Source organism: Trematomus bernacchii, unplaced genomic scaffold, assembly GCF_902827165.1.
Source record: "Trematomus bernacchii unplaced genomic scaffold, fTreBer1.1, whole genome shotgun sequence".
Lineage (NCBI taxonomy): Eukaryota > Metazoa > Chordata > Actinopteri > Perciformes > Nototheniidae > Trematomus > Trematomus bernacchii.
Window position 1 is genome coordinate 2,026,763 of NW_022987792.1, and position 60,948 is coordinate 2,087,710.

Sequence of the window (60,948 nt, forward strand, 5' to 3'; positions counted from 1 at the left end):
TTCCACCTTTCAGACCTGCAGGTGTTTTGTTGCCACAGGTGGAAGCTGGTTGTATTAATTGTGTTGTGTTTGTCTGCAGCTGAAAGAGAAAGCCAGTAATAATCATCAGAGTAAAGTGGAGAAGGAATCAGAAGAGAAGCAGAACGACGAAACTCAGACACCGCCCAACATGTTCTCTTTCTTCCCTCCCTTTGCACCTCCTGGCTGCGGGGTAAAACTAATATCTTATTTATTAATAACTAATATTCCTCTGTGTGTCTGACAGAGGGCAAAAGTACACACATCCTTTACTCAAGTAGAAGTACAGATACTTGTGTTTAAAAATACTCGAGTAAAGAAGTTTAGTCGGTACTTCTACTTCTACCAAAGTCAAAGTAAAGAGGGCTTTGAAATGTACTTCAGTAAAAAGTACCCATAACTAGCAGCTGTTTTAAAGAGTACCTGACCTCCCTTTATATTAATAGAACAATAATGTCATTGTTAGCTAATGAATGTTTCCATGCTGAACAACGGCAACATGACAAAGTTTTCATTGGTCCCTCTTCTTTAGAGAAGACCAGGAAATGATGGATACACGGATCGTGTTCAAATCAATAGGCACGCAATGACTCTAAATAATAATGATCACGCCACCAAACACACATTCAAACTAAAGGAACCAGCCTGTTTGGGAAATGTGAGAAGTAGAAAGTACAGGTATTTGGGTTCAACATGTAAGAAGTAGAAAGTACAGGTATTTGTGTTCAACATGTAAGAAGTAGAAAGTACAGGTATTTGGGTTCAACATGTGAGAAGTAGAAAGTACAGGTATTTGTGTTCAACATGTAAGAAGTAGAAAGTACAGGTATTTGTGTTCAAAATGTAAGAAGTAGAAAGTACAGGTATTTGTGTTCAAAATGTAAGAAGTAGAAAGTACAGGTATTTGTGTTCAACATGTAAGAAGTAGAAAGTACAGGTATTTGTGTTCAACATGTAAGAAGTAGAAAGTACAGGTATTTGTGTTCAAAATGTAAGAAGTAGAAAGTACAGGTATTTGTGTTCAACATGTAAGAAGTAGAAAGTACAGGTATTTGTGCAGTGGCGTAACAAGGTTGTGATTGGCCCCGGTGCAAATATTGTTTTGGGGCCCCCCCCCCCCGCTGCGCTCACACACGCACGGACATACACAACCACTCAGAAGCGCCACATGTAGGCCAACAACAACAGCCTGCCCTGGCCTCAGACCACCACAGCCTGACAACGGCACAGCGAACTAAGAGGATTACACCTGTTTCCTTGATGTTTGTCTCTGGGGAATGGGCCGGTAGGCCTACATAGACCGGTTGCTAAAATATAGCTTTTGATCTTGGCGTCGGGGGTCTCAATAGCACCATAGAGTCCCCTATCGGTTGGGGCCCTTGGTGGAACTGTTGGACCACCGCCGGGCACAGCCAAATCCAGACACAGCCACGGATACAGCTTCACTTGTGGAGCTAGATGGCAATGATGGTGGTGAGGCAGGTGAGCTATCGTTAGCCTCCGGCTCCGGCTGCAGCTGCACGTCAACATTGCTAACGTTAGCGCTCGATTTCGAGGACGATGTATGACAAAAAAAACGGTCTAATTTTGTCAGATTAGCTGTTACATCTCCTTGTTCTCTCTTGTCCTTTCTCTTTTGAGCGCTGCTCTTGTGCTTGTGTTTGCTGTACATTATATATGCAAGCTATTACATTTTTTATAATGCTACTGAACTTGCTGCTGCTAGCTACAGTACAGATTGATTAAACGGTTCGCTCGTCACACAAGGTATGACATGAAAGGGAGCAAGGTCATTGGACAGACAAATTACAAATTAATTTAGGTTGCTTGGTTACTTTGAAGACTGCGTGAACCGGTCAATGCCATTGGGGCTCCCAAAAAAAAATATTTAAAAAATATATATCTGGGCCCCGGTGCGTTGCACCGTCGATAGTTACGCCACTGTATTTGTGTTCAAAATGTAAAAAGTAAAAAGTCGTCAGAAAAATGTAGTAAAGTACTGATACCAGAAACATGTACTTAAGTACAGTAACAAAGTATTTGTACTCCACTACTTCCCACCTCTGGTGTCTGACTCTTCTCTCCGTCTCCAGGACTCTGTGTCCTTCATCCCTCCTCCTCCCCCTCTCTGGACGTTTGGCAGCTCTGCGGGCGCTGACGCCTCCTCCAGCATGTTGATGCTGTGGTACATGTGCGGCTTCCACACCGGCAGCTACATGGTCAGTGACGCAATTAAATCCTCTTCAAATGCACAAAAACAGCTGACTCCTGACGTCTCTGTAAAGTTCAAAATAACTTTAGGAAGATAACATTTTAGGGATAACCTTTTGAACTTAACAAGATCTTTTTAAGTATCATGGATTTTCTTTTGTAGTGTACAGGGTGTCCGCGGGGTCTTAAAAAGTATTAAAAGTTGATAAATCAATTTAGCGAAAATGAAGGCTATTAAAAAGTATTGAACGGCATTTTCCAAGGTATTACATTTTGTAGCTTGTTTTCAATAAGTATATAAATTTAAGAAATCCTAAATGTATTATTTGGCACCATGTAGTCGTGTAAATAGTAGTTGTTGGATGTGTTACCCTAAGGAATCTGAACTGATGTGTCTGTGTTTTCAGGCTCGGCAGGCGTTCAACAAAGACTGAGGTAAGAACACACAGGTAGACTCTTTACTCACCTGAGTGTACACAGTTCATTCATAGAAAGGTAAAAGGGGTTCATATCAAATATAACTTATAGGAGCATTCAGAAGTGTTATCAAACACAGCTCAAAGTCAAAGTCAGCTTGATTGTCAATAATTCTACATGTTGTACATCCAGAAATATCGAAATATCGTTTCCCGCAGTCCTACAGTGTGACATATATATATATATACATCAAACAAAAAACAAAAAGGGCCTAGATAAACATGGTATACATTAAACAAAACAAAGGGCCTAGATAACCGGGGTATACAGTTTAAAATGTTAATAATATAATTTAAGTGTTCAAAGTACAGTTGCAACCATTATCAACGTATAGGTTTGTTGATCAACGGAAAAATACACCAAATATTTTGAGAATAGAAAAATCATTAGTAAGTAATTTTGAATACAAAAATATTAGAGAATGCGTTTCAGCCAGTTTAGATTCCCTTATTTTTTCTGTCTTAGTCTTGTTTTAGATTTTTGCTCAATCTGACAACATGTACCCCTCCCTCATCAACCTTGAAGTGTAGCTCAGTGGCAGCCCAGGTCGATGTACATGTTGTCAGATTGAGGAAAACATTCACTAGGAGAGTCTTCTTGACGAATAGAATTAATTCTGGGGGTTGGAGCTTAGACTTTCCCACTTTCAATTTTAAGAACCACCCTAATGTAAATATTGTCACCCTACGTGAGGCTAAACTTCCAGGTTGATGAGGGAGGGGTAAATGTTGTTGGAATTAGAATAAAATTCACCAGGAGAGTTTTTTTGACTAATATAATGAATTCCGGTGGTTGGAGCTTAAAATAAATCAATTCGAAAATGTACATGGCACTAAGGACCACCCTAATTTACATATGACAAATGCAACTGCATTTTTAAAGTGGAGAGCTGTGCTGATTTAAAAGAGGTAGTGTGGAGAAGAAATGTGCAGGATTTAAAATCCTTATTTAATTTAAATTACAATTTTGTCTGATAACCAGTTAAATAAATGGACATTACTTACTCACAAGTATAACAAAAATAAAGCAAATTCTTTAACAAAGTAAATTGAACTTTGATTAAATGACAGAATCTGAAAACTTGGAATCCAGTCGTTCATATTTCACATTTATTTTATTTTCTCTGCTTCAGAAACGGAGAGCATTTTGGAACGAGTTGCAGCCGGGACAATGCTGTTTATTTTTTCCCTTGAAGGTGCACTTGTACATTTATTCTGTATATTTTAAAGATACTTTTATTTGTTCTTAGTTATATGTTTTCATGCTGGAGTGTTTTGAAGCTACAGCGTGCAGAAGCAGTTTGTGTTCGGAGAGTTTAAGAGACGTTTGGATGTTTCTGTTTGATTATGTTGAGAATGAATCTCTTGCGACCTGTTAAAGAATGAAATGCACATAATGTAATGCAAGACCTATTTTGTTAATAAAAACAATGGGGAACAACTGCATATCCCTCTTTGTGTTGCAGTCTATAAATATCAGAAAATATATTTCCTCTCCTCCCGCTGTGCACATTTCAGACTCATTATTTCTCTGTTATTTAACTTTATTCTGACCCTCTCCCGTGTGAGTCAGAAGTCAAACGCTGAGGAAGATGTTGACGTGTCTTTGACGTAAATGGTGACACTTGGAGACCCTGAAACGTCATCCCACTTCCTCTTCCTTCTGAGGCAGCTGGTTTAAAGGAACATTAAATACCTGGGTGTCGAAACAAAAAAAGAGAACTCAGAAAAATACTTTGCCAAGAACATAAATATTAAATAAGAAACATATTTAAATAAACATTACAAAATAAGATTTACACATTTGGGGGGGAAACTTCTGAAGCAATTGGAAACAGGACTCAGATGCCCCTTTCACACCAACGCAACTCCGGTTCAAGCTCCGTGCTAGAGCTTTTCTGGTTCAGAACCGGTTCTTCGGTTTAGCGCCGGCTCTTTTCACACCGCTCAGAGCCCGACTGGTGCTGCCGCTGCTGCGTCATGACGTCACAGTTTACGTCGCTGAGTTTCTCCCCAACGCCGGAGCTCACCTCACAACAACGGGCCGGGGACTGCGTTGCTTTTAATCATACGAAGCCAGATTAAATTAAATAACGACTTCTCCAACCTTATACTTTTCTCCAGAGTGCCGTGGTTCATTGTTTATTAATGTGTTTCAGCGGCATTTACCGACCGCTGCAGTGCTGGCCGGCTGCTCTTCAACGGGAGTGTATTCTCCCGTTAGCTCCGGGTTAGCTCACACGGCTCTAAAGTATTCACTGTCTGACTGTCACACAAGCAGCTGATACATATCCCCAGTTCCCCTTAAGTGAATGTGTGTCAGTCTGAATTGACGCTGTTTGGTGTCAGTCTGAATTGACGCTGTTTGGCATCACAACGCTGTTATGAAAGTTTCTCTGGTATAACATGGGTGATGTTAGCATAGCAACCGAAGCTAAACTGACTACTTGCTAAGCAGTTTTCTACAGGCACTTTTTACCGACGTATTTTTCATTATGATTCTACTTGTGATAGTCGGACATGACAACCTGTGCAGCCCATGTATTGATTCCATCCGATAGCTGCTATAATAACACACAAAACGTCTGCCTGCTCTCCACAATGATCAATAACAGAGAACGGATGGTCAAAGTAAGGTACAAATAAACAGAATCACACGAAGCCTGGTTAGTGTTGCCTGACTTTATAAAGTGTGTTTTTTTTAACAAGTGTGTGGTTGCGTTCTAGTCACTTTGCTCAGCACTACTGCTTGTTACAACTTTTATTTGCCGTACTCGCCTTAAGTGTTAGCTCAGGTTAATCTCGCCCCCCTCCGACGTAAGCGTGACGTATGCGGTTCTTGCTTCTAGACGGACAACTTTTTGGTGCTCGAAACGAACCGGATTCCGGAGCTATGACGCTGCTCCGCTGCGGTGTGAACAGGAAAACCCGGTGCTTTTCAAGCACCAGCACCGAACCGGCCCTGAAACACCGTTGGTGTGAAAGGGGTAAGAGAGACACGAGGAGAGCTGGAGCTTTGATGGCAAACACTGACGGTTTATTTGGAGTTACGGCCGGAGAATTGACGAGACAGGTGGTGTGTCACGAGTTGACACAGCGGTTGCCAAACCAATTCTGAAGAACTCTTTCTGCAGCTCGAGGTTTTAACTAGTTCGGAGTGTAATAATCAACATTCTTTATCAGTGAGACTAAACAAATATGGACCCTGAATCTAACTAGAGCTCTCGTCCATAGGAAAGAATGTGCGCCAGGGAACCTTCGTCCCTGAACAGTAAACTACCTCATGGCGGCTTGTGCTCTGTCATAAGGCGCTTTCACACCGGAGTACTTTTCCCAGTATAGTTCCGATATAGTTCTGAAAATGTGCGTTCACACCAAAAAAATCCGGAACTAGAACTTAGTTCATGAGAACCTTTCCACCCCCTTTTCAGTCCCTGCTAGAGAGCAGGTACTTTCATGGGAGAAAAAGGTTCCCATTTCTGATTGGCTGGGCGGATTGCAAACCACGCCCCGTAAAACTCCCAAAAAGTTTTGTGAAGCCGCCATTTTATTATCCTCGCATTAGCATTATTAGCACTAGCCCCGCGCACCAATGCAGAGAGACTAACTTATGGCAACACAAAAGAAAACATGGGAGCGGTGGAGATGAGGTGTCGGTGTTCTGGCGATTTACTCGGAAGGCTAACCCATTTGCCTAATCCTCCCTCAGGGACTTATTCCGGTGTGAACGCGATATGCTCTTTAGTTAATCAGAACTGATGAACTAAGTACGGCAAAGTACTTGGTGTGAAAGCGCCTATTGACTGGAAGGGCCGTTTCTAGCTTTTTGGGGGCCCTAGTTTTTACAGTTTAACTACAATGAATGTAGCCTTTAAGATGATCTGTGGAGATGCATCAATCTGTTTCACTTTAAGAGGAAAACAGCCTAATTTCACGAAAACCAAGCAATTGAAACTTACAAAAAATGATATTAAAAAGGTAAACAATAAGGCTCTACGTCAATAAATGCAAGAGATGCAGCATTTTCTCAACAATAAAAAACACAAGCCTCAGCTTTGCTATCATTGCAGTTTAGTTGTGTTTATATCCTACATTTGATTTTTAAGCATATAATGTTTCACCGAACACAGGAGGGGGCTCGGCTGTCTACAAATAAAGACGGCTCATTTGAATTCTCCCCAAATATATTGAGGCTGAACCTGACCTTTCTTGGGGGCCCCCTAGTGGCCACGGGGGCCCTATGCATCTGCATAGTCCGCCTATAGGAAGAAACGGCCCTGTTGACTGGCAACAACAATGCACCCAAGCTGCTCCTCCTTAAAGTGGACCTATCATGCTATATTATAATAATATAGTGTAGGACCATACCTATATAAGGCATATTTATACTTTTTTTTTTCAAAATACCAAACAGATCATGCATTTTAGCCATGCCTCATTTCGCTCAAATTGCACTTTTTTACCCCTGTTTTTGCAAGGGCAGATTCTTTGAGAACAGCACCATCTACAGGCCTGGCATATGTACTACAGCGTCTCCAGCGCTTTCGAACGGCAATGGCCGTGGCTGTCTCCTCCTGATTGGTGGAGTTGGCCCAATAGCCGTAGCGCCACCGTCCTGACGTCAGGACAGTGTTCAAATCTGGATCAGTTTTTATCAGATCCGTTGCAGCCCCTTTTTTAGAGATTTGGGTATGGAGGAAAATAGAGAGGGTTGTGTTTTCTGACACTTGGTGAGTTCCCTGGAACACCGGGGACACATATTCATGTATAAAAGACGTACAAAAGTGCATTTTGCATGATAGGTCCCCTTTAAGAGAGATAGCAGCAATAACCAAGGCCGTAGAACTATGCCACGAGAAAATAGACAGTGAAGAGAGAAAATTATGAACTGTGTCGAAGGTTGAATACCTAAGCAAATTATTCCCCAACAACATATATATATATATATATACACACACACGTACTTAAAAATGTGATGTTACCATAATGCATTCATAAAAATGTGAAGATATTCATCTAAAATGTAGTGTTTTTTTAACATGAATATATTTATTAAAAGATAATTGGTCACAAATTGAACTTCTGATCGAAGTGGATGCACCCAAGTTTAAAAAAAAATCACTTCCACAAAATGTCCTTCCTGTGTGCCGGGCGGAGGTTTCTCTCTGACCTGGAGGTGAGTCGCTGCTTGTCTCATTATCAGCGGGTAAATATCCTCTCTCTGACGTCAGCGCTGCTCACATATAAAATACAATCCTTCATCTCTGAGACACCTCCGTGTTCAGAGGACCGTCTGAGGCGTCCTGCGTTTCCCAGAGTCCTTCAGTGTCCGAGTCGATCAGCGGCATCATGGTGAGTCGAAGGATTCTGCTCCTCAGCGCCTCCTGCTGGCTGCTCGTTGCGTTCGGAAACAGCGAAGAGCGATCGCCTGAAGACGTCATCATTACACGAGAGGAGCGAGAACTGGTGAGTGAAGAAACCAAAAAATATACGGAAGCCCGTTTCGGCCGATGTGATTAAAAAGTGTAATTCTGGAAGTTATAACATTTCTCAAAATAATAAAAAAGCCCTCAAAATTTATTTTTATCAAGTATTTTTTTATTTAGTTTTCATCTTATAATTTTTACTGTTGAAAAACAAATATTCTGAGATGTTAATCCTAGGACTAGGTTAAAGAGGACTGGATAAAGACCACTATATTATTTAAAAAATATTATTGTATTTAAGTAGGTTTTCAAATGTAAAAAAAGAGCAAATATTAAAAGCAAAACCGTGTGAATGGGAAACATAAAAAACTACAACATAGACGTCATTACACGAGGAGCGAGATTTGGTGAGTGAAGAAACTAAAAAACGGTTTTATACAGAAGCCCGTTTCCCGCCGATGTGATTTAAAAAATACATTCTGGAAGTACTTGTGTGTTTTCTGCACAAATATAGACGGACATATGGCTAAATAATCTGAAACACCCCCAAAAGGTTTTTTATTATTCAAAGAAAGTCTTTAAATATGACTAGTATTTTTGGTGAAAAAAATAAGGTTTTTTTTGTAATCTGAATCATGTCAAGAGGGACTAAAGATGTTATCCAATATATTATTTAAATATTTGTTTTAGAGTAGGTTTTCAGATTGAAAAAGCAAATTGAAAAATTCTAAGAAAAAAACAATGTAATGTATACAGAAATCATAAATATACAATAATAATAAAGAGACATGATTTACAAAAATATTTACGTTATGTCCGCGTTGAATGTTTTGTATTGTCAATAAAGTATTAGGTCTCTTTTCTCTCCTCAGATTGAAGCTCTACAGGAAGTCTTGGAGCGATTAAAGAACAAACAGCTGCCGTCGTCAGAGAGGAAGCTCGGCTGGCTTCCTGCAGTAAGATCTATTATTTATTTATCTCTTAAAGGTAGGGTAGGTAAGAATGGAGGAACCAGCTCGAGTGCGCTAGAATTTGAAAGTACACAACCAAAAGAAATCTGCCCCTTCCTTCAGACTTCCTCACAGAGACCCTCCTCCAACACACACGAACGCGCACATGACCAATGAGGGCACGAGATAAGTTTGTGCACGAGATGGAAGGCTGACAGGCAGGTAGGCCATCCAGTTATTTTAGCCCGGCTCAGATGATTGGTCGTGCTTTTTACAGTACTACGGCTTCCACAGATGACATTTTTTTTAATGTATTTATTGTCAAAGCATTTAATGTATTCATTGCTATCGGGACGTTAAGAGCATTCCATGGAATATAACAAAAAGTGTTTCTGAAGTGAATTACCTACCCCACCTTTAAGAAACCTGTCATTTCCCTCAAACGGTTCTACAGGTCTGCATGGGTCCACTTAGTTATGGATCTGTATTTTATCTCTGTGTCAATGTTACGATGCATTAGAGCTGAGAACAATAGTATGAAAGTATGTCAGAAATCAGGTTTATTACCAGGTAGGTTGACACGTACGATGACTTGGTGTTGTGGGCATACAAATAAAAAACACACATAGAAAACTATTTTAAGATATGCTTAACGATGCTCATGCTCTACATCTCATGAGTTGTTGCAGCAGTTTTTGAGTTACCATTATGTATCACACGGATATGGTGCATGATTTGGTCTTAAATATTGGTTGTACTCGGGATCCAAGGAGAACAAATGCTCCATGAATTTAAACCTGCTTTATTTATTCTGTGTGTGTGTGTATGTGTATGTGTGTGTGCGTATGTGTGTCAGTGTGGTGCAGGGGAGCAGTGTGCGGTGCGTAAAGGCGCCAGGATCGGGAAGTTGTGTGGATGTCCCGGAGGAACCGTCTGTGACTACATCGTCCTCAAGTGTCTGTAGCAACTTCCTGTCGTTCTGAACTACAAAATAAAGGCGGCTTTTTCAAAACTCCACTTCTCTTTTTGATTCTGCTAAATCTTAATGAAACATGAAAGTAGCTAAAAAAAAGATCATAAATACACACATTTAAATAGGATAATTTTACATTTGTTGGCCCATGGGACACTCCCTTCAGGTAGCCTACAATGTGGTTTTATCTTTTGGAAAAAGCCCCATTTAAACCCAATATCTGGAGATTTTTAACAAAGTAGATCTTATTGTGAAAAGCCTAATTTTTACCCAAAAGGATGTGACATGTACAAGGAAGTTACACATGTGAATGCTTATTCAGGGTGTCCGCGGGGTCTTAAAAAGTATTAAAAGTTGGGAAACCAAACTGATACCAGCGTCAAAGTTCCGTTAAGCGAGCTGTTGAGCATCGTAGTTCAGAATCAGATCAGAATCAGAAAACCTTTATTAGTCCCACAGAGGGGACATGTACGTTGTTACAGCAGGGAAGAGCCACTGACGGCTTAATGTTACATATGTTACATGCAACAACAAAAAAGTATTAAAGTATTAAAGTATTAAAAGTATTTAAAGTAAAAAAAAAGTTATATGATAAAAAAATATAATAAAATAAAAAGTTATACAATTTACAAAATACACATCCTGTAACAGTTCTGATGATTTAGCAGCCAGGTATATATTGCAGTTTTTAACGGCATATATATATAGTGTTTTGCCCAAAATACCAAAAATACCTCATCTGCACTTTTCCCCATAAAAATGCATTTTAATCAATACTTTTAGATGTAAATGGTTTATTGTATCATTAGTCATTACTATGGGTCTCTGAAACAATCAGACTTTTAGCACTCAGTTCCCCGCAGAAACGACTTTAAACCATCAGTGTCACTATTGTGGGGATGTAGGAATGTACCTGTGTCTGGTGCGGAGCCTCCCTGCTCTTTAAATCAATTGATTTGCCTTTTTTTAATCGTATTTTCTGCTGTTAATGCACTGTGCTCATGTCGGGTGATGCGCTCCCTGGAGCCCTCCTGTGGGGAATCTTGGAACTGCACTTAAATCACTTGGTGCTTTTTAAGCCATTTAAAATAGTTTTTCTCACTTTTAAAATACTTTCTGCCCTAGAAATGATTTTTAATCAGTATTACCATTATTTAGGGGCTGCATGAACACACATTTGAGCATCCCTGCACACTTTCCTCCTATTTAAAACACTTTTCAGTGAGGTGCTGCAGCCTGATTCTCTCCTGTCTCTCTGCCCCTATTTAAAACACTTTCCCTCCTATTTAAAACACTTGCTAGAGGAGAAATCTCTATTTCAGCCCTGATTTTGGCACATCTTGTAAATTAGTTAAATGTAGCCTTGTGTTTTTATTTAAGTCGCTGTTCATTGTTTGTTATATAAAGCAGATTGAATTATATCCTATGGACGCTGATGTGAGGATATTGTGTCCTTTTGATAACTTTGTGAAGCTTGTTTTTAGCTGCATGTCTTTTTCTATCTCACTGAACAAAGTCCCTGTATGTGAACTGGTTCAGCTGGTGAGGCTGGTTATGAATCAGAGGGAGGAGCTGCAGACAGGTGAGGGAAGGGGAAAGTAGGAGTAGCCAGACGCCATTTTACAGCTCAACAGGAGGAGAACAACAGGGTGAGTGTTAACACCAGGATCTGCTTTTTAACACATTCATTATTTACTCTGTCAAACTGGATGTCAGAAAATAACTTATTGGTTAACAATCTGCGTCCTAGAGTCCATGAGACTTCTGCAAGTGTTGTACACTTTTATTATTTCCTGTTTTCTGATTCATCAGAGTTACATAACATGTGACAGCCCAGCGCAGTCACAGTGTGTGTGTGTGTGTGTGTGTGTGTGTGTGTGTGTGTGTGTGTGTGTGTGTGTGTGTGTGTGTGTGTGTGTGTGTGTGTGTGTGTGTGTGTGTGTGTGTGTGTGTGTGTGTGTGTGTGTGTGTGTGTGTGTGTGTGTGTGTGTGTGTGTGTGTGTGTGTGTGTGTGTGTGTGACTGGTTTATCTCTCAGACTGGAGAAGATGAGTGATTTAAAAGCAGAGGAAGAGGACAAGTCTTCAGTCTGCAGTGGTCTGTCTCTGAAGAGTGACTGGTCTATGGATCGTCCTCCAGGCTTCAGTAATGAACCTGGACCCTCAGACACAAAGTAAGAGTCTCCACTGTAACCTGACCTGAAGAGGATCCAGTTTGTTGGTATCTGATCATCTAAACTGTTTAATGAAACCCAGTAGAGAACATTAACAAAGTGTAAATGATCTCTTGCTTCTTGTCATCATCAGAGATAGTAAATAATCTACTAGTGAAATCATCCTCACACTCTACATGTTGGACTTTGTGTTAAATTAAGCAAATAAAATGCAAATATGTAAAACGTTTCACACTCGAATGAATTTGAACAACAGAAACCCACAATCACGACTCAACAACTCTAAAGATCTTTCATCAGGTGAACAGTCATAGATCAAAAGCTGCTCTTTAAATAAACTAATGATGTTTAAACATGTGTTGTTTCCACAGACAGAGAGCAGGGTCTACGGTCTCCATGTGGTCTCTGAAGAGTGACGGGTCTATAGGGGAACCTCCATTCTTCAGTAATGAACCTGGACCCTCAGACACAAAGTAAGAGTCTCTCCTGTAAACTGACCTGAAGAGGATCCAGTTTTGATGTAATCTAATATATCAAACTGTTCTTTAATGAAATCATGTGAGCAGTTTGTAAAGGGAAAACGCAGCAGAGTAAGCTAACATTATCTAAGGATATTTCAATATGAAATTATATTATCATTGTATCTGTGTATAAAATGGTTTTAAATAGCAACAATATTGATAAATACTGATTTAAAAACGATATATATTGTCCAAAACATTATTTAACTACTTGGGCATGTCTATGATATGTCTTTTTAAGATGTTTATTAATAATAGTGATAACCTGGTGAGCTGGTTGTGTTTAGCATTAGCAGATAAAACAGAGTTTTGTGAAATCACATGTAGAGTCAATACGAAGACCCAGATCCGTGCCTGGCAACACGAAGGAAGTGAAGATGTTAAATTCATATCACCTGCGTATTCGTGCAGCGTGACACATTTCAACTTGAGTGTAAAGTTTGTGACGCTCTGTTACAAAAACCTGTCAGTGTTGAGATTGTTCTCCTGTGGTCTCTGACAACACACTCTCACTCCCTAAGCGTCCAGGAGCGACGCTTGGTCAGGGTCCCGTGGCGTCCAGTTGTGACGCGCCGAGGCTCCTTCAGCTTCATAAACGGACGCAAAGAGCTTTCAACTGATTGCAATGTATTCCCATCTGCGGCGGTATTTGACGCTTAGGGAAGCACGGCGTTCGTTTGTGTCGGAGGCTGTTAAAGGCAATGTGAGCGTCCATTCCCATTGGATAACGGAGAATTGTACACCCGGAAGTAAGTATTCCCCTTACTGTCGATTGAGTTGACAGAGATATCTGCACTACTCATCAACTCAAAAACACCAGACACCTTGTTAATTAAACGCCATTGATAGGTTTTAGTGTGTGTACAATGCTTTTGTCACGTTTTCCCCTTCAATTCTGAGAAACAAGTCGTTTTCTATGAGTTTTGGATGGCCGGAGACATTACATTACCCACAATCCTCTGTAGCAACCATAGACTGTATAAAAAAATGAAATAATACATTATTCCGAGTGTGCTTGCTTTTCTCTTTGAAAGTCATCACATAACGGCATTGTAATACACGTTTCGGCTGCATTAAATATGACATATCTGCCGTAGTTAACTCTATTTATAGAGCCCTGATGACAAGACTTCTAGACAAACAGGAACTGCCGCCAAAACTGAAAACTTGACGTGGATCTTAAATATATAAGCAATTAAACAACATCTTACATTTCTTTTCACACAATACGTCTCCTTGCAGTATCAACACTAATTCGGCTGACTTTTATATTTGATCCAATTGGTAGATAGGCTGTATTTACGCCATAACGGTGCACAGCTGATAGAACGGGACACCTACTGGTTAAAGCACGTTATTGCATTTTATAATTTTATTATTAGATATTAATAGGATCCCTATAAAGTATATTCTTTACTCGTCGTTATTCTCTACTAATAGTTAATTAAAGACTGTATATAATGACTATTTTGCACATCCCTTTCAAGATTTCAAGATTTTCAAAGGTTTATTGACATATCATATTATACACAACTACGGTGTAGTTATGCAATGAATGAAAAACTTGGGTTGCAGGTTCCTCAACAGTGCATTACAAGACATCTATCAATATGTGTGTACCTCCACCATTACATTGTCATATTCTGCACATTTCTTATACTCTCTACATACATCTTATAAGAGTATAATACATATGTATAATATCAGTTAAAATAAGTGCTTAAACATAGTTAACATTGCAGGAAAGCAATATATTAGATGTTAAGTACTTTGTCAGGCTTAATATTTATCTGTAGATACAGATTTCACTGTGTGTGCTGTGTGCTCTGCATGTGTGACCATCAAAGAGGGGTTCATCCCTCCATATTCATCTTCTATACCCCCAAAGCTTTTTTCTTATTCAAAAGAAGACCTTAACCTAAAGTATTCTTTAATGTTTAAATAAAGCCTTATTAGTTTGTCTATTTTGCACATCCTCCTATTAATATCTAATAATACAATTATAAAATGCAATAACGTGCTTTAACCAGTAGGTGTCCCTTTCTATCAGCTGTGCACCGTTATGGCGTAAATACAGCCTATCTATTTGGATCAAATATAAAAGTCAGCCGAATTAGTGTTGATACTGCAAGGAGACGTATTGTGTGAAAAGAAATGTAAGATGTTCTTTAATTGCTTATATATTTAAGATCCACGTCAAGTTTTCAGTTTTGGCGGCAGTTCCTGTTTGTCTAGAAGTCTTGTCATCAGGGCTCTATACATAGAGTTAACTACGGCAGATATGTCATATTTAATGCAGCCGAAACGTGTATTACAATGCCGTTATGTGATGACTTTCAAAGAGAAAAGCAAGCACACTCGGAATAATGTATTTTTTTTTTTTTTAAATGTTTTCGTATTTCACATCGCATAAACACCAAATCCCAGCGTGCATAGCGGAATATCAGTATGAGAAAAACGGCATCATCTGTCCTTTGACCCTCACATCGTACAAGGAAAAACTTCCAGAGAAAAACCCACAGTTAATATACACACATTCCTTCACATTTACATTTAAATTTACATTAAAGTATTTCGTGAGGCATTCTAACATGTTTTTAAATATAACTACGGTTGTAGTTGAAGAGTTTGTAAATTAACATGAACCGAAGCTGTTGCCTGTTGCAATATACAGTCTATGGTTGCTACAGAGGATTGTGGGTAATGTCATGTCTTCGGCCATCCAAAACTCATAGAAAACGACTTGTTTCTCAGAATTGAAGGGGAAAATGTGACAAAAGCATTGTACACACACTAAAACCTATCAATGTCGTTTAATTAACAAGGATAATCTGGTGTTTTTGAGTTGATGAGTAGTGGAGATATCACTGTCAAATCAATCGACAGTAAGGGGAATACTTACTTCCGGGTGTACAATTCTCCGTTATCCAATGGGAATGGACGCTCACATTGCCTTTAACAGTCTCCGACACAAACGAATGCCGTGCTTCCCTAAGCGTCAAATACCGCCGCAGATGGGAATACATTGCAATCAGTTGAAAGCTCTTTGCGTCCGTTTATGAAACTGAAGGAGCCTCGGCGCGTCCCAACTGGACGCCACGGGACCCTGACCAAGCATCGCTCCTGGATGCTTAGGGAGTGAGAGTGTGTTGTCAGAGACCACAGGAGCACAATCTCAACACTGACAGGTTTTTGTAACAGAGCGTCACTAACTTTACACTCAAGTTGAAATGTGTCACGCTGCACGAATACGCAGGTGATATGAATTTAACATCTTCACTTCCTTCGTGTTGCCAGGCACGGATCTGGGTCTTCGTATTGACTCTACATGTGATTTCACAAAACTCTGTTTTATCTGCTAATGCTAAACACAACCAGCTCACCAGGTTATCACTATTATTGATAAACATCTTAAAAAGACATATCATAGATATGCCCAAGTAGTTAAATAATGTTTTGGACAATATATATCGTTTTTGAAGCTGAAGGAGCCTAGGAGCGTCCCAACTGCACACCTCGGGACCCTGACCAAGCGTCATTTAAAACACATTTAAAAGCGATTTTCGGTCGGGCCAAAGTGCTGTACATGTAATAAAAACACATTACTACAATCACAAAAAAAAAGACAATAAATTACAACAGATACATAAAAAACACAGGGAAAAGTCAGGAGTCGTGCTCCGCTCTGACTAAAAGGCCAGGGAGAAGAAGTGTGTTTTAAGAGTAGATTTAAAAACCCCTAGGGTCTGGGCCGCCCTCACATGGAGGGGCAGAGTGTTCCAGAGCCTAGGGCCAGCTGCTGCGAAGGCTCGGTGCCCTCGGGTTTTGAGCCTGGTCTTGGGCACTATCAGCAGCAGCTGGTCAGCAGACCTTAAAGCTCTGGCTGGGGTGTAGCGCTGGAGGAGTTCAGCTATATAGGCCGGAGCCAGCACATTTAGTGCTTGAAAAACAAATAAAGGATTTTAAAATCAATTCGGAACCGAACTGGAAGCCAGTGCAGTGAGGCCAGAATTGGGGTGATGTGGTCACGCTTTTTGTGGCCAGTGAGAAGATGTGCAGCTGCGTTCTGCACTAGCTGCAGGCGTCTAATTGACGCCTGGTCCATACCCACGTACAGAGCGTTGCAATAGTCCAGTCTTGAGGTAACAAAGGCGTTAATAACCCTTTCCAGGTCTTTAAAAGATAAATACGAATTGGTCTTGGCCAATAGTCTTATTTAAAAAAAAAGCAGGTTTTGACTACGCTGCTGACCTGCTTATCAAATTTAAAAGCGCTAGTGAAGGTCACTCCAAGGTTCATGACAGAGGGGAGGATGTTCTTTTTGAGGGAGCCCAGAATATCAACCTGGGAGGCTGGAGGTTGGGGTCCAAAAAAGATGACCTCAGTCTTGCTCTCATTGAGGTTGAGGAAATGTTGGCTCAGCCAGGATTTGATCTCTGCTAAGCAGTCCATCAACTGCTGTAATGAGTTGACATTTGAATTGAGAGGCAGATAGATCTGTACATCGTCGGCGTAGCAGTGGAAAGGGATGTTGTGTTTTGTGAGAATTGAACCTCTGGGCAGTATGTACAGTAGAAAAAGGATGGGGCCCAGAATCGAGCCTTGGGGAACCCCACAGGTAAGAGGGGCTTTGGCAGAGGAGAAGGCACCTAGCTGCACTGAGAAGCTACGGTCTGTCAGGTAGGACCTGAACCATGCAAGGGCAGAGCCTGTGATGCCAGCGGACTGTTCAAGCCGTGACAACAGGATGCTATGGTCCACAGTGTCAAAGGCAGCTGTCAGGTCTAACAGCACCAGGACAGCTGGGCTACCTGAGTCGGCGGCTAGGAGCAGATCATTAAAAACTCTTAAAAGGGCTGTTTCAGTGCTGTGCATGGGTTTGAAGCCAGACTGAAACTTTTCATGGATTCCATGCGTGGTTAAGAAAGACTGCAGCTGGGCGTAGACTACTCGCTCCAGGGCTTTAGATAAAAAAGGTAGCTGGGAGATGGGCCTAACATTTGCGAGAATGGAGGGGTTGAGATTTTTCTTTTTGAGTAGTAGCTTGACCGCGGCATGTTTGAAGGCAGCTGGGACACATCCTGAGGTAAGAGAGGTGTTTATTAGTATTAAAATACATGTGCTCCTCTGGGTCATGAATCCGGACAGGATGCTCTCTGGTTTTATGATCATGTGAATTGTAAGCTATACCTGATCTTATTTAGACCTTTTTTTAAATATCAAACTAGAATGTGCCCCCTTGTTGTACCTTTGGTGAGAATCAGCCCCTCTGAAGTAAAGTGCTATAAAGGATGTGTTCCTCTCCACAGAGGGAAGAGGAAGAGTGGTGTTCCTGTGGAGGAGCAGATGTCCAGCTGTGCTCTGTGTCAGGACGTCCTGAAGGATCCAGTCTCTACCAGCTGTGGACACTGGTTCTGCAGACAGTACATCACCTCATACTGGGAGCAGCGCCCTCCATCAGGAGACCCCTCCTGTCCCCAGTGTGGAGAAAGATCCAGAACCAGAGCTGGCCTGCAGACAGCCAGTCAGACCAGCTCTGTACGAGGTAAGAGGCCGAACTCATGCAGCGTCTTATTCCTCTTCCTGGTTCATTTGTTTTTTTTATTAGGTATTCTGTTGAAGAGCATAGACATTAAAATGTTTATAAAACATTTAAACTCAGTCTGGTTTTATTAGTTTTATTGTTATATTCTCAAAAGCATTTTCTGATTCTCTCCTGTTTCCTTCTCTTCCAGCAGAGAGTGGTCTGCAGGAGGTTTTAGATGAACATAGGCTCAGTCTGAGGAGGAGATGTGAACGTGTGACTGAAGGAACTGGTGAAAGTGAAACCCTCCTCAACAGGATCTTCACTGAGCTCTACATCACACAAGGCCTCAGTGAAGAGGTTAATACCCAACATGAGGTGAGGCAGCTGGAGACAGCTTCCAAGAAGAAGCCCCTCCATGACACTCCAATCAAGTGCCAGGACATCTTTAAAGCCTTACCTGACCAACAGACTCTCATCAGAGCGGTCCTGACCAACGGAGTCGCTGGAGTTGGAAAAACCTTCTCAGTGCAGAAGTTCACTCTGGACTGGGCCGAGGGTTTGGGAAACCAAGATGTCAGTCTGGTGATCCCGCTCTCCTTCAGGAAGCTGAACCTGATCAAAGGTGAGCAGTACAGTCTTCTCAGGCTGCTCCATGTTTTCCATCCGACCTTACAGAAGGTCACAGCAGAGCAGCTGGCTGTCTGCAAAGTGCTGCTCATCTTTGACGGCCTGGATGAAAGCAGACTTTCTCTGGACTTCAGAAACAATGAGGTTGTGTCTGATGTCTCTCAGCAGTCCTCAGTCAACGTGCTGCTGACAAACCTCATCAGGGGGAAGCTGCTTCCCTCGGCTCTCGTCTGGATAACCTCCAGACCTGCAGCGGCCAATCAGATCCCTCCTGAGTGTGTGGACAGGGTAACAGAAGTACGAGGCTTCACTGACGCCCAGAAGGAGGAGTACTTCAGGAGGAGATCGAGTGATGAAGACCTGTCCAGCAGAATCATCTCTCACATCAAGAGCTCCAGGAGCCTCCACATCATGTGTCAGATCCCAGTCTTCTGCTGGATCACTGCTGCAGTTCTGGACCACATGTTGACTACAGACCAGAGAGGAGAGCTGCCCAAGACCCTCACTGACATGTACTCACACTTCCTGCTGGTCCAGACCAAGAGGAAGAAGCAGAAGTATGAAGAGGGACATGAGACGAGTCCACAGCAGCTGACGGAGGCTGACAGGGAGCTTCTTCTGAAGCTGGGGAGGCTGGCGTTTGAACATCTGGAGAAAGGAGACATCATGTTCTACCAAGAAGACCTGCAGCGCTGTGGTCTTAATGCCGAGGCCTTGGTGCACTCAGGAGTTTGTACAGAGATCTTCAAAAGAGAGGGAGTGATCTTCCAGAAAACAGTCTACTGCTTTGTTCATCTGAGCATTCAGGAGTTTCTGGCTGCAGTCTACATGTTGCACTGTTACACCAACAGGATCACAGAGGTACTGAAGGACTTCCTGCAGAGAGACTGGCCCGATGAGAACAGTGATCAGTATTACCCATCCCTGCCTGTCTTCCTAAAGGGAGCCATGGAGAAATCCCTCAGAAGTGAAAATGGCCACCTGGACCTGTTTGTCCGCTTCCTCCACGGCCTCTCTCTGGAGTCCAACCAGAGACTGTTAGGAGGCCTGCTGGGTCACACAGACAACCGTCCAGAAATCATCCAGAGACTCTTCAAAGGCCTGCTGGGTCGCACAGACATCCAGAGAGCCATCAGCAACCTGAAGGAGATGAGAAGTGATGAAATCTCTCCTGACAGGAGCATCAACATCTTCCACTGTCTGACAGAGATGAAGGACCACTCAGTACATCAGGAGATCACAGAGTTCCTGAAGTCAGAGAACAGATCAAAGAAGGAACTCTCTGTGATCCACTGCTCTGCTCTGGCCTACATGCTGCAGATGTCAGAGGAGGTTCTGGATGAGTTGGACCTGAGTCAGTACAAAACATCAGATGAGGGACGACGGAGACTGATTCCAGCTGTGAGGAACTGCAGGAAGGCCAAGTAAGTCCAGATGTGATTAACTTTATAAACTAATGTGGATCAGAAGTTTAATTATTCAAATAAACACTATAACATTTCTGCTGTTTAAATACTGAGAGCAAAATAAACCAACACTGTTCTTCTATTTATTTATAATAATAGTTAAACTGAAGCGTTCCTCTCTTCATATTGAGTGATGGAGGCGACATGTCAAACACATGAAGGACTCTAGAGGTTTCTCAGCATGTGATCACACCACACAGCAGGACTTACAGTTATCAGTTATTATTACTTTCTAGTAGTTTCTTTATCATTAAACACACACACGTTTTTATCACAATGTGTTAGAGTTTAAAATAAGATCTATATCATATCCCACCAATACCAGAGTTATGTCTTAATGCTCATATAGTGAGAACATCTGATGGTATTCAGGTTAAAATATTGAAACTTTATTGGTTTGTTAACTGTGTTTGTGTGCACAATACATTTCCAGATGCTCAGAGAAACCAAAACATCCATCATTCACATCTCAATATTAATTCACATTTAAATATGTACTTCTCTAATATTGTCAAGTGATTTATTTAATTTCTGTTTCTATGGTAACAGTCAGTGACAGCAGGAGCACAGACCTGTGATCAGATCACACTGACAACACATTACACTCTATTATCATATATTATTAAAATGGACTAACAGCAAATCTCAATCAGAACATTTGTCAAATATGTTTTTCATCAAATGCTTGAGGTCATTATGTTTCCTCTTTTTTAACACATGTTGTAATTTATGTGTTATTATAGACTTGCTCGCTGTGGACTCTCAGAGACTCACTGGGAAGTTGTGGCCTCAGCTCTGAAGTCTGAGCCCTCCCATCTGAGAGATCTGGACCTGAGTCTCAACCCTCTGCAGGATTCAGAAGTGGAGCTGCTGATTTCTGGACTAAAGAGTCCAAACTGCAGACTGGAGGCTCTCAGGTCAGTTCACTGACTGAACTTCATCTGTTTGTGTTTATTTTTCCACTTTTGCTAATGACTGAATATTGATCAGAGTAACAAAGAGAAGGTGAATGTGTGAGGGAGAGTGTTTGAGCTTCCACAGACTCACTCTGTGCTCCAGGAGTCAGTGGAGATGCTGTCAGTACTGATGAGCTGTGAGGGAGATGAAGGAGTTGTTAAACATCTGATCAAAGTTAAAGTTCCAGATTATCAATGGATTGTTTCTACATCATCTCTGAGATTAAAGGTCTCCTATCATGCAAAAGTCACTTTCTGATGTCTTTTCTACATCATTATGTGTCCCCGGTGTGTCCCTATGTGTCCCCGGTGTGTCCCGGTGTGTCCCCGGTGTGTCCCCGGTGTGTCCCCGGTGTCAGGAGACTCACCAGGTGTCAGGAAACAAAACCCTCTCTCTTTTCCTCCGTACCCACATCCATGGATGTATAATAAGAACTGGATACAGCGTGGGAGGCGGGGCCTCATTCATTCCTATGAGAGTTGCTCATTCGCGCATGATGATAAAATGGCCCAACTTTTGAGAGAGCGAAACGTCACAGATTACCCGGCATGCCTGAGAAGTACCCGTATGTGCGCTCATAGCGCATGCGCAACTTTAACCATGCCCCCCCAAAATGCTCGTTCACATCAAGCACGTCAATTTGCGTACACGTAACAGCAGTTCATGACAGCATGGTAATGTTTGTTATGATAGATTTGATATTAACGAGGCGGCAGTTAGCAGCTAGCGGTTAGCTAGTAATTATGCTAATTTACACATCAATCGTTATGTACTTTTATATTACGCTGTAACAGGATCTAGTGATATCCAAGCAACAGAGCTTCATTTAGCATGAAAGAATTATTGCACTGTATATATATATATATATATATATATATATATATATATATATATATATATATATATATACAGTGCAATAAGCTTCTTAGTGCAATAAGAAGCTACAGGGACGTTAATCTACGTCGGTAATATTAACTTTATTTAATACAACATTTACGGTACAAGATTTAATCATACAGCCCATGTAGTATAATATTTTACAAATGATGAATTACAGCAAACATGTGCAATATATCTATTATTACAGCTCCGTGGGCTGGCAGTAAGGCGATATGGGTCCGTTCTTATTGTGCATCCATGGGTAAAGATAAACGCATGTAGTGCTGAACACGTAACATGAACGTGCCGGGCGGCGCGGTCCCGTGGGTTAGATGCGCGTTCATAATGCAGAGGGAAATAACTCTCAGAATAACGTTATTAGCACATTTTACAACTTGAGGAACGAATGTTTTTAATAAGGGCTATACAAGTGTTCATACTGGGTAGTTTATTTAGTTTAAAAAAAATTATCCAACGATTTACAGACCACTCTTTCCCCATGTAAGTCAATGGGAAAAAGTGTTTCCGGGCCTGGCAACTAAAAGGAAGTGTAGTACCGCCGTTTGGCCACCACGAATATTTTCATCAGAGTCCGGCGCACTTCCTGGGGGCTCCAGATTTGCTGCGTCATGACGGCATTACTAAATTGTGGGCGGGCTTTACACCAACGGGCCAATCAGAAACATTGCTGTCAGAAACAATGAGACGTGTTCTGGAAGTAATATGGTCTGTGTTTACATTAGCATGCTAACACTCAGAGCTAACCTGTACTGGAGAGCATGTGTGAAGAAGCAGGAAATAAGAAGGAACTCACCTTGTGGTAAACCTGAGAGAGAGAAAGAGTTTGAGCTCCATGCTGTTTCAGAGAGAATCCTTGATGTGGTTTGGAACATGATATGGAGTTTAATCACGGCAGCATTTAGCTGAGTTTCTGCTGGTAGAATTCTGATCAGGCATTAGCACCACCTCCTTTTTTCTGTTGTTCAAGCTAAGGACCCGAACCTGCTCTTCTCTAACAGCTGGAACAGAGGGATATGTGGGATTTCTAAAATGCATGATCTGTTTGGTATTTTGAGCAAAACACATCATAGACATGTTTTTATATATTTGTGTATATCTGAGACCCATAATATATGCCTAAAAATAGCATGATAGGAGACCTTTAAAACCCTGTTTAACTCTGAACAGATAATTAAACCTGGAGTTATTTCAAACAGGAACTTTGTTTTCTAAAGTTACATCATGTTTTCTTTATTCAGACTGTGGAGCTGCTATTTGTCAGAGATCAGCTGTTCTGCTCTGATCTCAGCTCTGAAGTCCAACATCCATCTGAGAGATCTGGACCTGAGTGGGAACGATCTGAAGGGTTCAGGAGTGGAGCTGCTGAGAGATCTTCTGGAGAGTCCAGACTGCAGACTGGAGACTCTCAGGTCAGTTCACTGACTCTCTGTTACTGCTGGAGATCTCATGTTTCATTAGTTATTCAACCTGATTCTTCTACATAATTAACTTACATCTATAAAGTTGTAAATGTTCTTTTATTCATACTTTCATTTGTAGGTACTAAAGTAAGAACTGCAGAGATAAATGTTGACTGATTCTTAAAGGAACTGTAATAGATGTTAGTTGTGAAAAGTAAATCTATGTTTTTAATATTTAGTAAACGATAACGTCTGAATAAAGTTCATCTGAAGTAATATTAGCTTTACAGGATAAAGTTGACTTTCTGAAGAAGACATGTTTTTGTTCCCATTCATTTCAATGTTGAATAACACATCTGATTATAAACTGATTTGTATCCTCATCATGTTTTCTTTATTCAGACTGTGGTGCTGCAGTTTGTCAGAGATCAGCTGTTCTGCTCTGATCTCAGCTCTGAAGTCCAACATCCATCTGAGAGATCTGGACCTGAGAGAGAACGATCTGCAGGATTCAGAGAAGCTGAGAGATCTTCTGGAGAGTCCAGACTGCAGACTGGAGACTCTCAGGTCAGTAAGGGGTCTCTGCTGGTTCAGCAGTATTGTATGAACCACAGGGAGGTGTTTCTCTCACTGGGGAAACAGATCAGTGATGTTACCCACTGACTGAAGGCTCTTTCATTCTTCCATCAACTATAGAAGGCCAGCTGAACATGCAAAGCCACACTTTAGTAATCAACTCTCTAACAGACATATGGGGTTTTACAGAAGAGTGGGAAAGGTAGTCTGTTCTTATGGGATGCTTTTAGTTTCTAGCCCAGGGGTGTCCAAACTGCGGCCCGGGGGCCAAATGCGGCCCTCGGAATCGGCCCTCAGCAAATTCTGAAAGTATAATGGAATATGGCCCACAAAGGAAACTTCTGCTTGTCTTATATTGTACTTCTTAAATATATATGTACACATATATTACACAGTAGTATTCATGTGTTAATAAGCCCACCTTTAAAATAAATTCAGTCAATTAAAGCTGAAAACATTTTCTAACAAATCTAACTTGATAAGAAAAAAGCCCAATAACTTATTTTTATAACAAGCGTGAAATAAACCCTTCATATTTCCTGTAATTATAATCAATCTGAAGCTCCTGTTTAAAGGAATGAGCTGCTGACAGAATACAGTAAACCCTCTGGAGAGCTGAGAGCTGTTTTGTTTCTTAAAGCATCCTCAAGTAACAAGCATCCTTTACCTTCATCTGATTGAGTTTCCTGACTTATAACTGAACTTATGAGGCAACATACCTCTAGAGAGCGGCCCAGACCTTTATATATTTTTCTGTATGTGGCCCTCGGTGAAAAAGGTTTGGACCCCCCTGTTCTAGACCAATGAGTGGTTACTTCCTGTCATGCAGCTGAGAGCTGTGGCAGGCAGTCGTAGTGTTTGCAGAGAAGATATGATGGGATGTAAAGCATGAGATCAGGACTCTGAAGCTGACTCAAAGAACAAACACTTATTTTAAACTGGATCTTAAACTGTTGGATTGTGTTCATCTCTACAGGATCGGACTAGGAGAGCCGATCAGAGCCACGATCCAGAAGACCTGTGAGTACTGAAACCATATCCTCCATTCATCAAGATAGTAAACTCTTTAATGGAGCGTGACCTCAGAGGAAAACAACACTCTTGTTTCTCTCTTCATCATTCTGGCTGTTTCTCTTTGTTTAATTATCATCATTATTCTCTCTCTCTCTCCTTCTCCTCTCAGGTGACAGGAAGTGAAGACACACAGAAAGGTGAGATGTCGTACCGTGTGAAGTTTATTTATTGAGGTTTCAACACGTTTTTCTGGTGTTCCAGACAAATCTGTAAGCTCAGGTTTTATTTGTTCTCAGTTTATTCATCACGGGGCGAGTTTGAGACGTGAAGAGGAGCGCGGAGGCATTTTGGAAAATAAAGAAGAAGGCTGCAGCTGATGAGAGACTTCCTGTTGGCTCTCCTCAATATGAAATGAACAAAAACAATCAATTGTACTTAAAGCTTTTCTTCAGAAGAGAGATGTGTTGCTCATACACCTGCTGCTACCTACCACCACCTCCCACCCATCCCGGCACCAAAGAGGAGACTCCATCGACCCCAGATACCCCGACTCACTCTTCTTCAGGTTAGCTTGGAGCCCCGCCTTCTCCACCCTGCCTCCGACCTTTCTCCCCTGCCCCAAATGGTCCTGGACTCTCTCTCTCACACACACACACACACACACACACACACACACACACACACACACACACACACACACACACACACACACACACACACACACACACACACACACACACACACACACACACACACACACACACACACACACACACACACACACACACACAACACCACACACACACACACACACACACACACACACACACACACACACACACACACACACACACACACACACACACACACACACACACACATATCCAGCACCAGTCACTTTTCTGCCCATCTCCGCTGCTACTGCACTGAAACTGTACTTTGAACACTTTAAATATATTAACATTTTAAACTGCATACCCCGGATATCTAGGCCCTTTGTTTTGTTTAATGTATACCACGCTTATCTAGGCCCCTTTTGTTTTTTGTATATATGTCACACTGTAGGACTGCGGGAAACGATATTTCGATTTGACTTTGACTTTGATAATAAGAATAATAATAATGCATTTAATTTGTAGAGCACCTTTCATTGCTAAAAGTAATCTCAAAGTGCTACAAGGGGCATCGTATACTTCTTTTTTTTTTTAAAGAAACACAAGTTTAATAAAAGGCTTTATCTTTCACCTATTAGTAGGAGAGGCTGCACTTTGGAAAAGAGGGAAGGGGAAGGCCTTGTAGGCGGAGATAGTGTTTCTTGAGTTCATCCACAGGATCACTCTAGTCCACAAGTGAAAGTCTGTCGGAGTTGAATGTGTCTTTGATGAGGAATGTTTTCTTGGGATTGAAAGAGGGTGATATCTCAAAGGTCACTGAGGCTCCATTTCAGAATAATATATATGATATGTTTTATAATGATTGATCATTAAAGTGTTCTCAAAGCTGGTAAAGGTGCAGCTAGTTTGAATGACTTTGTATACTGCAGGGTAGCTTGTGAATTTACTCCAGGTGGAACTAAAGTCTGATTTAACACTTGGTTATATTTCACATCATTCATCCACATCTGTAAAGTAACTAAAGGGAAATACATGTAGTGGAGTCAAAGTACACCTTTACCTCTGAATTGTAGTGGAGTAGAAGTAGTACACAGTTGCATAAAAAGAAAACTAAGCTTCATCTCCAAGCCCAATGGCCTTGGAAGAGCTGCTAAGGAAAAGGAAAGACATCTGGAGACTTTGGAGAGACAGCTAACGGACAAACTCAAGGAACTGAAAGACACTCCCTAACAGGCCGTATGCTGTTTAGCCTTACCTTGAATGATTCAGTGCAGTGTTCTGTGCAGGTTTTCTGTTTGCTTTTTCAACTCAAGGAGCTCAAAGACTGATTGAAAGTTGATTTGATTTGCATAATTTCTGATTGCTGATTCAATGTGAAGGAAAATTCACATTTGAGTTGATACAGTATATGTGTGCATGATATAATGCCCCCTTTGGCCTAACCTGGGAGAGCCTTATGTTCACTGCCAACCTAAGGACCTCCAACATGTTAATAAAGAATGTATTGAAAAGTTATATGGCTGATTGTTGTATATTGGCTCAGCCAGGTTATATGGGATGCCCAGTCTACTTACAGAGGGGTCACTCATTTTGAAATATTACACTTTGTTTTATTTTCTTTAATTTATCATCCTCATGTAGAATGCTATCACGAAACACACATTTGGTTGTTCATAGCATAAAGAACATCTGATTTAATGTGAGGTAGGGAAATAATCATTTGAGGATAAGTATGTGTATATAAATATGTAATTTACAACCGCTGTAAGATGCTTGAAAAGCTTGAAATGCACCTTGAAAATGCTTGAATTTGATTTGGGAAAAGGTGTAAGAACCCTGAATAGAATGAATTCTGGGGGTTGGAGCTTAGACTTTCCCACTTTCAATTTTAAGGACCACCCTAATGTAAATATTGTCACCCTACGTGAGGCTAAACTTCCAGGTTGATGAGGGAGGGGTAAATGTTGTTGGAATTAGAATAAAATTCACCAGGAGAGTTTTCTTGACTAATAGAATGAATTCCAGTGGTTGGAGCTTAAAATAAATCAATTCGAAAATGTACATGGCACTAAGGACCACCCTAATTTACATATGACAAATACTTTAAACTGCATTTTTAAAGTGGAGAGCTGTGCTGATTTAAAAGAGGTGGTGTGGAGAAGAAATGTGCAGGATTTAAAATCCTTATTTAATTTAAATTACAATTGTGTCTGATAACCAGTTAAATAAATGGACATTACTCACAAATATAACAAAAATAAAGCAAATTCTTTAACAAAGTAAATTGAACTTTGATTAAATGACAGAATCTGAAAACTTGGAATCTGTGAGGATTTGCAGTATCTCCCTCCTTCTTCTCTTCTTTGTTTTATGTTTGTTATGTTCGTTCTGTCTGTCTGTGTGTCTGTCTCCCTGGCTGGGTGTGGCTGACCCACTTCTGATTCCCGCCAACTCACCTCCGCAGCTGCTGCTCATCATCCTGATTACACTACTCACCTTCACCTGCTTATATGCCCGGTTCTCTCATCCAGTATTCACCAGTTCGTCGTTTCACCTCGCTGGTAATTCGACTTGGTACACGTAGTTTATGGTAAAACTAACTCTCTGTGTTCCTGCCAAATCTAACCCTTGTGTTCTCCGTCAGAATCCATCTGCCTACTCCTCTGCCTGCCACATCCAGCCACGTTCCTCTCGTCTGAGTATCTCCGTGCTTCCACGCACACCAGCTCCAACCTGTCAACTATCGCCAGCTCTGGATCCCCGGCTTTCCTCGCCAGTGTACTGTACCTTCGTGCTTCCACGCACACCAGCTCCTTCCTGTCAACTCTCGCCAGCTCTGGTTCCCCGGCTCTCCTCGCCAGAGTATCTCCGTGCATATCTGCACCACCTCAGTTGACAAACCCTGGCTTTGGGTTTATAGGATATTAAATCCCTCGTCTGACTCAATATTAGGTTTTTGGTTAATAAACCTTTTTCTACCTCAAAAGCTCTGTTTCATCGTCCTGTGTTCAGCATTGTGAGTTCACTCCTGTAGCTACCGGTGAGCGTAACAGAATCCAGTCGTTCATATTTCACATTTATTTTATTTTCTCTGCTTCAGAAACGGAGAGCATTTTGGAACGAGTATATTTTAAAGATACTTTTATTTGTTCTTAGTTATATGTTTTCATGCTGGAGTGTTTTGAAGGTACAGCGTGCAGAAGCAGTTTGTGTTCGGAGAGTTTAAGAGACGTTTGGATGTTTCTGTTTGATTATGTTGAGAATGAATCTCTTGCGACCTGTTAAAGAATGACATGCACATATTCAGAGGAAGACCTATTTTGTTATTAAAAACAAAGGGGAACAACTGCATATCCCTCTTTGTGTTGCAGTCTATAAATATCAGAAAATATATTTCCTCTCCTCCCGCTGTGCACATTTCAGACTCATTATTTCTGTTATTTAACTTTATTCTGACCCTCTCCCGTGTGAGTCAGAAGTCAAACGCTGAGGAAGATGTTGACGTGTCTTTGACGTAAACGGTGACACTTGGAGACCCTGAAACGTCATCCCACTTCCTCTTCCTTCTGAGGCAGCTGGTTTAAAGGAACATTAAATACCTGGGTGTCGAAACAAAAAAAGAGAACAATAATTTGCCAAGAACATAAATATTAAATAAGAAACATATTTAAATAAACATTACAAAATAAGATTTACACATGTGGGGGAAACTTCTGAAGCAATTGGAAACAGGACTCCTGCCCCTTTCACACCGGCGCTTTTCCAGCTCCTGCTGGGAGCTAGAGCCTGAAAAGCGCCGGTTTTTCCTGTTCACACCGCAGTGGCGGCGCGTCTTAGCTCCGGAATGCGGTTCACTTCCAGCTCCAAATAATTGTCGGTCCAGAGCAGTGGTTGCGTTAGACATTTTCGTTGTCCGTCATTTTGAGGACAGGATCATAACATTTCCGTCATAATCCATTATTACCCGTCATTTTATTTTTCATGTTTTAATGATGAGACATATTTAATATTTATGTTTGGGTACTAAGCAGCAAATGTTCATTCATTCCTTTTTTCATACAGAACTTTTAAGGGCATGGAGGAAAAAAAAGATGAACAGAAACACCGACCGTGCGGTCACTTTTCATGTCAAAACGAATATGAATGATTTATTTTTCCTTGCCACTTGCTTGTCCCTCTGCTGCTGGCTGAACGTTGTCAGTTTTAGTCTTACTGGCTTGTCCTTCATCCTCCACTGCATCAATCCCTCTTTTTTCACCTCGTTTATCCACACCATCACGATTACTGGGCTTATTAAAAAAGCTTCGGACACTCAGCTGCCGTGACATTTTGCGATTGCTAAAGCCGGTTAAACAACGAGGTAATCAACGAGGTCAAATACAAGACTAGACAATAGCTACTTAATATGCACACACTCGCCACCAACTGGACAGGGGTGTGAATTACTAAATAATAGTTACAGTAGAGTACAGTAGATCGCCCTCAGTCGACCTGGCCACTAAGGATGTAATATAATGTGGGCCGCTGGTGGACATTTTGGCGCTGTTCCGAGTTGTGTTCTAATCTGTCAAAATGACGGACTGCTTTCAGAGTTTTCCGTCAGTCTTGGAAAAATTACGTCATAGACGGAAAATATTCGGTTAACGCGACCTCTGGTCCAGAGGCAAGAGCTTCGGAGCTATGACGCGGCGTCTCTTACGTCGAGGCGTGCAGGAAACCTTACTTTGACCATCCGTTCGCTGTTATTGATCATTGTGGAGAGCAGGCAGACGTTTTGTTTGTTATTATAGCAGCTATCGGATGGAATCAATACATGGGCTGCACAGGTTGTCATGTCCGACTATCACAAGTAGAATCACAATGAAAAATACGCCGGTAAAAAGTGCCTGTAGAAAACGGCTTAGCAAGTAGTCAGTTTAGCTTCGGTTGCTATGCTAACATCACCCATGTTATACCAGAGAAACTTTCATAACAGCGTTGTGATGCCAAACAGCGTCAATTCAGACTGACACACATTCACTTAAGGGGAACTGGGGATATGTATCAGCTGCTTGTGTGACAGTCAGACAGTGAATACTTTAGAGCCGTGTGAGCTAACCCGGAGCTAACGGGAGAATAAACTCCCGTGGAAGAGCAGTCAGCACTGCAGCGGTCGGTAAATGCCGCTGAAACACATTAATAAACAATGAACCACGGCACTCTGGAGAAAAGTATAAGGTTGGAGAAGTCGTTATTTAATTTAATCTGGCTTCGTATGATTAAAAGCAACACGATCATCGACCCGACGCAGTCCCCGGCCCGTTGTTGTTGTGAGCTCCGTTGGGGAGAAAATCAGCGATGTAAACTATGACGCAGCAGCGGCAGTTCTGGGCGGTGTGAACAGAGCGGGAGCTGAAAAGGGAAACGGGAGCTGAACCAGAAAAGCTCTCGCTAGGAGCTAGAAAGGGAAAAGCGCTGGTGTGAAAGCCGCATCAGAGAGACACAAGGAGAGCTGGAGCTTTGATGGCAAACACTGACGGTTTATTTGGAGTTACGGCCGGAGAATTGACGAGACAGGTGGTGTGTCACGAGTTGACACAGCGGTTGCCAAACCAATTCTGAAGAACTCTTTCTGCAGCTCGAGGTTTTAACTAGTTCGGAGTGTAATAATCAACATTCTTCATCAGTGAGACTAAACAAATATGGACCCTGAATCTAACTAGAGCTCTCGTTCATAGGAAAGAATGTGCGCCAGGGAACCTTCGTCCCTGAACAGTAAACTACCTCATGGCGGCTTGTGCTCTGTCATAAGGCGCTTTCACACCGGAGTACTTTTCCCAGTATAGTTCCGATATAGTTCTGAAATGTTGCGTTCACACCAAAAAAATCCGGAACTAGAATTAGTTCATGAGAACCTTTCCACCCCCTTTTCAGTCCCTGCTAGAGAGCAGGTACTTTCATGGGAGAAAAAGGTTCCTATTTCTGATTGGCTGGGCGGATTGCAAACCACGCCCCGTAAAACTCCCAAAACGTTTTGTGAAGCTGTCATTTTATTATCCTCGCATTAGCATTATTAGCATTAGCATTAGCCCCACGCACAAACGCAGAGAGACTAACTTATGGCAACACAAAATAAAACATGGGAGCGGTGGAGATGAGGAGATGTCGGCGTTCTGGCGATTTACTCGGAAGGCTTCAGTAGAAGCTGCTGGGAGTCCCAGCAGCTTCTACTGAAGCCAGTCCCCAACTTCGGGGACTTCCGGCTGGGGACTCCGGGTGGCAGTATACGCCGTGAAGTTGTTTGCGGCCTGCCAGTAAACCCAAAGCAAAAGAAGAAGTGACGTCAGCGGCTTCATTTGCCTTACCATCCCTCAGGGAACTTATTCCGGTGTGAACGCGATCTGCTCTTTAGTTAATCAGAACTGATGAACTAAGTACGGCAAAGTACTTGGTGTGAAAGCGCCTATTGACTGGAAGGGCCGTTTCTAGCTTTTTGGGGGCCCTAGTTTTTACAGTTTAACTACAATGAATGTAGCCTTTAAGATTATCTGTGGAGATGCATCAATCTGTTTCACTTTAAGAGGAAAACAGGCTAATTTCACGAAAACCAAGCAATTGAAACTTACAAAACATTATATTAAAAAGGTAAACAATAAGGCTCTACGTCAATAAATGCAAGAGATGCAGCATTTTCTCAACAATAAAAAACACAAGCCTCAGCTTTGCTATCATTGCAGTTTAGTTGTGTTTATATCCTACATTTGATTTTTAAGCATATAATGCTTCACCGAACACAGGAGGGGGCTCGGCTGTCTACAAATAAAGACGGCTCATTTGAATTCTCCCCAAATATATTGAGGCTGAACCTGACCTTTCTTGGGGGCCCCCTAGTGGCCGCGGGGGCCCTATGCATCTGCATAGTCCGCCTATAGGAAGAAACGGCCCTGTTGACTGGCAACAACAATGCACCCAAGCTGATCCTCCTTAAGAGAGATAGCAGCAATACCCAAGGCCGTAGAACTATGCCACGGGAAAAGAGACAGTGAAGAGAGAAAATGAACTGTGTCGAAGATTGAATACCTAAGCAAATTATTCCCCAACAACATATATATATATATATATATACACACATACTTAAAAATGTGATGTTAACATAACGCATTTATTTCATTTAAATGTGAAGATATTCATCTAAAATGTAGTGTTTTTTTAACATGAATATATTTATAAAAAAATAATTGGTCACAAATTGAACTTCTGATCGAAGTGGATGCACCCAAGTTTTAAAAAAATCACTTCCACAAAATGTCCTTCCTGTGTGCCGGGCGGAGGTTTCTCTCTGACCTGGAGGTGAGTCGCTGCTTGTCTCATTATCAGCGGGTAAATATCCTCTCTCTGACGTCAGCGCTGCTCACATATAAAATACAATCCTTCATCTCTGAGACACCTCCGTGTTCAGAGGACCGTCTGAGGCGTCCTGCCTTTCCCAGAGTCCTTCAGTGTCCGAGTCGATCAGCGGCATCATGGTGAGTCGAAGGATTCTGCTCCTCAGCGCCTCCTGCTGGCTGCTCGTTGCGTTCGGAAACAGCGAAGAGTGATCGCCTGAAGACGTCATCATTACACGAGAGGAGCGAGAACTGGTGAGTGAAGAAACCAAAAAATATACAGGAGCCCGTTTCTGCCGAAAAAAATGTTTAATTCTGGAAGTTATAAGAACATTTCTCAAAATAATAAAAAAGCCCTCAAAAAATGTTTTTATTAATTTTTGAAATAACGAGTATTTTTTTATTTAGTTTTCATCTTATAATTTTTACTGTTGAAAAACAAATATTCTGAGATGTTAATCCTGTCAAGAGGATTGGATAAAAACCACTATATTATTTAAAAAATATTAATTGTATTTAAGTAGGTTTTCAAATGTAAAAAAAGAGCAAATATTAAAAGCAAAACCGTGTGAATGGGAAACATAAAAAAACTACAACATAGACGTCATGTGAGTTTTGGTGAGTGAAGAAACTAAAAAACGGTTTTATACAGAAGCCCGTTTCCGCCGATGTGATTAAATACATTCTGGAAGTACTTGAGGTTTTTTTCTGCACAAATATAGACAGACATATGGCTAAATAATCTGAAACACCCCCAAAAGGTTTTTTATTATTCAAAGAAAGTCTTTAAATATGACTAATAGTTTTAAAACTAGGCTTCATCTCATTCTTCTATTTGACTGGTGAAAAAAATAAGGGTTTTTTTTGTAATCTGAATCATGTCAAGAGGGACTAAAGATGTATGTATGTATTATTTGAATATTTGTTTTATTAGAGTAGGTTTTCAGATTGAAAAAGCAAGTTGAAAAATTCTAAGAAAAAAACAATGTGCACAGAAATCATAAATATACAATAATAATAAAGAGACATGATTACAAAAATATTTACATTATGTCTGACACAAAAGTGAAAGAACAGTGAATCCTGAGATGTCTCAGTCTGACTCTCAGAACGTTATGAAGCTGCAGACGCGTTGAATGTTTTGTATTGTCAATAAAGTATTAGGTCTGTTTTCTCTCCTCAGATTGAAGCTCTACAGGAAGTCTTGGAGCGATTAAAGAACAAACAGCTGCCGTCGTCAGAGAGGAAGCTCGGCTGGCTTCCTGCAGTAAGATCTATTATTTATGTATCTCTTAAAGGTAGGGAAGGTAAGAATGGAGGAACCAGCTCGAGTGCGCTAGAATTTGAAAGTACACAACCGAAAAAAATCTGCCCCTTCCTTCAGACTTCCTCACAGAGCCCCTCCTCCAACACACACGAACGCAAACATGGCCAATGAGGGCACGCGATAAGTTTGTGCACAGATGGAAGGCTGACAGGCAGGTAGGCCATCCAGTTATTTTAGCCGGGCCGGCTCAGATGATTGGTCGTGCTTTTTACAGTATTACGGCTTCCACAGATGACATTTTTTTTAATGTATTTATTGTCAAAGCATTTAATGTATTCATTGCTATTGGGATGTTAAGAGCATTCCATGGAATATAACAAAGTGTTTCTGAAGTGAATTACCTACCTCACCTTTAAGAAACCTGTCATTTCCCTCAAACGGTTCTACAGGTCTGCTTGGGTCCACTTGGTTATGGATCTGTATTTTATCTCTGTGTCAATGTTACGATGCATTAGAGCTGAGAACAATAGTATGAAAGTATATCAGAAATCAGGTTTATTACCAGGTAGGTTGACACGTACGAGGACTTGGTGTTGTGGGCATACAAATAAAACAAATAAAAAACACATAGAAACCTATTTTAAGATATGCTTAACGATGCTCATGCTCTACATCTCATGAGTTGTTGCAGCAGTTTTTGAGTTACCATTATGTATCACACGGATATGGTGCATGATTTGGTCTTAAATATTTGTTGTACTCGGGATCCAAGGAGAACAAATGCTCCATGAATTTACACCTGCTTTATTTATTCTGTGTGTCTGTGTGTATGTGTGTCAGTGTGATGCAGGGGAGCAGTGTGCGGTGCGTAAAGGCGCCAGGATCGGGAAGTTGTGTGGATGTCCCGGAGGAACCGTCTGTGACTACATCCTCCTCAAGTGTCTGTAGCAACTTCCTGTCGTTCTGAACTACAAAATAAAGGCGGCTTTTTCAAAACTCCACTTCTCTTTTTGATTCTGCTAAATCTTAATGAAACATGAAAGTAGCTAAAAAAAAGATCATAAGAACACACATTTAAATAGGATAATTTTACATCTTTTGGCCCATGGGACACTCCCTTCAGGTAGCCTACAATGTGGTTTTATCTTTTGGAAAAAGCCCCATTTAAACCCAATATCTGGAGATTTTTAACAAAGTAGATCTTATTGTGAAAAGCCTAATATTTACCCAAAAGGATGTGACATGTACAAGGAAGTTACACATGTGAATGCTTATTCAGGGTGTCCGCGGGGTCTTAACAAGTATTAAAAGTTGGGAAACCAAACTGATACCAGCGTCAAAGTTCCGTTAAGCGAGCTGTTGAGCATCGTAGTTCAGACTCAGATCAGAATCAGAAAACCTTTATTAGTCCCACAGAGGGGACATGTACGTTGTTACAGCAGAAAAGAGCCACTGACAGCTTAATGTCACATATGTTACATGCAACAACAACAAAAGTATTAAAGTATTAAAAGTATTTAAAGTAAAAAAAAAAGTTATATGATAAAAAAATATAATAAAATAAAAAGTTATACAATTTACAAAATACACATCCTGTAACAGTTCTGATGATTTAGCAGCCAGGTATATATTGCAGTTTTTAACGGCATATATATATATAGTGTTTTGCCCAAAATACCAAAAATACCTCATCTGCACTTTTCCCCATAAAAATGAATTTTAATCAATACTTTTAAATGTAAATGGTTTATTGTATCACATTACTATGGGTCTCTGAAACAATCAGACTTTTAGCACTCTGTTCCCCGCAGAAACGACTTTAAACCATCAGTGTCACTATTGTGGGGATGTAGGAATGTACCTGTGTCTGGTGCGGAGCCTCCCTGCACTTTAAATCAACTGTGCTCATGTCGGGTGATGCGCTCCCTGGAGCCCTCCTGTGGGGAATCTTGGAACTGCACTTAAATAACTTGGTGCTTTTTAAGCCATTTAAAATATTTATTCTCACTTTTAAAATACTTTCTGCACTAGAAATGATTTTAAATCAGTATTACCATTATTTAGGGGCTGCATGAACACACATTTGAGCATCCCTGCACACTTTCCTCCTATTTAAAACACTTTTCAGTGAGGTGCTGCAGCCTGATTCTCTCCTGTTTCTCTGCCCCTATTTAAAACACTTTCCTCCTATTTAAAACAATTTTCAGTGAGGTGCTGCAGCCTGATTCTCTCCTGTTTCTCTGCCCCTATTTAAAACACTGTTCCTCCTATTTAAAACACTTGCTAGAGGAGAAATCTCTATTTCAGCCCTGATTTTGGCACATCTTGTAAATTAGTTAAATGTAGCCTTGTGTTTTTATTTAAGTCGCTGTTCATTGTTTGTTATATAAAGCAGATTGAATTATATCCTATGGACGCTGATGTGTGGATGTTGTGTCCTTTTGATAACTTTGTGGAGCTTGTTTTTAGCTGCATGTCTTTTTCTATCTCACTGAACAAAGTCCCTGTGTGTGAACTGCTTCAGCTGGTGAGGCTGGTTATGAATCAGAGGGAGGAGCTGCAGACAGGTGAGGGAAGGGGAAAGTAGGAGTAGCCAGACGCCATTTTACAGCTCGTCAGGAGGAGAACAACAACAGGGTGAGTGTTAACATCAGGGTCTGCTTTTTAACACATTCATTATTTACTCTGTCAAACTGGATGTCAGAAAATAACTTATTGGTTAACAATCTGCGTCCTAGAGTCCAATGAGACTTCTGCAAGTGTTGTACACTTTTATTATTTCCTGTTTTCTGATTCATCAGAGTTACATAACATGTGACAGCCCAGCGCAGTCACAATGTAAGGTGTGTGTGTGTGTGTGTGTGTGTGTGTGTGTGTGTGTGTGTGTGTGTGTGTGTGTGTGTGTGTGTGTGTGTGTGTGTGTGTGTGTGTGTGTGTGTGTGTGTGTGTGTGTGTGTGGTTTATCTCTCAGACTGGAGAAGATGAGTGATGTAAAAGAAGAGGAAGAGGACACGTCTTCAGTCTCCAGCGGTCTGTCTCTGAAGAGTGACTGGTCTATGGATCCTCCTCCAGGCTTCAGTAATGAACCTGGACCCTCAGACACAAAGTAAGAGTCTCTCCTGTAACCTGACCTGAAGAGGATCCAGTTTGTTGGTATCTGATCATCTAAACTGTTTAATGAAACCCAGTAGAGAACATTAACAAAGTGTAATTGATCTCTTGCTTCTTGTCATCATCAGAGATAGTAAATAATCTACTAGTGAAATCATCCTCACACTCTACATGTTGGACTTTGTGTTAAATTAAGCAAATAAAATGCAAATATGTAAAACGTTTCACACTCGAATGAATTTGAACAACAGAAACCCACAATCACGACTCAACAACTCTAAAGATCTTTCATAAGGTGAACAGTCATAGATCAAAAGCTGCTCTTTAAATGAACTAATGATGTTTAAACATGTGTTGTTTCCACAGAAATAGAGAGCAGGGTCTACGGTCTCCATGTGGTCTCTGATGAGTGACTGGTCTAAAGGGGAACCTCCATTCTTCAGTAATGAACCTGGACCCTCAGACACAAAGTAAGAGTCTCTCCTGTAAACTGACCTGAAGAGGATCCAGTTTTGATGTAATCTAATATATCAAACTGTTCTTTAATGAAATCATGTGAGCAGTGTGTAAAGGGAAAACGCAGCAGAGTAAGCTAACATTATCTAAGGATATTTCAATATGCAATTATATTATCATTGTATCTGTGTATAAAATGGTTTTAAATAGCAACAATATTGATAAATACTGATTTAAAAACGATATATATTTTCCAAAACAATATTTAACTACTTGGGCATATCTATGATATGTCTTTTTAAGATGTTTATTAATAATAGTGATAACCTGGTGAGCTGGTTGTGTTTAGCATTAGCAGATAAAACAGAGTTTTGTGAAATCACATGTAGAGTCAATACGAAGACCCAGATCCGTGCCTGGCAACACGAAGGAAGTGAAGATGTTAAATTCATATCACATGCGTATTCGTGCAGCGTGACACATTTCAACTTGAGTGTAAAGTTAGTGACGCTCTGTTACAAAAACCTGTCAGTGTTGAGATTGTGCTCCTGGGGTCTCTGACGGTCTGAGGGGAATCAGAGAGGAGAACAGAGCTCGACAGCAGCTCATATTAAATCAGGGTTATTCATGTTCCTGTATAAACCAGAGACTGTCTGTGGTGCTAACAATATAGTGACTGCTGTACTTATGACTTCATGAAGTTACTCTGAGTGTTGATGGAGCAGCTAATGTTAGCCTAGCTTTAATCAAACCCATCTCTTCAGAAACAAATGTTATGCTCGTTGTGTTGGAGACAGACCTGACAAAGCATTAACTCAGGCTTTTTACACATCAGTATCATCCTGTTGTTATTTAGGCATCCTTTCCATATGTTTATTTATATTAATTCACAGCAGATTCTATGCAAGTTGGGTTTATAGTGTACCAGGTTAATACAGTGTGTGTGTAGATACAGGGAACATGTAAATCAAATCAAATCAAGTTTTATTTATAAAGCACATTTAAAAGCGATTTTTGGTCGAGCCAAAGTGCTGTACATGTAATAAAAACACATTACTACAATCACAAAAAAAAGACAATAAATTACAACAGAAATATAAAAAACACAGGGAAAAGTCAGGTGTCGTGCTCCGCTCTGACTAGAAGGCCAGAGAGAAGAAGTGAGTCTTTAGTGAGGATTTAAAAACCCCTAGGGTCTGGGCCGACCTCACATGGAGGGGCAGAGTGTTCCAGAGCCTGGGGCCAGCTGCTGCGAAGGCTCGGTGCCCTCGGGTTTTGAGCCTGGTCTTGGGCACTACCAGCAGCAGCTGGTCAGCAGACCTTAAAGCTCTGGCTGGGGTGTAGCGATGGAGGAGTTCGGCTATATAGGCCGGAGCCAGCCCATTTAGTGCTTTGAAAACAAATAAAAGGAGTTTAAAATCAATTCAGAACCGAATTGGAAGCCAGTGTAGTGAGGCCAGAATTGGGGTGATGTGGTCACGCTTTTTGTGGACAGTCAGAAGACGTGCAGCTGCGTTTTGGACTAGCTACAGGCGTTTAATTGAGGCCTGGTCCATACCCACATACAGAGCGTTGCAATAGTCCAGTCTCGAGGTAACAAAGGCGTTAATAACCCTTTCTAGGTCTTTAAAAGATAAATACGACTTGGTCTTGGCCAATAGTCTTATTTAAAAAAAGCAGGTTTTGACTACGGTGCTGACCTGCTTGTTGAATTTAAAAGCGCTATTGAAGGTCACTCCAAGGTTCATGATAGAGGGGAGGATGTTCTTTTTGAGGGAGCCCAGAATATCAACCGGAGAGGCTGGAGGTCGCTAAGCAGTCCATCAATAGCTGTAATGAGTTGACATTTGCTTTGAGAGGCAGATAGATCTGTACATCGTCGGCGTAGCAGTGGAAGGGAATATTGTGTTTAGTGAGAATTGAACCTATGTACAGTAGAAAAAGGATGGGGCCCAGAATCGAGCCTTGGGGAACCCCACAGGTAAGAGGGGCTTTAGCAGAGGAGAAGGCACCTAGCTGCACTGAGAAGCTACGGTCTGTCAGGTAGGACCTGAACCATGCAAGGGCAGAGCCTGTGATGCCAGCGGACTGTTCAAGCCGTGACAGCAGGATGCTATGGTCCACAGTGTCAAAGGCAGCTGTCAGGTCTAACAGCACCAGGACAGCTGGGCTACCTGAGTCGGCGGCTAGGAGCAGATCATTAAAAACTCTTAAAAGGGCTGTTTCAGTGCTGTGCATGGGTTTGAAGCCAGGCTGAAACTTTTCATGGATTCCATGCGTGGTTAAGAAAGACGGCAGCTGGGCGTAGACTACTCGCTCCAGGGCTTTAGATAAAAAAGGTAGCTGGGAGATGGGCCTAAAATTTGCGAGAATGGAGGGGTCGAGATTTTTCTTGGACCGCGGCATGTTTGAAGGCAGCTGGGACACATCCTGAGCTAAGAGAGGTGTTTATAAGTAATAAAATACATGCGCTCCTCTGGTTGATGAATCCAGACAGGATGCTCTCTGGTTTTATGATAATGTGAATTGTAAGCTATACCTGATCACAAGGGTATATATTATTTAGACCTTTTTTTAAAGATCAAACTAGAATGTGCCCCCTTGTTGTACCTTTGGTGAGAATCAGCCCCTCTGAAGTAAAGTGCTATAAAGGATGTGTTCCTCTCCACAGAGGGAAGAGGAAGAGTGGTGTTCCTGTGGAGGAGCAGTTGTCCAGCTGTGCTCTGTGTCAGGACGTCCTGAAGGATCCAGTCTCTACCAGCTGTGGACACTGGTTCTGCAGACAGTGCATCACCTCATACTGGGAGCAGCGCCCTCCATCAGGAGACCCCTGCTGTCCCCAGTGTGGAGAAAGATCCAGAACCAGAGCTGGCCTGCAGACAGCCAGTCAGACCAGCTCTGTACGAGGTAAGAGGCCGAACTCATGCAGCGTCTTATTCCTCTTCCTGGTTCATTTGTTTTGTTTATGAGGTATTCTGTTGAAGAACATAGACATTAAAATGTTTATAAAACATTTAAACTCAGTCTGTTTTTATTAGTTTTATTGTTATATTCTCAAAAGCATTTTCTGATTCTCTCCTGTTTCCTTCTCTTCCAGCAGAGAGTGGTCTGCAGGAGGTTTTAGATGAACATAGGCTCAGTCTGAGGAGGAGATGTGAACGTGTGACTGAAGGAACTGGTGAAAGTGAAACCCTCCTCAACAGGATCTTCACTGAGCTCTACATCACACAAGGCCTGAGTGAAGAGGTTAATACCCAACATGAGGTGAGGCAGCTGGAGACAGCTTCCAAGAAAGAGACCCTCCATGACACTCCAATCAAGTGCCAGGACATCTTTAAAGCCTTACCTGACCAACAGACTCTCATCAGAGCGGTCCTGACCAACGGAGTCGCTGGAGTTGGAAAAACCTTCTCAGTGCAGAAGTTCACTCTGGACTGGGCCGAGGGTTTGGGAAACCAAGATGTCAGTCTGGTGATCCCGCTCTCCTTCAGGGAGCTGAACCTGATCAAAGGTGAGCAGTACAGTCTTCTCAGGCTGCTCCATGTTTTCCATCCGACCTTACAGAAGGTCACAGCAGAGCAGCTGGCTGTCTGCAAAGTGCTGCTCATCTTTGACGGCCTGGATGAAAGCAGACTTTCTCTGGACTTCAGAAACAATGAGGTTGTGTCTGATGTCTCTCAGCAGTCCTCAGTCAACGTGCTGCTGACAAACCTCATCAGGGGGAAGCTGCTTCCCTCGGCTCTGGTCTGGATAACTTCCAGACCTGCAGCGGCCAATCAGATCCCTCCTGAGTGTGTGGACAGGGTAACAGAAGTACGAGGCTTCACTGACGCCCAGAAGGAGGAGTACTTCAGGAGGAGATGGAGTGATGAAGAGCTGTCCAGCAGAATCATCTCTCACATCAAGAGCTCCAGGAGCCTCCACATCATGTGTATGATCCCAGTCTTCTGCTGGATCACTGCTGCAGTTCTGGACCACATGTTGACTACAGACCAGAGAGGAGAGCTGCCCAAGACCCTCACTGACATGTACTCACACTTCCTGCTGGTCCAGACCAAGAGGAAGAAGCAGAAGTATGAAGAGGGACATGAGACGAGTCCACAGCAGCTGACGGAGGCTGACAGGGAGGTTCTTCTGAAGCTGGGGAGGCTGGCGTTTGAACATCTGGAGAAAGGAGACATCATGTTCTACCAAGAAGACCTGCAGCGCTGTGGTCTTGGTGTCACCGAGGCCTTGGTGCACTCAGGAGTTTGTACAGAGATCTTCAAAAGAGAGAGAGTGATGTTCCAGAAAACAGTCTACTGCTTTGTTCATCTGAGCATTCAGGAGTTTCTGGCTGCAGTCTACATGTTGCACTGTTACACCAACAGGAACACAGAGGTACTGAAGGACTTCCTGCAGGGAGACTGGGACTATGAGAACAGTAAAAACAGTGATCAGGATTACCCATCCCTGCCTGTCTTCCTAAAGGGAGCCATGGAGAAATCCCTCAGAAGTGAAAATGGCCACCTGGACCTGTTTGTCCGCTTTCTCCACGGCCTCTCTCTGGAGTCCAACCAGAGACTCTTCAAAGGCCTGCTGGGTCGCAAAGACATCCAGAGAGCCATCAGCAACCTGAAGAAGATGAGAAGTGATGAAATCTCTCCTGACAGGACCATCAACATCTTCCACTGTCTGACAGAGATGAAGGACCACTCAGTTCATCAGGAGATCACAGAGTTCCTGAAGTCAGAGAACAGATCAGAGAAGGAACTCTCTGAGATCCACTGCTCTGCTCTGGCCTACATGCTGCAGATGTCAGAGGAGGTTCTGGATGAGTTGGACCTGAGTCAGTACAACACATCAGATGAGGGGAAACAGAGACTGATTCCAGCTGTGAGGAACTGCAGGAAGGCCAAGTAAGTCCAGATGTGATTAACTTTATAAACTAATGTGGATCAGGAGTTTAATTATTCAAATAAACACTATAACATTTCTGCTGTTTAAATACTGAGAGCAAAATAAACCAAGACTGTTCTTCTATTTATTTATAATAATAGTTAAACTGAAGCGTTCCTCTCTTCATATTGAGTGATGGAGGCGACATGTCAAACACATGAAGGACTCTAGAGGTTTCTCAGCATGTGATCACACCACACAGCAGGACTTACAGTTATCAGTTATTACTTTCTAGTAGTTTCTTTATCATTAAACACACACACGTTTTTATCACAATGTGTTAGAGTTTAAAATTAGATCTATATCATATCCCACCAATACCAGAGTTATGTCTTAATATTCATATAGGGAGAACATCTGATGGTATTCAGGTTAAAATATTGAAACTGTATTGGTTTGTTAACTGTGTTTGTGTGCACAATACATTTCCAGATGCTCAGAGAAACCAAAACATCCATCATTCACATCTCAATATTAATTAACATTTAAATATGTACTTCTCTAATATTGTCAAGTGATTTATTTAATTTCTGTTTCTATGGCAACAGTCAGTGACAGCAGGAGCACAGACCTGTGATCAGATCACACTGACAACACATTACACTCTATTATCATATATTATTAAAATGGACTAACAGCAAATCTCAATCAGAACATTTGTCAAATATGTTTTTCATCAAATGCTTGAGGTCATTATGTTTCCTCTTTTTAACACATGTTGTAATTTATGTGTTATTATAGACTTACTCGCTGTGGACTCTCAGAGGCTCACTGTGAAGTCGTGGCCTCAGCTCTGAAGTCTGATCCCTCCCATCTGAGAGATCTGGACCTGAGTTACAACGATCCGGAGGATTCAGGAGTGGAGCTGCTGAGTTCTGGACTAAAGAGTCCAAACTGCAGACTGGAGGCTCTCAGGTCAGTTCACTGACTGAACTTCATCTGTTTGTGTTTATCATTTTCTGAATTTGAAAAAAATACATTAAAGTTTTTTTTCCACTTTTGCTAATGGCTGAATATTGATCAGAGTAACAAAGAGAAGGTGAATGTGTGAGGGAGAGTGTTTGAGCTTCCTCAGACTCACTCTGTGCTCCATGAGTCAGTGGAGATGCTGTCAGTACTGATGAGCTGTGAGGGAGATGAAGGAGTTGTTCAACATCTGATCAAAGTTAAAGTTCCAGATTATCAATGGATTGTTTCTACATCATCTCTGACATTAAAGGTCTCCTATCATGCAAAAGTCACTTTCTGATGTCTTTTCTACATCACCATGTGTGTCACCATGTGTCCCCGGTGTGTCCCCGGTGTGTCCCCTATGTGTCCCTATGTGTCCCCTATGTGTCCCTATGTGTCCCCGGTGTCAGGAGACTCACAAAGGGTCAGGAAACAAAACCCTCTCTCTTTTCCTCCGTACCCACATCTCTAAAAACGGGGGAACAACGGAGCTGATCCAGATTTGCTGCGTCATGACGGCATTACTAAATTGTGGGCGGGCTTTACACCAACGGGCCAATCAGAAACGTTGCTGTCAGAAACAATGAGACGTGTTCTGGAAGTAATATGGTCTGTGTTTACATTAGCATGCTAACACTCAGAGCTAACCTGTACTGGAGAGAGCATGTGTGAAGAAGCAGGAAATAAGAAGGAACTCACCTTGTGGTAAACCTGAGAGAGAGAGAAAGAGTTTGAGCTCCATGCTGTTTCAGAGAAAATCCTTGATGTGGTTTGGAACATGATATGGAGTTTCATCACGGCAGCATTTAGCTGAGTTTCTGCTGGTAGAATTCTGAGCAGGCATTAGCTCCACCTCCTTTTTTTTTTTTCAAGCTAAGGACCCGAACCTGCTCTTCTCTAACAGCTGGAACAGAGGGATATGAGGGATTTCTAAAATGCATGATCTGTTTGGTATTTTGAGCAAAACACATCATAGACATGTTTTTATATATTTGTGTATATCTGAGACCCACAATATATGGCTAAAAATAGCCTGATAGGAGACCTTTAAAACCCTGTTTAACTCTGAACAGATTATTAAACCTGGAGTTATTTCAAACAGGAACTTTGTTTTCTAAAGTTAAATCATGTTTTCTTTATTCAGACTGAGGGGCTGCAGTTTGTCACGGATCAGCTGGTGTGCTCTGATCTCAGCTCTGAAGTCCAACATCCATCTGAGAGATCTGGACCTGAGTGACAACTATTTGATGGATTCAGGAGAGAAGCTGCTGAGAGATCTTCTGGAGAGTCCAGACTGCAGACTGGAGACTCTCAGGTCAGTTCACTGACTCTCTGTTACTGCTGGAGATCTCATGTTTCATTAGTTATTCAACCTGATTCTTCTACATAATTAACTTACATCTATAAAGTTGTAAATGTTCTTTTATTCATACTCTCATTTGTAGGTACTAAAGTAAGAACTGCAGAGATAAATGTTGACTGATTCTTAAAGGAACTGTAATAGATGTTAGTTGTGAAAAGTAAATCTATGTTTTTAATATTTAGTAAACGATAACGTCTGAATAAAGTTCATCTGAAGTAATATTAGTTTTACAGGATAAAGTTGACTTTCTGAAGAAGACATGTTTTTGTTCCCATTCATTTCAATGTTGAATAACACATCTGATTATAAACAGATTTGTATCCTCATCATGTTTTCTTTATTCAGTCTGAGGGAGTGCAGGTTGTCAGAGATCAGCTGTTCTGCTCTGGCCTCAGCTCTGAAGTCCAACATCCATCTGAGAGAGCTGGACCTGAGTCTCAACGATCTGAAGGATTCAGAGAAGCTGCTGAGAGATCTTCTGGAGAGTCCAGACTGCAGACTGGAGACTCTCTGGTCAGTAAGGGGTCTCTGCTGGTTCAGCAGTATTGTATGAACCACAGGGAGGTGTTTCTCTCACTGGGGAAACAGATCAGTGATGTTACCCACTGACTGCAGGCTCTTTCATTCTTCCATCAACTATAGAAGGCCAGCTGAACATGCAAAGCCACACTTTAGTAATCAACTCTCTAACAGACATATGGGGTTTTACAGAAGAGTGGGAAAGGTAGTCTGTTCTTATGGGATGCTTTTAGTTTCTAGCCCAGGGGTGTCCAAACTGCGGCCCGGAGGCCAAATGCGGCCCTCGGAATCGGCCCTCAGCAAATTCTGAAAGTATAATGGAATATGGCCCACAAAGGAAACTTCTGCTTGTCTTATATTGTACTTCTTAAATATATATGTACACATATATTACACAGTAGTATTCATGTGTTAATAAGAACACCTTTAAAATAAATTCACTCAATTAAAGCTGAAAACATTTTCTAACAAATCTAACTTGATAAGTTTTTGGATTTTTGACATTTTGGACATTTTGGACATTTTGGAAAATAAAGAAGAAGGCTGCAGCTGATGAGAGACTTCCTGTTGGCTCTCCTCAATATGAAATGAACAAAAACAATCAATTGTACTTAAAGCTTTTCTTAAGAAGAAAGATGTGTTGCACATACACCTGCTGCTACCTACCACCACCTCCCACCCATCCCGGCACCAAAGAGGAGACTCCATCGACCCCATGAATTACTAACAAAGCACTTATATACTAATAAAGGACTGGCTTATCTAAAGCTAGTTGAGTAGCACTTGAAATGTTTTGGCTCTATGAAACCTGATGTACTTATATGATGCTGTTTTCTTCAAGTTTGTATCTTGTTGGTCGAATGCACTTATTGTAAGTCGCTTTGGATAAAAGCGTCAGCTAAATGCAATGTAATGTAATCGACCCCAGATACCCCAACTCACTCTTCTTCAGGTTAGCTTGGAGCCCCGCCTTCTCCACCCTGCCTCCAACCTTTCTCCCCTGCCCCAAATGGTCCTGGACTCTAACTAACCCCCCCCCCCCCCACACATCATTACATAATCATATATTATTTATTAAATTGTGTATATAGAGATACTAATGCTGTCAATTAATTAAAAAATTGAACCGTGTTCATCACTATAAAAATGTTTAAAAGTTTAATGTGTGAGAGAGTGACAAGAGCTATATTCAGAGCTCTGCTGCCTTGGCTACAATCTTTCATCGTTGCTGTTGTAGGATTGGTGTTTAACTACGGTATTTAGCGTCTACAGCACCTCCACTTTTAGGGTTGACGTAGACCCAAACGTCGCCCGGAGGTCCCCCGGTGTTGTTGCGGGAGCTGCTGCACTAGCTAACGCTGCACTAGCTAACGCTGCATTAACAAAACAAACGCTAATTTTGTTTGCAAAAGGTGCAGCGGGCTTCAAACAGGTTCCCCTCCACTGGTTTCAACCAAGCACTAAATTCGATGTTTTCCAACCAAATATGGTTGAACTTACACTTCCCCATATTTATTTGTAAGTAGATTCGAAGATACATGAGTTCCTGACTGCCGCTAGCTGAAGCTTGGTTGCTAGGTTACTAGCTGGGTGTTCTCCGATAAGGGGCCGGGGGAAACAAAGTTAGTGATTACGGGTTCCATGTTGATTTATTTCAATACAAATGGTTGGGGGGAACTGAAAGGCTATTACCGTACTGGTTACTTTGCACTCCGGAGTCGGACATTTCCCCCAAAACACATTTAGACGCTATCGCAACCCAGAAGTACCTTTCAAATCCCATCATTTTTAAGACCTTCTAAATTATATTTAAGACCTTTCTTATTTTTTTGGTCATATTTAAGACCTTTTTAAGGCCTTAAATTCAGATTATCAAATTTAAGACTTTTTAAGACTTTTTAAGACCCCGCGGGAACCCTGTATTAACATTTTAAACTGTATACCACGCTTATCTAGGCCCTTTGTTTTGTTTAATGTATACCACGCTTATCTAGGCCCCTTTTGTTTTTTGTATATATGTCACACTGTACACTGTAAAAACTGTTGCTTTGGTAAAACTTAAAAAATATGTGTCAAGCGATTCCAAGCAATTTTAAGAGTTTAGTCAACTTTTGCAATTTTTGAGTTGGTGAAATGTACTTTTTTTAGTTTTCCTCTACTCAAGAATGTGTTACTTTGCTAAAACTTAAAAAATATGTGTCAAGCGATTCCAAGCAATTATAGGAGTTGGGTAAACTCACTAATGTGATTTTTTCTGCATATGAAAAGATGAGATGAGCCTACAATTAAAAGCCCAGATATTAAGTGTAACCAATGCAAATAACAATCTGCTAAGAACCACACGAGAATAAAGTAAATTATAAAACACAATTGAGTTGCCGGAACCTATATACGACAAACTTTTCCTGATTTCAATCCAACCCTTTAAATATTTGATAGCATTGAAACATTGCAGATTAAACAAATAAATTAAAAAAGGGAACGTTATGGACATGTTAATACATTTTATTAAAATGTGATTATTTCAAAACAGTGGTCATAAAAGAGTAACAAGTTTGTTTAAAAGCACAACACATTAACATACATGGAGACACATGGTTATTACTTGATGGTTATAACTGCATCTGGCTCTTGGGCAACGTATCACTTCATGCTGTGCATCACGAGCCTGTTGCACTTCGACCTCTGCTGTTCCCTGTAAATACAAATAAAACACTAAATTGAGTACAAATCAGGACACACCATGTGTTTTCCTCAAAACAAAAATCAAATCCGTCTTGAAAACATAACGAGCCAGTTTACATTAGCTGTTAACAGACGGTAACAGAGGTTGGATTACAAGGGGTTTAAGCCATCAAAAAAAGGCTGGTTTGCAAGAAAATGAACCAAATAGTCATGATATTGATATAGTTCATAAAATGTCCAACTACTTCTTTTTAACCCCACCTCATGCTCAGAGATGTATATAAAGTGGCACATGGGTCCTAGAATAAAAAGAACAGACGATTATTTCAACTTTTATCTTGATAAGTGAGAGCGCAGGCCAGTCTACATGAATGCAGGGCAAGGCACGTGTCTGTCCAAAGGTTCCATGATGGAGTCGATAATGTTTTAAAATATCACTTTGAGTGGTGACACTAGTGCTGCATAGTTTACATCTCCATCCCATCTGTGATTCAAAAAATAGAAATGGGTACGTTTACCTGATGCTCATTATATTAGTATGTAAACATAACACGTCTTGAATTAACCTCTGAAACAACAACTCTGACACACTCAAGGGCTTACCTAATGTGAACCTGAAGTCCATAGCAGGAGGCTAAATGTCTTCAAGAGGAGGTGTGTTTTCTGGTGAGGCAAATGAAAGAACAAAATAGTTACATGATGACAATGTAACAATCATTTCAGTAGAATTCATTAAAACATATTTAATTCAATTAATGGAATCAAACATTAAAACACAATTATCATTTAAAACGGTATTGTATTTATATACATTTATAATGATGGCATTGTTAGATACCAGTACAATTCCATGATTCTCTACACAGCAGATCCTAATTACTTCAATATACACTCCTTTATCTCGTTTGCATACTGTCTAATATCTACTTTATGTTGTAGTAAAACATCTCCTTAATAAAACTGTATTTATTGATATTTCTCGCTAAAGACTGCATTTTACTGTACTACATTGAACACATCTTGCTGACGTTATACATGCTTCCTCGCCCAATATACACTTTTACTGAATTGCGCCTGAATGCACCTTAACTGAAGTCACCTCCGTCACTTTCTACTGAGAGCTAACGTTAACTCTCCTGCAGATTCCAACATGGATAGCGTTGCAAAAGCATGAAAAATATAGTTTGCACTTAATTTTGTATAATAAGAACTCGATGCTGTAACTGCAGACTATGAGTTTAAATTGGGTACACTAAGATTGTTGAAAGATAATTCATTGCTCACAGTAAAACAAACGGCGAAATACATATAGAGGAATTAATATCAAATAGGCGCATTAGTAACTTACTCTTACATAACCGCTGGGTTATAAAGTAGTAGGGAATAGTTTTAACGGAGGTATTTTACCGCACAACATGCACGGCAGGAGAGCCTCTGAGCCCCGCGGCCGCATCACGGTGCCCGGGCCAACGCTTAGAGCAGCGGCACAGGGGAACAGTTTGCGGAGTTGATTCTTAATACATACTCTTAACTTAACCACTTTTAACAGAATTGCGTCGGTAAGCACTTGATGCAAACTTTGCCCAACAACTTTGCGTGAAGAAATAGACTACATGAGCACGACAGGGCTGAGTCTAACTTTAACAGCAGTAATGGCGCTGGCATGCATTAAAATGTCGATGTTTCGTTCAAAACAGTGAATACAAGAAAAGTAAATAACACTTTCTAGTTAAAAAGCAGTAATTAATAACTCAGGTGGCATGCTTACTTGTTTTACGATGGTTTGAGGAGGATCCAACGCAAACACGTGTCCAACTGCTGAAGAACCGCTGCAAAGAGGAACAGGAAGTCTCACACTTTTTTGATTATTATTCAAAATTATTATTCTCGTTTGAGGGCGTGGCATGACCGTGGCGTTGAAAAAAGCATTTTTATTACGTTTTCCAAAACGTCTTTTTAAAGAAAGTTCAGAAAATGTGATATTAATTTACAAATTAATGAGTTCTTAAAACATGTTCTCATTGTTGCTTACGTGTTACTTATTTAAACGCACATTGAAAAAAAACTAATTTAGGGCAAGTAAATTACATAAAAAAATTGAGTTTTGTTGACTTCACCATCGGAACAGTTTTTACAGTGTAGGACTGCGGGAAATGATATTTCGATTTGACTTTGACTTTGATAATAAGAATAATAATAATGCATTTTATTTGTAAAGCACCTTTCATTGCTAAAAGTAATCTCAAAGTGCTACAAGGGGCATCGTACAGTATACTTCTTCTTTTTTTTTTTAAAGAAACACAAGTTTAATAAAAGGCTTTATCTTTCACCTATTAGTAGGAGAGGCTGCACTTTGGGAAAAGAGGGAAGGGGAAGGCCTTGTAGGCGGAGATAGTGTTTCTTGAGTTCATCCACAGGATAACTCTAGTCCACAAGTGAAAGTCTGTCGGAGGTGAATGTGTCTTTGAGGAGGAATGTTTTCTTGGGATTGAAAGAGGGTGATATCTCAAAGGTCACTGAGGCTCCATTTCAGAATAATATATATGATATGTTTTATAATGATTGATCATTAAAGTGTTCTCAAAGCTGGTAAAGGTGCAGCTAGTTTGAATGACTTTGTATACTGCAGGGTAGCTTGTGAATTTACTCCAGGTGGAACTAAAGTCTGATTTAACACTTGATTATATTTCACATCATTCATCCACATCTGTAAAGTAGCTAAAGGGAAATACATGTAGTGGAGTCAAAGTACACCTTTACCTCTGAATTGTAGTGGAGTAGAAGTAGTACACAGTTGCATAAAAAGAAAACTAAGCTTCATCTCCAAGCCCAATGGCCTTGGAAGAGCTGCTAAGGAAAAGGAAAGACATCTGGAGACTTTGGAGAGACAGCTAACGGACAAACTCAAGGAACTGAAAGACACTCCCTAACAGGCCGTATGCTGTTTAGCCTTACCTTGAATGATTCAGTGCAGTGTTCTGTGCAGGTTTTCTGTTTGCTTTTTCAACTCAAGGAGCTCAAAGACTGATTGAAAGTTGATTTGATTTGCATAATTTCTGATTGCTGATTCAATGTGAAGGAAAATTCACATTTGAGTTTATACAGTATATGTGTGCATATAATGCCCCCTTTGGCCTAACCTGGGAGAGCCTTATGTTTACTGACAACCTAAGGACCTCCAACATGTTAATAAAGAATCTATTGAAAAGTTATATGGCTGATTGTTGTATATTGGTTGTATATTCTTTTTCTTTAATTTATCATCCTCATGTAGAATGCTATCACGAAACACACATTTGGTTGTTTATAGCATAAAGAACATCTGATTTAATGTGAGGTAGGGAAATAATCATTTGAAGATAAGTATGTGTATATAAATATGTAATTTACAACAGCTGTAAGATGCTTGATACGCTTGAAATACACCTTGAAAATGCTTGAAAAGTGCTTGAATTTGACTTTGTAAAAAGTGTAAGAACCCTGTATATAGTCAATGTGAGGTAAAGTGTGTCGCCAATGTAACCGGTTAAAACTCGAAGTGGCGATGAGGTCTTAAAATGTATGGAAAGGGTCTTAAAAAGTATTACATTTGACTTCAGGATTCCTGCATATACCCTGATATTATAAATTGCAATCTAAAATGGTTTTATTCTTTTAGTTTTCCACAAACACACACACACACAGAGAACTTCAGAAAATATTTTTATTTTAGAAATTGTCTCAAAAATGTTCAATGTTGTAGAAATGAAACTTTGGCATCCCAGCAGAGGAAAAGTGTCTCTCCTTATTTCCATTTAAACAAATGAAAGACATCAGAGACATTCCTACATGTACTTTTTTTACAAATGTGTACATCTTTTTAAAGTCTCGGGATTATTTGAACACGAAACCTGAGAGCGTTATAGTGGGTGAAGAGCTGAACACAACAATATGAATATTGTTTACAGGCAAGAATACAACAATGTGGAAAAAGCAAATAATAAATTGATATTTATTCGGCTTTAAATTCAGCAGTGTTTCCTATGATTGGTAACAAAAGCTATTTCTGCTTAACTGTAATATGAACTGAAGCTATAAGGAAAAATAAGCAAAGCACCTTTTCGGGGCCAGATAATACTCGTATATATAATCTCAATCACCTCCAGAGTCTTTTTCTGCAAATATAGCTTCTTAAAAAACCCTAAAAGCTAAATGCAATGGTGGATTATAACAACTTTGGTCAATTATCTTATCCATATATATGTTCCTTTTCACACTATGATCCAACATTATATCTGAGAGATGAAGTGGTGTTGGATAATTACAAAAATAAGGCTTTATGAATGAAAATGAACGCTTTTATTTCAGATATACTTCAAAATGTAAAGAGACATAACTTGTCTTTCCACCGAGTGTCCCTAAAAAACCCGAATCCTGCTGACGAATGGAATGAAATCTGCCGAGTGTGTATCTTTTTGGTTTATTCTTACACACGTGAACTATGACCTGGATTTCTGCAGATCGCCAACGTGGCAACTTTCTGTATTTGCTTTGTGTGTTTGAGATAACACACAGATCCCATTTCTCACACTTAGGAAGAGAAAGCGTTAAATGACTTGGTTTTTAAATGGAATTTGGCGTGATATTTTTTGCTCCACATACAGGAGATATAAGGCACATTACTGTTCTTCTCATGACACTGCTGAACAAATCTCCAAATTGACAGTTAATTGAGAAGCTAAAACAAAAATGTGGAGGATAAGAAGCATCCTGAATTGACACGAGAGAGCGCTTAAATTATAGAAAACATAAATAACATTTTATAGCATATGAACTCCCGCGGGTGAGAGTGTAAGCATCAAATTGCTGGATTTATGAATGGAGTTTGGAGGTGCATTGTTACCGAGATGATTCAGGTTTATTTGACACGCTTTAGGAGACTTCTTTGTTCCAAACAACAGGTGGAAACAAACCGGAATCACACTATGTTTTAGTTTGAGCACGCCACCTTTATAAGATGGCAGGAATTAAAGGAATGTGGATATACAAAAAAAACATCCAAACCCGAGTCACACTGCATGTTTATCAGCTGGTCTGGAATCAGTTTGCAGTAGTTCAAGCACACAGGAAGAGCGGAAAAAGACTCTTTGAAATAATAATAATAATAATAATAATAATAACAAAAAAGTGATTTTTCATAATCATCCACAGAAAGGTCTGCTTCTCCCACAAACTCATCTACTATCCAAACCACCGTTAAAAAAAATTATGATTATCCTGCTTGGGTTCATCGAGCAGCTTTGGCTTAAATCTTCTATAACAGTTTGGTCCTCTTCCTCGTCCTCGTCCTCCTCCAGCAGCAGTCTTTGGTCAATCCTCTCTCTCTCTCTCTTTGTGATTGATAATCAATAATCAGCTGACCGTAAACACTCCTCTGATCCTTCAGGGGACGACACTCATCTGAACAGACACAGATAACAGAAATCAGATCAGCAGCGACATGTCACAGCGTGTTAAAGTCCAGGAAACTGTGAAACGTTACCATATCCTGTGTTTGTTGCTGTGGTGAAAACATTTACTCGACATAACAATCGTACCTTTACTTCAAAATAAAGTATAGTTGTGTCAATCTTCTTTTTTTTCCTAAACTGATCTCACTGACGCATTTAAATATTTTTTGGAACATTTTATTTATTTACTTAAAGGTCCCCTATCATACTGTTTTTCATCAATATATTATAGGTCTCAGATATATCCAGAACCTGTCTCTGATTGGCTGAAACACCAAACAGATCATTGCAGCATTACCCATAATCCCCTCTGTTTCAGCCCTGTTTCAAAAGTGCTGATTCTCTGTCTGTTACTTTACATGAAAATAAGGAGCCCCTCCCCACGCCCCTCTGAGAGAGATTTGGTTACAAAGAACACAATGGTGCTCTAGGAGGAGATTCAGGTGATAAGGTGGAGGGGGGGGGGTTACCTTGGTTGCTGATTGGCTAATGGTTACACAAGCCAACACATCGTTATGACATCATCAAGTGGCCAAAATCTGATCAGCTCATTTTCAGACAGGTTTTTATAAAAATGGATCAGGACAAAAAGAGAGAGAATCTTTGTTCCTGAAACTTTCAGAGTCTCTTTACACAGAGGGGACACATGTTGATGTAGAAGAGACATGAAGAAGAGGGGACACATGTTGATGAAGAAGAGACATGAAGAAGAGGGGACACATGTTGATGTAGAAGAGACATGAAGAAGAGGGGACCACATGTTGATGTAGAAGAGACATGAAGAAGAGGGGACACATGTTGATGTAGAAGAGACATGAAGAAGAGGAGACACATGTTGATGAAGAAGAGACATGAAGAAGAGGGGACACATGTTGATGTAGAAGAGACATGAAGAAGAGGGGACACATGTTGATGTAGAAGAGACATGAAGAAGAGGGGACACATGTTGATGTAGAAGAGACATGAAGAAGAGGGGACACATGTTGATGTAGAAGAGACATGAAGAAGAGGAGACACATGTTGATGTAGAAGAGACATGAAGAAGAGGGGACACATGTTGATGTAGAAGAGACATGAAGAAGAGGGGACACATGTTGATGTAGAAGAGACATGAAGAAGAGGGGACACATGTTGATGTAGAAGAGACATGAAGAAGAGGGGACACATGTTGATGTAGAAGAGACATGAAGAAGAGGGGACACATGGTGATGTAGAAGAGACATGAAGAAGAGGGGACACATGTTGATGTAGAAGAGACATGAAGAAGAGGGGACACATGTTGATGTAGAAGAGACATGAAGAAGAGGGGACACATGTTGATGTAGAAGAGACATGAAGAAGAGGGGACACATGTTGATGTAGAAGAGACATGAAGAAGAGGGGACACATGCTGATGTAGAAGAGACATGAAGAAGAGGGGACACATGTTGATGTAGAAGAGACATGAAGAAGAGGGGACACATGTTGATGTAGAAGAGACATGAAGAAGAGGGGACACATGTTGATGTAGAAGAGACATGAAGAAGAGGGGACACATGCTGATGTAGAAGAGACATGAAGAAGAGGGGACACATGTTGATGTAGAAGAGACATGAAGAAGAGGGGACACATGTTGATGTAGAAGAGACATGAAGAAGAGGGGACACATGTTGACGTAGAAGAGACAGGAAGAAGAGGGGACACATGTTGATGTAGAAGAGACAGGAAGAAGAGGGGACACATGTTGATGTAGAAGAGACATGAAGAAGAGGGGACACATGGTGATGTAGAAGAGACATGAAGAAGAGGGGACACATGTTGATGTAGAAGAGACATGAAGAAGAGGGGACACATGTTGATGTAGAAGAGACATAAAGAAGAGGGGACACATGTTGATGTAGAAGAGACATGAAGAAGAGGGGACACATGTTGATGTAGAAGAGACATGAAGAAGAGGGGACACATGCTGATGTAGAAGAGACATGAAGAAGAGGGGACACGTGTTGATGTAGAAGAGACATGAAGAAGAGAGGACACGTGTTGATGTAGAAGAGACATGAAGAAGAGGGGACACATGTTGATGTAGAAGAGACATGAAGAAGAGGGGACACATGTTGATGTAGAAGAGACATGAAGAAGAGGGGACACATGTTGATGTAGAAGAGACATGGAGAAGAGGGGACACATGTTGATGTAGAAGAGACATGAAGAAGAGGGGACACATGCTGATGTAGAAGAGACATGAAGAAGAGGGGACACATGTTGATGTAGAGAGACATGGAGAAGAGGGGGCACATGTTGATGTAGAAGAGACATGAAGAAGAGGGGACACATGTTGATGTAGAAGAGACATGAAGAAGAGGGGACACATGTTGATGTAGAAGAGACATGAAGAAGAGGGGACACATGTTGATGTAGAAGAGACATGAAGAAGAGGGGACACATGTTGATGTAGAAGAGACATGAAGAAGAGGGGACACATGTTGATGTAGAAGAGACATGTAGAAGAGACATGAGAAGAGGGGACACATGTTGATGTAGAAGAGACATGAAGAAGAGGGGACACATGTTGATGTAGAAGAGACATGAAGAAGAGGGGACACATGTTGATGTAGAAGAGACATGAAGAAGAGGGGGCACATGTTGATGTAGAAGAGACATGAAGAAGAGGGGACACGTGTTGATGTAGAGGAGACATGAAGAAGAGGGGACACATGTTGATGTAGAAGAGACATGAAGAAGAGGGGACACATGTTGATGTAGAAGAGACATGAAGAAGTGGATTTTGCATAATAGGTGACCTTTAAACAAATGCTATCTCTTTTATTTCACGTTAAATGTCATGTTTTGATATCTTTATTTATTTTACTCTAATTTGTATTTTCCTATTTTTATTTTATTATTGCTACAGTATGTGTTTTTCTATTTTTTTATTTATAAATTCTTCTTGTTATTTGACTTTTTAAATTGTATTTATTCAATTATTATTATTATTATTGGAGATTTGAATCGATATATAGATTATTTCTTATATATGCCCTGAGAGTTTAATTCAAACTCTGAAAATACAAATGTGAAACCTCCCATACCTGCTGATCGTTGGTTATTGTACAAATATTTTTGAAGTAACTATTAATGAATTTTGCCGCTCCCCCTAATAAACTTTGTCTTACCATTATTTGAGGGAATAACCCGTTTTGAACCAACAGTTCCCCCCATGTGTACAGGAAGTATGAACTCTATTAGTGGGTATAGAGTGCCACAGTGACGCGTCCTAAAACCCGGAAGTAAACTCCTTCCGGTTCCTTCGACAAAAACGCAATGCAATTTCTCCATAGGATTTTGGAAAATAGCTGGAAATCAGGTCTGTGGTCGAGACACATTTAAGAGACGGATCACGGTTTGTTCAGCTGGATAATCTCCACATGTCTACCCTACTTTTATAATTTTATAATCATAAATCTATCGATTAGATGCATTGCTTTTTTGTCGAAGGAACCCATGCGCAGCTTACTTCCGGGTTTTAGGACGCGTCACTCTGGCACTCTATTGTCCACAGTAATAAACTCTTACATGTCTAATATGTGTAATTATTATTATTATTATTATTATTATTAAAAGTATGCTAAATGTTCTATTAGCACATCCTGTTCGTAGTGTACCTATGGATATACAGAAAACTATCACTGTATTACTTAAAAACTGAATAAAAGATTTGTGGACGATTATTCTGGATTTACAGTCCCACTGAATGATATTAAAATGTCTGTGTTCACATATCACTGCTATGATTCAAGGCGAGCCGGTTGTACAGCATCACCGTAAAGAGCAGTATTCTGTGTTGTTGTTGTTGTTGTTGTTGTTCTCTGACCTGCGGAGGCTGCGTGCTTCATACAGCGTGTCGTCCTCGTCGCTCTCCACCGCCTCCATCTCCACGGAGTCGTCGTAGTTCGACAGCAGGCCGTACTTCTTCTTGTGGGCGGGCCTCTTCAGCCTGTCGATGTAGAAGAAGTGTCATTATTTACCAACACTGATTGTTTTAAAATAATACAATAACAACACACGTCTGTTTGTGGGATCAGATTAACGCTGAACTCATGACTGGCTGTAACTCCCTAATTAAACCACACAAATCACAGTTTACAGAGTGTGTACAGCTGCTGGGAAAACACACAGTATGACAGGAAGTCCGGCTGTTATGACTGTATTGTTAATACAAAATTAAAAAGTGAACTCCCTCCAACCGCACATACGAACTCTTGACTCTCTCCATTGTTAAATCACGTCTCAAAACATATCTCGTCAAACTGGCAGATCCACCCTGATCACATGACACATCCTCTGTTGTTATTGATTATATTGTCTTGTTGTTCTGCTGGTGTTTTGTTTTTGTTTTGTGTATCTTGTACGGCGACCTTTAGAGTGTTGAAAGGAGCCTATATGAATAAAAATGTTCCATTAAAAACAAGATCTGAGTACTTCTACTTTTACTACAAGATCTGAGTACTTCTACTTTTACTACAAGATCCGAGTACTTCTACTTTTACTACAAGATCTGAGTACTTCTACTACAAGATCAGAGTACTTCTACTTTTACTACAAGATCTGAGTACTTCTACTTTTACTACAAGATCGGAGTACTTCTACTTTTACTACAAGATCTGTGTACTTCTACTTTTACTACAAGATCTGAGTACTTCTACTTTTACTACAAGATCTGAGTACTTCTACTTTTACTACAAGATCTGAGTACTTCTACTTTTACTACAAGATCTGAGTACTTCTACTTTTACTACACGATCTGAGTACTTCTACCACCTCTGGCTAGCTATTGTAGTAGAAGAAAAAAAAACAACACGTTGTTTTTTATTAATCTGTCACAATTTTTTACTAAATCACTGCTTTTATGAATGGAGTTTGGTGTTGCATTAATCAATATAAAGGGTTGTAAAGGGCTCCACATTCAGGTAAAAGCCACAATGTAGATTTGTATTATGATATATAACATGTACGTATACTTTTTAAGCTTGTGCCAATTACTATAGTAGAAGAAAAAAAGTTGTACATTGTACTTTGGTTAATCTGTCCCCAGTGTTTACTAAATCACTGTTTTTATGAATGGGGTTTGGTGTTGCATCTATCCATATAAAGGGCTCCACATAAAGGTCAAATGCACAATGTAGATTTGTGATAAGATATATAACGTGTACGTATAATTTGTAAACTTGTGCCAATTACTATAGTAGAAGAAAACAAGTTTCACATTGTAGCCTACTTTGGTTAATCTGTCCCCAGTGTTTGTCTAAATTGCTGTTTTTATGAATGGGGTTTGGTGTGTGGACCTAATCACGGTTGTCCTCACCTCACAGCCCGGATGACGAAGTAAATAACCCCGATGATGGTGATCCCGATCAGCACGTACAGGGCCCTCTGAATCATGGAGCTGTCCAGCCCGTTAAACAGCCCTCCTCCGCGGTGCTTTTTCCCGCCGCTGTGTGTGGAGTTCCCCCCGGTGCTGGAGTTCGTCACTGCGGGGATCTGAGCCTCTGTGACCGGGTTTACAGCCTCCCCCACCACGGCGACAAACACCCAACATATCGGTAAAAGAACCGCGGAGAGAAGTCTGTAAAAAGTCATTTTGACAAAAAACACTCCGCTTGTATCAAAGAGAGGAAAGTAGAGCCGTGGAGTTTCACTTTTTTAACCGGAATCGAGTTTATATTTGGGTTTTTTAGAAGATATACACGTCGCGTTAGCTGTTATTAAAGTAATATCCAGAGAACTAGGAAGTTAACATCATCCACCTACTGCCTACGTCACACACGCAGTGGGGGAAATTCTCCCTCAGTTTGACTTTCAGGTAGTGCCTGTCAACCAATCAGAACAGTGCATTCAGATGCCTGCAAGTCTGAGGAAAGGGGTTGAATAAATATTTTAATATAATAATAATAATAATAATAATAATAATAATAATAATAATAATAATACAGTGGATTTTTATAGCGCTTTTCCTAATGCTCAAAGACGCTTAACATAATATTAGTTATAGTAATAATAGTAATTTAATAAAACCCACTTTTACCAAGTGCAACATTGAAGTGATGCGGAGATTATTGTATCAATAATTGTAATACGTTTAAAAATATATATTGTGCTTAAATGTGCCATTCTGCGTGACTTTTCATTTCTGTACTTTAAGTATATGTTGATGCTTATACTTGTTTACTTCTACTTGAGTACAATTTTGAATACAGTAGCCTGCTTTTACTTAAAACAGAGTATTTTAATCTAATAATTGTACAGGTGAATAATCTGAGTGCTTCGTCCACCTCTGAAAATACAATATAAAAGTAACTGCCTATTTGTTTCTCTCTGCAATATTGAATACTAACCCAAATTAGACAAGTTTTACATACAACTGGGATATTCTTTGAGATTAAAGTTATAATTAGAACACATTTGAAACGTTGTTTGTGCCTTTATGATCCAAGGAAACTTTCTTTTAGATTTACTGTTATAGTCTCAGAAAATATCCCAACTGTATGACTTTTATCTTGGATATTCTGAGTTAGTCTTGTGACTTTTTGTTTCTCCCCTCTGTGTCAGATCACAGCTGGATGCAGGCTGAAACATCTGGAGAGATTCAGATCTTGGTTGATCTTTGAGCTGGTTGCGTTTCCTCAGGTTCCTCAGATCTAACTCAGAGCTGTAGTCCTGCTTGTGTTCAGCAGCAGCAGATGTCTACCTGCCTCACAGCCTGAACCATTCACACTAACGAGCAGCTCACATCTGGAAACATCAATCAGAGGTTAGAAACCCTCTCACCTGTCCGCCCTCATGGCACAGGGAACGACTCACGGCTGAACTCAGATACTTCATCAAATATTTTAGAGGCTTTTGGTCCGATCTGAGAGCAGGTTTTATAATTGTTTTAGGAATCTGTGCTGTCCTGTTTTTCATTCTCACTCTGTTGCTGTTTAAACTACTGAATCCACTGG

At 40.7% G+C, this 60,948-nt stretch overlaps 3 protein-coding genes, 2 long non-coding RNA genes and 1 pseudogene across 6 annotated transcripts in view; 5 read left to right on the forward strand and 1 right to left on the reverse strand.

Moving 5' to 3' along the window:
• LOC117497736 (survival motor neuron protein-like) overlaps nt 1-4,150 on the forward strand; it is a 12,980-nt gene extending 8,830 nt beyond the window's left edge. For both annotated transcript variants that reach the window (XR_004557457.1, XM_034149744.1), the window contains 4 exons: nt 80-211; nt 2,112-2,237; nt 2,637-2,664; nt 3,839-4,150. Coding sequence is in view for 1 of the 2 variants with exons in the window: in XM_034149744.1 (XP_034005635.1) it covers nt 80-211; nt 2,112-2,237; nt 2,637-2,663 (285 nt within the window). In the remaining variant the exon portion in view is untranslated. The remainder of the gene's footprint in view (nt 1-79; nt 212-2,111; nt 2,238-2,636; nt 2,665-3,838) is intronic.
• Nucleotides 4,151-7,811: 3,661 nt separating this feature from the next.
• On the forward strand, nt 7,812-10,059 carry LOC117497734 (cocaine- and amphetamine-regulated transcript protein-like). The gene is made up of 3 exons (XM_034149743.1): nt 7,812-8,171; nt 9,004-9,087; nt 9,938-10,059. Exons 1-3 carry the CDS (start codon nt 8,055-8,057, stop codon nt 10,043-10,045), a joined length of 309 nt encoding a protein of 102 aa, XP_034005634.1. The 5' UTR covers nt 7,812-8,054; the 3' UTR covers nt 10,046-10,059.
• A 2,121-nt stretch (nt 10,060-12,180) lies between these two features.
• LOC117497738 lies at nt 12,181-18,096 on the forward strand. The gene is made up of 3 exons (XR_004557459.1): nt 12,181-12,226; nt 12,598-12,699; nt 18,057-18,096. It is a non-coding gene; the product is annotated as an uncharacterized LOC117497738 (long non-coding RNA).
• Nucleotides 18,097-24,773: 6,677 nt separating this feature from the next.
• LOC117497737 lies at nt 24,774-25,868 on the forward strand. Its single transcript, XR_004557458.1, has 3 exons — nt 24,774-25,220; nt 25,384-25,411; nt 25,511-25,868. It is a non-coding gene; the product is annotated as an uncharacterized LOC117497737 (long non-coding RNA).
• Nucleotides 25,869-33,249: 7,381 nt separating this feature from the next.
• LOC117497735 lies at nt 33,250-35,407 on the forward strand (annotated as a pseudogene).
• A 16,760-nt stretch (nt 35,408-52,167) lies between these two features.
• On the reverse strand, nt 52,168-59,760 carry fam174c (family with sequence similarity 174 member C). Its single transcript, XM_034149745.1, has 3 exons — nt 59,313-59,760; nt 57,822-57,944; nt 52,168-53,921 (listed from the first exon to the last, which is right to left on the reverse strand). Exons 1-3 carry the CDS (start codon nt 59,585-59,587, stop codon nt 53,918-53,920), a joined length of 402 nt encoding a protein of 133 aa, XP_034005636.1. The 5' UTR covers nt 59,588-59,760; the 3' UTR covers nt 52,168-53,917.
• Between the last annotated feature and the right edge of the window lie 1,188 nt (nt 59,761-60,948).

Coding starts and splice junctions, on each gene's coding strand:
- fam174c (XM_034149745.1), bottom strand. CDS start 59,587: ATGACTTTTTACAGACTTCTCTCCGCGGTTCTTTTACCGATATGTTGG. Junction 57,945..59,312: donor TTCGTCATCCGGGCTGTGAG/GTGAGGACAACC, acceptor CTACATCGACAG/GCTGAAGAGGCCCGCCCACA.
- LOC117497734 (XM_034149743.1), top strand. CDS start 8,055: ATGGTGAGTCGAAGGATTCTGCTCCTCAGCGCCTCCTGCTGGCTGCTC. Junction 8,172..9,003: donor CACGAGAGGAGCGAGAACTG/GTGAGTGAAGAA, acceptor TTCTCTCCTCAG/ATTGAAGCTCTACAGGAAGT. Junction 9,088..9,937: donor AGCTCGGCTGGCTTCCTGCA/GTAAGATCTATT, acceptor TATGTGTGTCAG/TGTGGTGCAGGGGAGCAGTG.